At 36.8% G+C, this 59,585-nt stretch overlaps 2 protein-coding genes, 1 long non-coding RNA gene and 7 pseudogenes across 3 annotated transcripts; 7 read left to right on the top strand and 3 right to left on the bottom strand.

Annotated features, from left to right (window-relative positions):
- Window positions 1–15,476: 15,476 nt before the first annotated feature.
- On the top strand, window positions 15,477–16,624 carry LOC125200149 (annotated as a pseudogene).
- A 4,249-nt stretch (window positions 16,625–20,873) lies between these two features.
- On the top strand, window positions 20,874–21,758 carry LOC125200154 (annotated as a pseudogene).
- Window positions 21,759–29,515: 7,757 nt separating this feature from the next.
- Window positions 29,516–32,076, top strand: LOC125200156 (annotated as a pseudogene).
- A 221-nt stretch (window positions 32,077–32,297) lies between these two features.
- Window positions 32,298–34,552, bottom strand: LOC125200148 (annotated as a pseudogene).
- Window positions 34,553–37,799: 3,247 nt separating this feature from the next.
- Window positions 37,800–38,480, bottom strand: LOC125200147. The gene is made up of 3 exons (XR_007172685.1): window positions 38,418–38,480; window positions 38,126–38,230; window positions 37,800–37,969 (listed from the first exon to the last, which is right to left on the bottom strand). It is a non-coding gene; the product is annotated as an uncharacterized LOC125200147 (long non-coding RNA).
- An 82-nt stretch (window positions 38,481–38,562) lies between these two features.
- On the bottom strand, window positions 38,563–40,034 carry LOC125200153. The gene is made up of 4 exons (XM_048097894.1): window positions 39,998–40,034; window positions 39,454–39,920; window positions 39,269–39,371; window positions 38,563–39,175 (listed from the first exon to the last, which is right to left on the bottom strand). The coding sequence occupies exons 1-4, from the start codon at window positions 40,020–40,022 to the stop codon at window positions 39,081–39,083; spliced, it is 690 nt and encodes a 229-aa protein (XP_047953851.1). The 5' UTR covers window positions 40,023–40,034; the 3' UTR covers window positions 38,563–39,080.
- Window positions 40,035–41,952: 1,918 nt separating this feature from the next.
- LOC125200150 lies at window positions 41,953–43,137 on the top strand. The gene is made up of 2 exons (XM_048097893.1): window positions 41,953–42,351; window positions 42,757–43,137. Exons 1-2 carry the CDS (start codon window positions 42,225–42,227, stop codon window positions 43,113–43,115), a joined length of 486 nt encoding a protein of 161 aa, XP_047953850.1. The 5' UTR covers window positions 41,953–42,224; the 3' UTR covers window positions 43,116–43,137.
- Window positions 43,138–43,196: 59 nt separating this feature from the next.
- On the top strand, window positions 43,197–47,261 carry LOC125200152 (annotated as a pseudogene).
- An 812-nt stretch (window positions 47,262–48,073) lies between these two features.
- LOC125200151 lies at window positions 48,074–50,404 on the top strand (annotated as a pseudogene).
- A 2,496-nt stretch (window positions 50,405–52,900) lies between these two features.
- Window positions 52,901–55,426, top strand: LOC125200146 (annotated as a pseudogene).
- The last annotated feature ends 4,159 nt before the right edge of the window (window positions 55,427–59,585 follow it).

Raw genomic sequence — 59,585 nt, 5'->3', positions numbered from 1 at the left:
CAATGCTCTCCCTAAAAACTCTCTTATTTCTCCCTAACTCCTGCCACATCAGCGCCACATCAGCACCAAAATTTATTCCCAGTTTTTAGCCAACTTTTAGCCAACTGCTCCAATGGTTTCTCCCTTATTTCTCCCTAACTCAATATTTCATTTTTACATCATTACTAATTTAATTGTTTTATTTTTGTATATAATAAAGCTAGCTAATTTATAAGACAAGACAAATAATAGTAATAAAGTTCGTTGTATTAAACACGAGTAAAAAATTACAACGACGAAAATTAAAAAAAAATAGTACAGGAACGGAAAAAAAAATTCAAAGTAAAAAAATTCAAGGGCGGTGGGCGCGGTTTCTATTTGCCCACAATTCTTCGATCATATCGTGTTGTAGTGCTCGATGGGCCTCCTTTTGGTGTATGTCCATGAACGCCTTGAACCGTTCATGTTCGTTGTACGGTATACCCCGGCGGACGGACTCGGACTCGGTTGAGACACCGTGACTCGATGATGCAACACTGGTGTCGTTGGTGACGTTGAGGACGCCTTCGTGTTCATCCTCGATGATCATGTTATGCATGATGATGCACGCATACATGATGTCGGCAATATTCCCCTGGTAGTATCCCATCCGGTGGGAGCGGGAGGTACCTCCCCTTCGGAAGAAGAATGAGATATCTCCTCGTCGGACCGAGAATGAGAAGATGATTCAGAATTCATTAAATATAGATGGAGAGAGAGAAAATAAATGAAGAGAGAAAAGGGATGAGGATGAGGAGAGAATGAAGAGAGAAAAGGGATGAGGATGGGGAGAGAATGAAGAGAAGGTGTGTATTTATAGGGGGGAAATTAAAAAAAAAAAAAAAAAAAAAATATTTTTATCGCCGGATTATCGCCCACAGTGGTCGGCGATAATCTGGCGATAATCCGGCGAATTTTCGGGATTCGGCGTTAATTCGGTAGAATTAACGTCGATTATCGCCGATTCCTCCCCATTGCCGGCGAATTTTCGGCGATAATCGGCGATAAAACGCCGGATTTAACGCCGAGTGCATTGGGAGTGCTCTAAGCCTCTACATGACAATGAACTTTTTAGTTAATAAGACATTTTTTCTACAATTAATGCATGATAGATTTGTTTCCCTTCCTTTTCTTGTCTTTGCGAATTAGAATCGGTTCGAATTACTAAGTTCCTACTTTCGAATTACTAAGTTCCTACTTTCCTATTCGTCTGACAATACATTTGTTGCATTTGTCGTCTTCGCAATTATCTCTCTTTGCTTCTCACGTTACTCAATTTGATTTTGCTTCTCCTTTTGTATTTGTGAAATTATCTCTCTCACGGCTTATTAGTGGACTACTCCATTGTTGCTTGGCGACACTATAAATTCTATCCATGTTGATGTTGCTTTTAATAACTACTGTGATATGCAGCTCTAACTTTCATCGCTCATCCTCAGATTCTCTCTCATTATAATCCATCTCTCTCACTCCATGTACTCGACCGCCAAGAGCGAAGCCGTTTTCAGCAACCTCACACCAAGAGATACCCTGCAACAGTTAAAAGTGGCGAAACTGGAATTTTTTCCTTGTGGACCCTCATCATCAAAATTATGTATCCACATAAAATCAAATATTCTAAACTCAGCTTATCATGTACGAGTGAAAAGGGCTTTTTTTTAATAAAAATTTGCAATATAAACTTTACAATCATCCATCTTATATTTACCTAAGTCGAGAATTCTCCAAGAAGAATTGGACAAAACCAGCAAACAGTGTATGCAACTGCCGACAACCTTGATAATGTGATAAGCATTTTTTGCCCCTCTCAAATATAAGTCTCTCAACCACAAACCAACCATATAATATTAATTTATTTTTGTGAATAATATCTAACTACTACTCCGTAACCCATTTAACAAAACAAGTGGGAGTAGGGATTTGGTCGGTATTTTTGTTGTCTCGTCTAATCAGTGGCAAAATTGAACTATAAATATTTTCTATATTTATTTAAAGATTATATTGATAGGAATTTTTGCATAATGATTTTATATAAAAGTTAAATAAATTTTAAAATTCTATGAAAGAATTCTTTTAAAAAATAAATGTAGGCGAAAGTTCCGTGGGCTCTTTATTTGGGTCAGCCTATGAATATTTCTTGTTCGACATGAGATTAATCTTATGACTAATTCATTTCTCGTTCTTTACTAAAATAAGACTTTTGGAGATACGTTAATTTTTTATAAATTGAGTTTGAGTTTTGTTTATTTTTTTTTAAATTCTCTGTTGAGAAAATTGTAAAATATTTTCTTGAAGCCTCTGACGTCATATGTCTGATTATGTCATTAAGTATTATTGTAATTCGTACTGGTGAAAATGATGTAGGGTTCAATGTTGGCAACTTGCTCATCCACCACTGAGACAACATGTTTAAGACAACCTTATGCTAATCAAAATTTGATGGACCCCTTATCTTAATTTTAAGATCTCACAATCTTACTTTTTGGTAGGACAAAATACCCCATGCATCATAGTACTTGCCATAGACTAGTTGTTGGATCATAATGCAAAGTAAGAATCTTTAATTTTGAATCAACACATTCTTCTTGAAACCTTCCCAAGTCACATCTACAACAAAATTTAATCACCGAATTGATCGACAAATGTTTCGTCGAAATCTAGTAAAGAATAGTCGAAACAACTTTATACAACGTGACAGATTCAAAGACAACACACAACACACAACCGACACGACAGGCAGGCAGACAACATTAATGGATAGAAAAGGAAAGGAAACTACTGCATTATTGAGAAGTGAGTTCTAAGCCACTCATAGGCATGTCTATAATTAATAGTAGGATTTGAATGATTATTCTTAATTAATTAAAGTAGGAAATGGTTATTCTTAATTAATCAAAGTAGGAAATAATGAGGTATAACTAAACCTTGGTAAAGAAACCATCAACTGTAAATCACATATATAAATCTAGCATTATTGACGATCCGATCTTTCAAGTTTCCTCTTGGTAGACTTAGGCACAAAACACACCCCACACATTTTAAATAACATTGCTTGTAAGATTCCTAGAACTATGTCAAGTTGTTTGATACCTAATTAACGAGTGTGAGGTGCTTTTATACGTTAGGAGTAAGTCATTTTGTCTTCGATGAGAATACATCAATCCGAGAGCACTAGTTGTAGCGTGATCTATCTTGCTCGATTGGCTTAAAATTGATTTGTTTTATTATGTTCTTTGTAATTTCCATTTCGTTCTGACTTGTTCATTTTCTTCAGTTGTAATAGTCAGAGTACCATATGTATACATTATACAGTTTGAGTTTCTTTTCTATATTTCCAACATATATTTATATGTCACTGTTAGAAATACAAGGACAAAATCTTGAGTCGTATACATGTGACTAGCTATTTAAATCGAAGCAAAGAAACAAAATACAGTACTAGCCAGAAAAAAAAAATCACAACTCATAAAAAACAAACTAATTGTTGAGTCGAGGAAAACCTTTTTCTCAAAAACTATATACGCTCCGAATAAGTTTATTAGTTAACATACTACTGTCCAAAAGATAAAATGACTCATTCTAGCACGCAGAAGCATCTCAAACTTACCCAGCATAGACGAAGTAGAACGTAATTCCAATAATTGAGCAAACAAACTTCTAAAAAATGAAAAAAGATAGCTTCCTTTGTGATAATATTGTTATAGTCATCGACTCTTCCAACACTCATATAACATTGAATTAGAAATTGAACTACATGCATGTGACATGGTTTCCATTCAGTTGTGACAGTTGCATGCAAGAGAACAAATATTATCTGTGTCTCTATAAGCATGACGTGATGTCCATTAATAAAAGAGATCACAAGAAAGAGGTGTTAGTTGTTTTCAGCTTTCGCATTGGAAAGTGTTTCATCACTTTGCATCACCAAAACTATGAAACTTCAGATTCTAAGCTCTTTAACTAACATTGCTTGCCAATTGGAGTTCAATTTCAAAACAAAGTCACGAGGGCATCCGTAGTATAGTAAGTAATTCATTTTCAGCCACAATTAATTCACTAATTTTATCATTTTTAGTTTTATTTTATTTTAAAAAAAATTCAGCCACGAGGGAATTTCAAAAAATGGAAACACGTCGATGGGTCCGCGATTTGTACCTGTGTTGTGAATGGCCTGACCACATCAACCTTTTATATGGAGAAAAGAGTACACCACAACTTCGCAAAAGAGCAATAGAAGACAAAGACCATCTAATATAAAAAAACACACAATAATAGCATGTCCGTCTATCTTCTTTAGCAAAAGTATTGATCTGCAGTATATTCAAAAAAAAAAAACAAAGGAAAAAAAAGAATATTAAGATGACACATAATAAACCAAAACTTTAAACTACGCCAAGTTTCGAGCATTTAAATAAATGGTCAATACTTGCCAACTTTCAAGTAATTTTTTTTGCACGTGATTAAGTAAACTAGAGGGTGTTTGAAAAATTAAGATAAAAGGTGTTATATTTTACTTGAAAACCAAATACATTAACAAAATATATAATTAGCCAAAACCATGAATTTTAACATGACTAGAATTATGGCCCAAAGTTTTAAAACCCGAATGGACTATTGATTGAACATATAGATTCGAGAAAAATGATGGCCCAAGATTTATTATGCTACTGTATTTCTGAATAAAGTTTTTGTGATTTTTTGTTGATTTGATTTCGATATCTTTAGCTTGATTAGATAGAGTTATTTATGATAAATCATAGTATATGGAGTAGTAAAGAGTGATTTATAAAACTATCAATTAATTAGAAAGTAATAAAAAATAAATTATATTATTACCTACTCAAATAAAGACTAATTTACGAATAGATTGCGTGACAGACTTGGTTTCAGATTTTAATATTTAAGTGAAATTATTACATAAATAGTCATAATCCTATTTAGTATCTTTTGAATATTTACAATAATTTCGGTACAATAAGGGCTGGGTTAGGTATGGATTGGGGCATTTAATCTATTCTAAACCTATGTTTTGTACTATGGATAATTTTTGGGAAAGCCCGACGGGCCTATCGAATTTTATCTAGGCCCGGCGTAAACAGTGCCAAATTCCACTGTTACTCTTGGGAAAAAAGTCCACCAAAAATTATTGGATTATTCACTGTTTTAATAGGTTTCCTCTTTACCTTTCAATTTTTTCCCCTCCAATCTCTCTCTCTGCCATCAGCGCCTTCAATTTCTTCCACTCCACTCTCTCTCTGCCATCAACAAACCATATTTGTTCTGTCTCTTGAGCACTCCTCTCCGTCAACATCTATTCCATGAACCTTGGACCTCTATTCCATGGCCGCCGTCGTTCGCCACCTAGCGATAGTGGCGGCGCCCGACGTCGTTTGGTTTCGGACTCTACGCCCTCTGTATTATGCTGGAAAACATTGCAGGGGAGGGATTGGTGGAGTACTTGCTGTAAATCTAGATCCAAATTCATAATAATTTCTGCAATTTAGTCTTCTTGTAGTGGATTTCTGTATGTTTGGGGCATATTTGTTCTTCCGATTTTTGTATTTTGGTTTTTTTTTGTTTTATCAAATTATGGATGAATTTCTAGGTTTGGTGTCGATGTGGTATCGATTTCTATTTATTCAGATCATGAAACTCTCAATTTTGGAATTAGATTCTTGATTTTGGACTCAAACTCATCTTCAATACATAGATTTTCGATTCTGGAAGTATTCGTCGATTTTTGAATTGTTGATGACATTCAAAATAATCAATATTTCTGGAAAATTATCCATGCTACAAAACAATACTAACATAAAAATCTAATCCAAGTTCTATCCTGCTTTAGGCCCGAAATTTTATCCCAGGTTCACTATCATGGTATATTCCAGTCCATGCTACAAAACGAGCCCTAACTATTTTGCATATTAAAATATTTTAAACTATAAATAAAACTAAATTTGTCATGTATCATCAACATGCATCAACTAACACTATGTGAATTTTTAAAATAAATTAAAAAATAGACACCTTAACGGTTACCAACTTAGTCAAACTTGAAGAGTTGACCTGTCTTTTCTTGACTTGAAACTCTGAAAGCATATCGATCGATAACACAATTGGCTGCTGGAGTTTCTAACTAAAATATCAAGGTACGAATCTCATACTATATATAGTTTAATCATAATATCAAGTTAAATTATAAACAATGTTATTATATTTTTCGATAATGTGAATCAAATATGTGTATATATTGAAAAAGTTGAATTAATTATAAATACGAGATACTGTGAGAAATATAGTTTAAGTGAGATTAAAATTGTAGATATGGGTCTAATAAAACTCTAATTTCTCCTTTTTAAAAGATTACCTATAGTTAATTCATCCATCTCTCATTAATTGTACACCATTTGATTCGACTCAGGTTTTAAGAAATATAGTAGTAGTAGAAAGTAAGTGAAAAAAAGGTAAAATGTGAGTCCTACTTTTATACTCCATATGTTCCATGGTAGTTAAGTCGTATTTGTTTTTAGTTTGTCTTAAGATAGTTGAGTCATTTTCTCTTTTGGTAAAAACTTTATTCCCTATCATACTTTACTCTTTCTTCACCTTTTTTACTTTATTTTCTTTATTTTAATATTTAATAAATTAATTTCTTAAATTTCGTGCACAAATTATAAGAACTGCTTCCGTAACTTTAGTACGGAGGAAATATATTAATTTTATAATAAAATATATATATTATGAGTTCTAATTTTCATTTCCAAAAGTATAAAGATGAACTAAAACTAAAACTATCATTTTCATAATCGACCGTAATATTTCACCTCTGTGTATAGATCGATACACAAAAATTTATTTAAAGCATATATTTTGTGATCGAGAAATCAGAATTCAGAAGTAATTGTTCGATTTTGAATAATTGACCATAATTAATATATTTTCTTTAACAATCTCAGAATATATTTTATTAGAAGTCTACTTGGAATCTAGCTTAACCACAAATTTCTTGAGATTGATCTGATAACGATATAAACAATTATATACGTGTACGGAGAAAAGTCTAAATATAAACTTAAGACTTCCAAAATTTTATTTAATGCAACAAAAACCAATTAAGTTGGATCATTTGTGTCATTCCTCTTAGGTTCATTAATATTTTATTTAAGCCTACTAGTATTATTTTGAGTTACAACTTACTACAATCTAATGCTAGTAGTATTAATTAATTTAGTTCAAAATTCTAGTTAGAATATTACTATGTCATACAGAAAACATTTTGTAGTATCAACCTTCAAACGGTTTGCAAAAAATCATCAAGAAATTTAAAATTTTGTTGTAACATTATTTCTATATACACATAACTATTGATCCCTACCAACCGATTTCATTTTTCGTTTTCTGAAAATTTTTTATGTTAATTAGAGTCAGAAACTCAATGATTGATGTCTATCTATAGCGATTGCCAGCTAATTATCAACTTAATTTTCCTTTTCGAACAAAAAGAATCAAATTGTGGTCCATAATTAATTAATATTATACTAACTCGGTGACAAAATGATTGAAATATTTTAGCTAAACGTAGATATAAAAAAAAAGAAAAAAAAAGAAGAGAGATAAAAGGTATACAAAAATGGGAAAAGTGGTGAATCATAGTACTAAAGATGCAAAAGTAGCTCATTTTTATTGACTAGCAAAATTAATTAATTAATAATACAATTAATTATGGACGAAAGTATATTTGCTTAGATGCAATTGACCTATACAACATCAAAACTGTCTAAAGATTATTAATTGAGTGGCTCTCTCTAACCAAGTATTGTACTACAAATTAGTGAGTGACAAACACAAAAGTTATTAAGCTCATTAAAACTCATCACTCGAATTAATTCCATCACTCTAACGTCTTTTGATTTGTATAATCCATTCTCGCATATATAATTCATACTCTCCAATTAATTCCTTCACTCTAACATCTTTTGATTTATATAATCCATTCTTACATAAATAATTCATACTCTCGAATTAATTCCATCACTCTAACATCTTTTGATTTGTATAATCCATTCTCACATATATCATTCATACTCTCAAATTAATTCCATCACTCTAACATCTTTTAATTTGTATAATCCATTCTCACATATATCAATCATACACTCATAAATATGTGGTTTCGAGCAGGCTTGACCGACCCATGGTTAGTCAATAAGTCATCATGATATATGATCAGAACGGAAAAATGTAATATCATGATGAAATATCTACCAAATAGTAAAACTAAAAGCTTCCTTAGCACAAACAACGACACGCGATGAAAATAAGCGGCGACGACCTTCTTCAACCGTCGAATTTCAACCTCTTCCCCTTTCCCGATATTTACATTCATCAACATTCTACTTTCCTATCTAACTTTAGTAAAGTATTTCGATCAAATGATCAATAAAATACGAGACTGAAACGCAAAAACAAAGCCCCAAATTCCTATCTACGAACTTCTTCACCGCAATCAAGCGAGATTCAAGCCGGCGATGCTCTCAGCCAGCAGCAGCTCATCGATCGTGATCCTCTCCCCAAATTTGTACGAAAATCTCAGCATCCCCTGCGAATTGACGCAGCCTTTCTGCACCGGAAAACAGACGACGGCGCTGCCGCCGCTGCTCCGGGCGAAGTCGAAGAGCTCCTTGACCGGCGTGTGGATCTCGCCGACGTAGCGGTCGCCGAGCTTCCGCTTGCAGTAGAGCTTGACGACGAGCATGGTGTTGCAGTTCTCCAACATCGACTCGCTGATTGCGAAGCGCATCGTGTAATTCCACGCCGGATTCGTCTCGCCGTGCTTGTCCGTCGAGCGAGCGCTTCTCGAGGGTCACGTTGGAGACGGCGCCGCCGCCGCTGAGGGAGACGCGCGCGTGGACCTTCATCTTGCCGAGCACGCGCACGTTTTCGAGATCGGTGGCGGAAATTAGGGTGATTACGAATTTTCTGCAGTCCATATTTGGGGGAAATTGAGATCAGTGTGTGTGGGTGTGTGTTTTATAGTGTTTGTTTATTTGAAGGTGGAAGGAAATAGGAGTATAATAAGTAGGAGACTTGTGGAGGTTGGATAGGACTCAGTATGCATGGTACAATGAAGCAACCAAGAAGAAGAGGGAGTGATTAATATATACATATATTTTGAAAATGAAATATTATATTATTAGCTTCTTTTTTTTTTAATTGTTATTATCTGTGTAAAAAACGACGACTTTGGTTGATTCTAAAAAATGTCTCATATCCGTTTATTAATTAATTTTATAATGAAATGTGAGTGTAATGAACTGGTGGAAAGTGAGGTCCATTTATCAAAAATGAAAAACTGGAAAACATTTCATGGACGGAGGGAGTATTGTTTTGGACATCGCAAAAAGACGTTGTTATGTAGACAATCGCAAGACATAAAAAGCTGAAACCGAAATCTCAAAGAAGATCGCTCAATGAAATAACATTGTTTTAGATACCCTTAAATTAAATGATCAATTTTAGCAGATATAGTCTATGGAAATTTTTTTAGGTCCAAAAATGAAATAGCAATAATGTCTAAAATGCTGTAAAATGACATCTAATATGATTATCATTTAGAAATTATTTATGATATTTAAATTCACCGGGAATAAGAAATGTTAAACTTCAATTATCAAGGAATTATGTTTCGCTCTAAAAATAGAGGGTTGAACAAAATGATATTGAGATGGTTATGTGCATAGTCGTACTATCAAAAATCTCTTGCTGGCTACGAAAAATGGATTTAGATCAAACTATAAATCTCTGATTAGAGATTTTGAATCTTGATGCCTCATTTTTTTTGACTTTATAAACATGTAATTCATACTTTATAGCCAATAAATTCTCTGACACTCATTGACATATCACACAATAAAATGCAGGAAAAAGTCATGGTTTTCTCTATTTTTTTATTGTAAATATTTTAGAACAAAAGTCAATATGAAGTTAATATCTACAAGAAGTAGAATGACATGTGTATATTTCGATCTTTGTCTTCTACTTTCATTTGTATTTAAATATTTCATTCCAAGTACTAGGATATATTAATGGTGCATCTTCATCTTAATTATTTTCAAACATTGCCCTATTATTAAATATGCAAACAATATTATATGAGTTTCGTCAAAGTTTAATTTCTAAAACCAAAATGCTGCACATTTAATTGTTGGATTATTTTCTTAATTTGTTAGTGAGTATATTCTTATCTTCTGTTGATAACCAAATTGCTAGAGGCTTCAAAGATTAACCAGTAGTGAAATTGCATAAATAAATAGTAAATAATAAAGAAATTTGTCTGCAAAAAATGAGTTTGAGAAGAAATATAATCATATGGAGTAGTATATACTAGTACTATACTAATATAAGCGGAAAAAATAGGTTTAATAAGAGTAATACTTATAATTTTTTCTGCATCCACTACATTAATAATGACATCATAATTCATGACGAAGCATGATATAATTACTATCATAGGAGTAATTAAAAGTAAATTAAAATCTCGACAACAAGATTTGTCTATTGCAATTAACTAAAGCAAAGAATTGTCAACTTGGAATAAAATAACAAAATTAATTAATTACATATCGAGACGAAGACCTTGAACAGTCTTGTCTTAGCATCAAAGTACATTCGCAGTAATTTACTCATAAGGAGGTTAATTTGTTAGATAACACAAAAATAAATCATTTCTTGTTAATTTTTTAAAGTTTTTGATTGTTGCAATTATCGTTGGAATTTATGATTAAAAGCCAAACTTGCGTGGATTAATTAATTAATGTCACTTTCTTGATTGAGTTGATAAAGTCATAACTTATATATGACAAACCAAAAACTCTTAACATGTTCAACACGCTTTCAATACAATATCAACATACAGAAATTTCAAGATTTTAATGTCAACACAAGATCAACACAATATCAATACTAATATCAATACAACATCAATCATCGACTATCATAAATTCCGTTGATTTTCCTGCTGACGCTTTTTGTGATTTATTGACATTTTTCAATGGTCCAAATCATAGTTGAATTTGTAAAATATTTAGAGTTTCTTGATTACATTCCTCCTTGAATATATACGTGTCACTGAATAAGTTGCTGCCAGAAAAATTGCGAAATTTTCCATTATTCAAATTACCTGAAAATCAGCGTATTTCTGTTGAAAATTTAAACAATAAGCATTTGAATAGTAGTATAAGTTTTCCAGTTGTCAACTTGTCTATAGTAGAAAAGACAGAACAATAAATGCTGTCCCCGTTGGAAAGGAGATTCATTCAACAAGTAAACCCCAAATTTCAAAGTTTAAAAAAAAAACTGCAAGAAATATAGGATATGATGTGGAAATTAAGACAACCAGTTTAATTGGGCGGAAACCCCCTTTTTCCGGGGCCGAAAATTTAATATTTTTTGGGTTATCGATTAAACGTTTTGGGGTGGACCCCAAATACCATACACCAACGACAACTTAATTTATTTCATACAACAAACCAAGCTTTGGGATGGATGCAATTGCACGAAAAGATTTTGGGTAAAATATATGTTTTTTTTCTAAAGTCACGTTTAAAACGAAAAGGTCATCATCACCCATCAAAAATCAATTTTTAAAAATTTTAAAAGACAAAACCTTCACCAACAAACATTTTTGCGTTACAAAAAAACACTTCAAAAGAAGATAGAATTAAATTTATAAGTGAATATTGAATTACCAGATCACTAGTAGTGTTTGGGGAAAAAAAGCCCTTTAAAAACTTCCAAATTATCGATGGATTATAATACCTACTTATGCTTATCTTTGCAAAAGTAGCATAGGGAATATAAAAAGTCATGTTATCTTTATCCATTCCATATAATATTTTTGGCCTGTTGGGAGGTATAAAATATATTTAAACGTGGGTTTTTTCTTTTAAGGGGGAATCTGAATCTTCATGTATGATGAACTAGTATAGTCAATTAATTGGCTTCTTGTCTTAATCTTAATGCATGATGAATAAATTTTCAAACAAATTGGGTTTTCTCTCATACTACTATTCAAACCACATGGTTCTCCTATCTGGATCAATTAGGAATTGCGCCACACAACAAAACATATTCCCCCATAAATATATAGATACGTTAAAATTTAATTAATTTTAAATTCACACTACATGATAATAACCCAACACATGATTCCCCATATAACAAATGCGTCACAAACTGATAATAATATACTCCCAAATTTTAAATTCACACTAAAGATAATAATAAAAAAACAAGTAAAAGTCTTTTCCAAGAATTATACAAAAGAATACTACTAAAATAAACTATAATCAAAAATAAAAATTAAATAAATCCAACAATCATAGTATAACATAAATCATAACCCCCAAAAAAATTTAAATAAATTAATTAATAAAAATACTCCAAATTAATGATACACATGTTAAGCAACATAACCTGAATTTTCATCTTAAAGATTCGAAAATCCATGAACCGAACCGACCCATTTTCTAGAATCTTTTAACCGGGTCGGGTCCAGACCCGCCCGTGAGTATATAAGAAAATGAAAAAGATTAGCCCTATGCTGAAGCTCCCGTTTCGGGTTAACCAACTTCTTTTTACAAGCTTTGGTTTTCCAATTTTTCACCCTTTTGACGCGGTATATCCACTCAAAAAGGTGAATAAAAACAAACTTTCATTTCCAACTCCTAATTTATCAGAGCTGGGAAATTTCCCCCCTTGAATTCTTCATATTTTTTGAGATATAACTAATTTTGTTAGGTTGTAAACAGTGAGTTGGGTTCCCTTACTGTTTTTCTAAATGATTTTGAATGTTTAATCGGGGTTGGAAAATGGCCGCTAAGGTCTGGGTCTCAAAAAGATTCTATGAGGGATGTGATGTTTGTTTTTCATTTAAAGGTTTTATCTTTTTCTGCTTTTGGAATTAGGGATGGGTGAGAATGGGAAAGAAAATGATAGAGTGATAAAGTTTAATTTTTTTTGCTTAATTGAGGTTTTCGTTGTTGTTTGGTCCAAATGAGGGGGCATTGGATGGCTGGCATTACTTGGGGAAGTATGCGGGTTGTGATGGGGGGAGTTCACCCTCAGCTCGATTGGGATCCTCTGCTGTAGTTGGGGAGCATCGTTGTCGACCATTGGTAGGTTGTTTAAGTTAATTTTGGAAAATTTAGGTTTAATGTATTTAGTGCCATTTTTTAAAGTTCGTTGAGTAACTGCAGTTCGTGGTGTTTAAAGGGTTTTTTACGATGTTTGAGCTTCAAGCTTTTTTTGGTTATTGATGCTTTTTAGAGGCATCTTTTATCGGTTAAATATTGCAGTTGGTTATGCTAGTATTTTATGATCCTGGCATAAGAATTTGGTTATTGATGCTTTTTTGTTTGTGCTGGGAAAAATTTGGTGCTCATTAATGGTTTCCCCCTTTCTTTTTGTCCTAAAGTTGGGGATTTGTTTAAGTGCCCCTTTCTTTTTTTATTCTCTTTTTCAAGAAATGTTGAGGTTTAGGATAAGACTAATTAATGGGAAATTGAGACGTAAAACCCCTTCAGATCCCCATTTCCCCCAAATGGATGATTAGTAATAGGTCAAAAAGTTATACTCCCTTTTTTGCAATAAATATTGTTTTTTTTTACTAATCCCTTTTCCGTGCATTTTTCCCTTTTTCTTTCCCTACCCCGCCTGTCATTTATTACACATGATTTTTTTTGTCTGAGCTCATTTTTGAAATGCCGTTTTTTATTATTTTCCCTTTTTCTTTGGGCCCTTTGGGGGGAAAAATGTGCACTTCCCCCACGTCCAACACCATGAGCATCAAAGTTTTGTCTCTTTCTTTTTTCTCTTTCTTTTCATTTAGTTTAGTAAACATCACAAGGATACGGGAACATTCCCCGATCTCTTTTTGTGCTGATTATATTTTTTTGGGGCTTTTGTGGAGTTCTTTCTATCATTGCCTGTACATTCATAAATTAGTATTTTGGGGCCCGATTTTTCCTTTTTTCATTCCCTAAAATTACCAAAAAGGACATGATATCCTTTTCCCAAAAGAATCTCTGGGTTCACCTTGTTCTCTATTGTGTGCAGTTTGCCCAAAAAGGGCCCCATCGCTAAGTTAAAACAATTTTCCCCAGAAACCCCGGGTAACTTTTGGGTTCAATAAACATAAAAACCACGCCGAGTAGAGGCGCGCGCCTTTTGTTGAGCTGAAAGGATTTTTAAATTGTATCTGGTTTATGTATCCCCAAAATATACCCACGAGTGATTTTTTTTCCCGGGAAATTTCCCTTATTTGTCCTTGGTGTCTCTAAACAAACAAGTCTGAGATAAAAAGTTTAGTGTTAGGGGACTTTTTTGCTTACCCCGAAAATCTGTTGCCCGAGACTGAGAAGAATATTTTGGGATTCAATATTGAATATGGTTCAATAATGTTCTGCTTTTAATTTCCCATTTTTTTCTTTTTTTTTACCCCACCATTTGCGTAAGGCATTGATTAATCTTACCTAAATCAGTTGATCGAAACCTAATTTAGTCTAGTTGTGCTAATGGGGTTTTTGCCCAAATGACTTAATCGACGAATTAATTTCAGTCAATTTACCTTTTTACATCAGATTTCTAATTCCTGCCATGTATCACTTCTCTGTTAATTTTCCCTAAATTAACGTGATTTTTCCCTTTAAACATTGTGACTTCACTGTATTATCCTCTCAATTTAGTAGAAAAGGGTTTTTTATAACACTTTCCCTTCTTTTTTGCAATCCTCCACTTTTAGAAATCTTCGTTTTGAGTTTTTTTGAAAATCTGAATGATAAATGTGCATCCTCCTAATACCTGTTTTAATTAGTCAAATCTGCATCCAGTAATGCCATCGAATTAGCCCATATTTTTTTTTAAACCACCCCACTGTTTCTTCTTTTGGAGATTTTCTTAAGATAGGTTTTTTGATCTATATCTCATTTTTTTCCCACTTTTTTTTTCAGCATATCAAAAAGTTTGCTGGGAACTATCCCCCTTGATGTAACAAGTTTTTCCATGATGAAACCCTTTTTGGTTTTTTTTTTTCGGCCTTCCTTTTTTTTCCCTTCCTTCTCTTTGTATTTTTTTATTACCGTATTTATAAGTTTCTTTGGTGTTCATGTTCAAATTAGCATTTCTTTTACTTGTTCTTTTTTCGGGGCCCTTTTTCAGGAATGAGCTATGAAACTGATATGTAAAAAAAATACTAAAATTGCTGGCATTAAATATTTTAAGCTGATATTAAGAACCATTAACATGGCAATTTTGTTGCTGAAGGATGTTTGTTTTGTGGTTGTTATGTTTGAGGTTTTCTTTAATGATAAAAAAACTTAAAAAATTTTAAAACATTATTTTTAAGATAAATCTGAACTACAGAGAACCGAGGGGAAGACAAGTTTAAGGAGATCAGAAAAATGTTACGAGGTAGGAATCCAAATCCTTAAAAAAATAAAACTATGCATTTCACATTTTTTTTTTTGAGCATTTGATGGAAAATTTTTTAAATCATGATTTCGGGACGGGTTTTTAAACAGATGATGAGAAACTTTCCCATATATGACAAGTAGGGGAGGCTGGGCTTAAAGGTGCCGCATGGGAATGGGGGGGAAGTCGAGGGAAAGGAAAAAAAAGATAGGGGGAAATGTCTCAATGTTTTTTTTTTGTCAATTTTATGGTTTGTTATGTTACAATTATTCTAACATTTGTCTACTTTCAATGGTTGGGTTTCAACAACCCATTTGATATATTCGGGGTCGTTATTCAAGGCATGGGTGGTATGGGTGGTATGGGAGGAAGGGGATCCGCAGCCGAGCCACTGAAGGCGAAGATCAGGTCTACAATTTGATCCTCCCCTTCAAAAATCAGTGTTTGGCATTGAGAAAGGGGATTGAAAAATTTCCGGCCCCGGGGAGCTGCAGCACCTGTAATGGTTCGGGGGGGAAAAACCCGGGGAAAAACTCCAACCAAAGCACTTGCGGAGGCCAAGGGCAAGTTGTAGATCCACGAGGACGCCACTAGGTGTCTTCCAACAGGTCATGACTTGTTCGGGCTTGGGGGCGGAGAGGGGAAAGGGCAACCCCCGGGAACACATGTGGGGGCAAGGCCGGGTAAGAAAGTCAAGCGCATCAGCTTGAAAGTTCCGGGGCCGGGGGGGATTCTGGAAGCCGTTTTAGGGTGCGTAACGAGGGGAAAAGCCGGACGTAGTAACCCCCCGGGGGATCTTCTTTTTCACCATTGATGTCCTCCCCACCCCGCTTGAGAAGGGACCACACCAACATTCTCATACGTGCAAGGTTTTTTATATAGATGCCATCTTTGGGGAAAACACCCAGGTGCCAACCGCCCATGGAATGGTGGACCTCAAAATTGGCCCGGGGACGCAACCGGGGACGACCTTGGTCATGGCAAAGAAAGGGGTTTCCCCTTTTAAAAAGAGGAACATGAGGGGGGACCAGCCGGGGGAAAATGCAAGTCGGGGATCCCGAAGCGACTGAGTGGCGACGAGAGGAAGCTCCAGCAACCCCCTGGCCTGAAGAAGGAGAAGGCTCCCAGTGTGAGGTAACTATATTTTTCAATATTTATCAAACTTTATGATAGATGTTGTATTTGTAGAATTATAGCCATTTATAAGGCACATTGCTACCTCAGTGAATCTACATGAGAAAAAAGAATTCTTTAAATTTTGGGGATTAGTTTTGGGGTTTTTCCATTGGAATAAGGTATTCTACTGAATCTCTCCCTTTTTCTTTTACATCAATTGTATTGTGATGGAATTGGGGGTTGGGCCCGTTGTATGGTGGGGCCCGGGCCCCCGCTTGCTGAGCCATTTGAACAAAGCCATTGGGGGCCAAAAAAGTTTGGTGTGCTAATTTCTTTTTGGTTTAAAGGTAGCCTGTTTCACTTTTTATTATAAAAAGAGCTTTACTATATATATAATCGGGAAAAAATTTTTAGTTATTTGGAGGAGCGAAGGGGACAACGACTGTGGCCAAAGCACGCCAAAAAAACCTAGGGTCGCCCTAGGGGGAGCCGTACGCAATCGGGCAGGCTTAAGATCGTCGAATACGAATGTCGGTCGGCAGGTCACCGGATTCGCATACGCCCCCTTTTCAGCAATACTTGTCCTTTTTTAAAAAGTCGGGCGCGCTCCGCATCCCACCCACGCCCCCCCCCCCTTCGGGGGAGCCCCGGCCTGACGTTTCCGCCGTTGCAGCCCGCGGCGCTGCAATTGCCTTGGCTGCCGCATCGGCATCACCGTCACCGGCAAATTGAAGCCTTCGGAGGGTGACGTCGTAGAAGTCCCAGCCAAAAGGGGGGAACTCGCTAGCACGCCCCGGAGGCCGGGGGCATCGCCGCACTTGAGGCTGGAGCCGCAGCTGCCGGGCTCACACCAGCCGTTTCCGCGGGGTTTAACCCTTTGGGCGGGGCCAGTTCACGGGGGCGGTGAAGGTGTGGCTTTTGGGCCCGGTTAGGGGGGTTCCCCAAATTTTTTGCCTTTGGGTATACCGCCGGCCATATCGTTTCCCGGGGGTAGTTGACGATGGGAAAAATCTTTTACCATCGGAAGGTTTTGGCCCTGCAAAAAATCATTCGAATTAATTAGAAAAAACTTCGAGAAAAAGAAAATATTAAATCAAAAAATGTAGCTGTACATATACATAAATATTAACCGATGTGGAAAAAAAAATTGAAAAAAAAAAATAATGGAAAAAAAAAGAATTTTGAAGAGTTCCCCCCAAATTTTTTTTACAGTTAGGGTGTGTGAAGATTAATGTGGCGAAAACATAATTCATTTATGAACTGAATTTATAGGTGAAAAAATTTTAGTACATGTACTAAAGAATGAGAAGCACTAGAAGTTGTGAAAATATTTATTAAAATAGAATAATTTTTTTACTAATAGTGGTGCATCGAAGTTTAGCATATATTCAAAGGATATAAATTTTCTATTCTTTCGACATTCTTTGGGGTTTTAATGAGCATTATTGAACTTAGTCCGCCTAAAAAAATGAAGGGCAAAACAATTTTTTAAAAATTTACAATTCGTGTAAATTAATTTTATGTTAATCGATGAATACAATTAAAAGTCCATATCTGATTGGGTAGACAAAAACATAACCTAAAAAAATATTTAAACCCCATTAAGAAAATTTTTTCATCACGCTTTTTGATTGGACAATTAATCAAGTACGCATGCCCCAACTATTTACACCTACCAAACCATTTTGAAAATACGTCACAATTTAAGGAATTTTATTCCAATCATTTACACCAAATTAAAATTTACACCATTTTGGTTAGTTTACAAAAATTTTTGGAAATAATTTCCATTTTATTGCTTTACAAAAAAAATAAAAAATAGGAAAATTTGGGCCATTTTAAACCCAAAAAAATTTATTTAAAGTAAAAGGTTGGGGACGGTCTCATGTTAAGAAAATTTTCTCAAACTCAATACAAATCCGACATTATACATTCAAACCTCAACACAACATGCATAAGACATGGTGAATTCTCTTTAGTGGCGTTTTTTATACATGAGAACAATGACACTAAAGTCTAGACAACGAAACTCTCGTTTGTGACGTCTTGAAGATTGCACGAAATAATCTTTTGATTGCTTAAGATTACTTGTCCGAACTTGAATTATTCTTAGACAATCATACAACTTTTTAAACAAACACCACAAGAAAGGGGTGTTAGGCCATCCGCCACGCTGTCTCTTATCCGTCTCTTAACCGTCTCATCTCTTCACTATTCATGGGTCCCACTGTACTTTTCAGCTCATCTCTTAACTAAGAGCAAGACCTGATCCCTCCATCTCTTAACCATCTCTTAACTATTCATTCAATTTCATTTTTTATTTTTAATTCCAACAAATTCAATTAATAAAAACACACTTCATTAAAATAAAATAAATATTACAATTTAAAAGCCTAAAAAATAAAAAATACATAATTTAAAATCCTAAAAAATAAAAAAAATGGCGTGCCCTCACGTGAGGTGTTGCCTTCACCGCCATCACTAGACGAGTAGTGCCACGCGCCGTGCGCTCGTGCGTTCAAGCCCGACTCGACACCGCACCCACCTTCAAGGTGGTGGACTTGCGACCAAACATCGACAAGCTTGAAATCTTTGCGACGTCGTCCTTTGAAGACCCGCAACGCCGCTCTCGTAATGTCGACTCCACCGGCTCCTCTCTGATATTCGCCTTTCTCCCGTATATCGCGCAAAAATTTTTGACATCTCTGCCGCATCGGTCCCAATGATCGCGGAGCATCTTCACGTATGGGAACGGTATTCTTCGGCCTTCGTGCGTTGTAAACTTCAGTGACTTTTAGCCAAAAACACTTGTGGGTTTGTTGATTCCCGACGACAGATCGTACGAGACGCCGATCCAAGCGCCGACAGAGCCAACGTCTCGGCTTGGTCATGATGGATGACGGCTGCCTCCCAGCCTTCCTCCACTTCCTCCTCTTCCTCCTCTTACTTCTCGCATTGACGCGAGCCGAGGCTCGATCTTGCCGGAGCCGAGCCTCCACCAATTGGCTCGCGGCAACCGCGTTCAGCGCAGAAATTCTCCGGAATTTGGGATAATCCGGCGATTGCCCGACTCGGGGGGGGGACGATAGTGCATCCACATCAAAATGTGGTGTTTGGTACGCGCGGTGGTCGAGCCTGGGTGCCCGGCGACGAACCGGAGTACCCAAACAGTGTACATGCTCGCCCAATCGTCGAACGAGTTCAAGTCGAACCACGGAGCGCCGCCTACTGGAGCCGGCCATTGGAGTTTCCATCGCGACATTTTTTCAAACAATTTGAGAGTAGTGTTTGTGTGTAAAATGGTGAATGGAGTATATTTATAGAAGAATAAAAGAAAAAAATTTAAAAATTCGACGTTTTGTTCCCAACGGTCATTTGACGTTTGAATTTTTTTTTTTTTATTAAATTCAATTTTTCGAATTTATAAAAAAAATTATTAGGTCATAATTACGACGCCACTCGCGGCCGGCGAGTGGGCGTCACGTATCCCAAGCGCAGCCACGTGTCGCGCGACGAGATGTCTCGTCTCGTCCGAGACGAGACGAGCCTCGACCTGCTCGATCCTGCTCTGCCTCGCGAGACGAGACCGAACCTCATCGAGTCAGCGATGATGCTCTTAGGCAAACCGACCCCAACATGTTCATAACACAGCATAAAACTATATTTTGTCTAAAAGTGATACATCCTCAACATAAAAAACATTAACAAGAGGATGAATTCGCCAATTAGAACAAGTCACCGCCTACTATACACTTTTAGATAGCAAAACAGAAAACGTACATATAGACGATCCAAAAGTGCCAATCTCGACCAAAAACATTCATAGAGACAATCCAAAGAGGCTAGTCTCTGCCGAAAACATACATGGAGTCACGGAGATAAGACTCTAAAGTGACCAATCCCCCCACATGAAACATATACAAGGCCGACCCAAATTCAAAATGGTCAATCAGCACAAAAAACATACAAAAACAATCCAAAATGTTCTATTCCTACCGAAAACATAGATAGAAACGACTCTAAAGTGATCAAATCTCCACATATAAACAATATGTATGTGTATAACAAATTAATTTGAAAAAAAAAGCAAAAGCAAAAAAGAGAAAAATCAAAAAAAAAAAAAGAGAGAGAATGCTTGATGTTAACGCAGTGTGTCGATCATGTAGGTCCATAATTAAAGCTTGAAGATGGATCATCTTCACAGATTAACACGTCAATTTTCCACAGCCAATCGAAAATCCTAATTATTTCATTTCACTTCAAAATGGATAAATCTCTCCCAATCATCTTCATCCATAAAATGATTAAAATCTCATCTCTCCGCAGCTCACCTCAGCCATCGCTTAATTGATTCAATTCCTTTCTCATTTTCATGAATTGATTCTCCGATTAATGGCGGACGCGGCGAGATCGGCGGGGACCGTGAAGTGGTTCAGCGGCCAGAAAGGCTTCGGATTCCCGCCGGACGCCGGCGGCGACGATCTCTTCGTGCACCAGACCGAGATCCGATCCGAGGGTTTCGCACGCTGCGCGAGGGCCAGCGGGTGGAATTCGCCGTCGATTGCCGCGACGACGGCCGGAGAAAAGCCGTCGACGTCGCGATCGTCGCTAGGGATCTGAAATCCGGGGGCCGCGGACGCGGCAGAGGGAGAGGTAGGTTCGGTGATGGAGGGGGTGCTATAACTGCGGGAGGATCGGCCACTTGGCTAGGGATTGCTATGGCGACGGCGGCGGTGGAGGTGGAGAATCTGGAGATGGTGGTTACCGTGGCTATGGACGCGGCGGCGACGATGGGGGAGGAGATAGTGGTTATCGTGGCTATGGACGCCGGGGGGAGGCAGAGGTGGCGATGGGGGAGATGGTGGTTACCGTGGCTACGGACGCGGCGGTAGCGGAAGAGGTCGCGGCGGCGGTGGTGGAAGAGAGTGTTACAATTGTGGCGAAGAAGGGCACTTTGCGAGGGATTGCCAAAGTTGATTTTGTTGCAATTTTACTTTGAATTTGGGTGGAAACTTACATAAATCTTTCATTTGATTTCGATTTTAATAATTTCTTGTTGTACGGTTATACCAATGTATTTTTTTATCTCCAATTTCTGATTATGTATTCAACTTGTATCAAATTATTGATTTAATACAATTTTACAACCAATCAAATTCCTGAGTCTCTGACATAGTTAACATCTTACTTACATCACACTATCAAATTATTGATTACATTGGTAAACATCTTACTAACATGACACGATGAACAACCGATGAATATTGACGTCTTACTTAAGTAACACCATGAAACTACTAATTTGGTACTATGATTTTATAACCATCAAAATTCTAGAGTCTCGATTATTGACAATTTACTTATGTGACATTAACGTCAATGAAAATGAAGTAATATTGGAACATAGAAACCGACTTACTAAATGATTTCATTTGCTAGGTAGCTTGAGAATTAATCTAGCAAAATCACACAAAAATAATACACTCTCTCTTATACATGTATATGCAACAAGAAACAAATTTACATCTTAGAAATGTGAATAACAAATATATAAATATGTAAGCTATATTCTTTATCTTGACCAGAGATATTCTGGGATGAGATGAAAGAAAAAGCTGCAGTAGACATAGATACATTGCTACCATGTGAAACATTTGCATCTGGAAACACCATAACGTCACTAAGCGCCCGGATTCCGGTGCAACAGATGACTCGACGAACCTTCGGCCGTAGAATCGCAAAAAGTTGAGCGCTTCGATCTCGACGGCGCCCAACGGTGTTTTTCCTCGAGCATACCAACCACGCTCTCATGGACGGCCCGAGCCCCGGCTCCTCCCGAACACAACACAACGCCACACGCACCAATTTCTCCACGTCCCTGGCTCGTCACTCTACCAACTAATCTCGGTCGACTAGCTCCGAATACCTCCCTTGCTCGTGCATCTCTAATGCGTAGAGTGGGAAGTAAACGAACTCGCATGGTGCGGTTCCTTGGGAGGAGTTGTCCTCGCGAGGCATGGCTCTCGCCCTCGCATACAATTTTTCCTCCCGCTAACAATTTCTAGTAGCACCATTCCGTAACTATACACATCGCCTTGTCTCGAGACTGTGGAGCTCGTAAGCCACTCCGGCGCCAGTAGCCCCGAGTGCCTCTATGGTCGTGAAGAGACCGGAGTCTTCACGACCGAGACTTAGCAAGGCCAAAATCGATAGCTCGCTCGATTTTGGTCGTGCAGAGCATGTTCTCCGGCTTCACGTCGCAATGAATGATCTTGTGCTCACACCACGGCAAGTAGGCGAGCCCCGCGCGGCCCCGAGCGCGATCTCAACCCGCTCTCCCACTCGAGAGGCGGGCCATTCCCTGATCAGGTCTTATCGAGCGAGCCGCGGTTCATATACTTCGTACACCAAGAGCCATTGCCTCCTTTGAGTGCAATAGCCTCTCAATTTCACCAAATTGAGATGATGAATGCTTCCAATCACACCAATCTCAGTGCAAAAGTCACTCTTACCTCTCACTCCCAAATTAGTAATCTCTTCACAGCAACAAGTGATTTGTCTTTAAGCATGCCTTTGTATACCGTTCCAAACCCACCGGTTCCACCTTCGTCTTGAAATTCTCCGTTGCTCGTTCAATCTCCTCGTAGTCGAACCTCGGGTAGATCAGGATTGAGAATTCGAGATCATCGAACGACATGGACTTCGAATAGGTCTTCGAATTGTTCACGAAGTCGACCTCGATTCGGCTATACTTTCTACACGTAAGAATGCCAATAACAAACAAAACAAAGAGTCCACTAGAGGAGTAGCACCACCGCAACTAAAGGTAGCCCTCTTCATGGTCCGAACCACCAAAACCTGGGTGCGGATCGCACAACAACCTTGACGCACCCCACGCGGCTGCTCGTGGCCCTCATCATCATTGATCCGACCGCACCTTCAAGCCCGTAACACGAACCGGACGAATTTTCAAAGAAGAATCCCAAGCAAGAACAATCTTCCGAACAGAGGTTTTTACAATGACACATCCACCCCATAATTTCGAGGCGACGAACTCGTTCGCAAAGTAGTCTACACCGTGGCCGAGCTGCAAGTAGTTTGAATTCGAAGAATTTGAACCTCCGCAGACTGCCCGGGCCCTTGTGAAACATGTAACGAGTAAGCACCGTCGATGGAACGCAAAAGGTCGAATTATTTGGAGTTGCTCGAGTGCAGGGCATGTGCAAGATCGTCCGTGCATGCCCCATGCTACACAATCCGCTCGTCCCACGACTACCGGACACGACACTTTTCAATGCATGACGAAATCCTTCTTCCGAGTTGCTCCTGAGTAGCCAAGATGGAGAACCGGCCGATCGGGTCAATCCTCGGCTAGTCTCGGCCGTTGTCCGTGAGATCTAGCCGACCACAACGGAAGATCCGTCGTGGTCGATGCAGCTCCCGACTGGTTCATCTCCATGAACCCGACCATCGCAAAGGAGTTCACATACACCGACACGTCCATCGACATCTTCCAATACGTCGATTCCTCCACCTGCAAGACGGCGTCGAATCCGCTCAGACAGTTTGTATCCGCCGTCGATAGATCGTCGCCGATATAGAACTCGAGAGAGTTGTCCCTATATGCAACCTCTGTCCCATCACAACCGTGTCTCCGGGAGAATCTGAAGCTCTCCCACGAGACGCGTTGAATTGGTCAAGGACCATGAGGTTTCCGGCCGTCAACCGTGGCAAAGATCGGGGATTTGAAGGCCGGAGTGGACCACTTGACGCTCCCATGTTCGCCGGCCACGCAAGGCCGCCTCGTAAGATCATGCTCCCGACTGACACGGCGCGTCGTGGTTGGCGGACCAGGTGACAACGTTGGACGCGGCGGGATGACGAGAGAGAACCGGAGCTGCTGAGCCCCGGGCTGAACATGGCGGCCTTGAACGTTCCATTCCGGGAGACGAGGAACGCACGGAGGAGTCGATGAATTTGAGATGTGTGGCTGTGAAATTTGGATATATGAACTCCGGGAAGAGAGGCGGATGCAAGAGAGAGATGGAGAGAGAGAAGAAGGAAGATGAGAGAGATCCATCATAATGAATGAACACAAGAATCAAAATCAAGAAGATCATAACTCAACTCATCTGTCTCCATCACAGAGTTGACTTATGGATTAGTTTTTCATTCTGTATCTTATAAAATCGGTTTTAGTATTAATTTCAAGAAATGTGAAAGAGAAAGATGAAGTGAATAGAAGCATAAAATAGAGGGATTTCGGGAGGAGTGACGCAAACGTGGTGTAAATTAATCAAGAAAAGCTGCAACATGTCAACGGTAAGAGGGATGGGGAGTGTTAATTAGTTTAGTATTTATTGCAGCCGCCTGTCCAATAATGGGATGGTGACTTTGAACTGTATGTACTTCTCTTGTGTGAGAGACAGAGAGACAGAGAGAGAAGCATAAAAAGATGAGATTTTTGGTCTAAACTAACAGAGAGTGCAAGATTAAAAAATCCCGGATCGTTCAGACAAAGCATCAAACAGCTTAGAGGGCGTGATACCTGTCTTGTTGTTGTGTGACTGTTTACCAAACTGAATAATGGAATGAGAAATTTATTTGAATATTGGAGTATATACCATGAATAGAACAAAGATGCTCTGCATTGCATCATACTACTGGGATTAGTGAGATACTGAGATTAATGAAACAATGCAAAAGTCTGAGATAGAAGATCTTGTGTGGTGGACTGGTGGGAGCTATTGTACGGAAAATGGGGAAAAAATGTACTGCATCAATGTGCAATTTCTTTACTAATTTACATATAATTCACATATGTTAATAGGTTTAGATTTTCAACAAACTCTTTTCAACATTTTAAACTAAGGAATTTGAAAAAATTACAAGACAATAACTTGACATTTTATATAATTTATTACTCTCAATAGCTTATAATGTTATAAATTATAATATAGTACTCCCTCCGTGTCGCCAAAAAGTAGTTAATATGGTAACAGTTGTCGTGTCAAACCACAAGTATCATAAAAATGGGATTACCGGGGTGTGGTGTATCACTGAATAGAGGCTAGAGCTAATGTTTAGAGCATCCGCAATGGTGCTTAGTACAAAGAATAGCCGCGAATAAAGCCAAACCATTCTCTCCCCGGCGACGTCGCAACACTAAAAATCTACTCGCCACATCGCATTTAAAGCCAGCCATATAGGCTAGCCGCAATAAAAATAATTCAAAATATACTACATTGACTAATTAAAATTACGATTAAAATACTCTTAATTAAATTTACTTAGACATATATTGAAAGTTCATTAATTTTATTTAAATAATCAAAAAAAGTACATTAACTAAAAATCATAAAAATAACATAATAAAAAAATCGAGCTTCCACACACGAGCCACCTTGAATCATATAAATAATACAAATTAACCGTGAAATTCTGTAGATAGCTAAAATCGTTTATATAGTTTTTCAAAAATTAAAAAAAGAATTAAATTTTTTTTAAAAAAAAGAATTAAAAAAATTAAAAAAAGAATTAAAAAAAACAAAATTCGCGCGATCGATCGCCGATCGGGCTTCTACATGATAAGCCGATCGGCCGGCCGAGCGTAGCGGCAAATCAGCCTCGATCGGCTCGCCGATTTCATCGCTCGACTCAATGGTTCGCTACGTGGCCGCCAATAGACGACGGCTAGCCGGTCATAGCCGTCCATTGCGGATGCTATTAATGGGAAGTTGAGAATATTCTTCTTCACTACATTGGAGCCACCATAAAGGACTTCAAAGAATAGATCAAAGGGCAACTTGGTCATAAAGACGGTCATCAAGAAATGGTAAGAGATTCGTCAAGGAAATAATGTCGTCATAGTGGTTTTATTGCATTAAAAATTATACTCCCTCCAGTCTAAGATATGCTTGTATTCCTTTTGGTGTCCTACTATAAGTGACCTATTTCCATTTTTAGCAAAAGTCAACTCTCTTACTTTATTCTCCACCTACTTTATTCTCTCTTCTCTCCTCTACTTCTCCCTCTCTCATACTTTACTCTCTCCACTTTAACTTATTTAAATACCATCCTTAAACCCTGCTCAAAAGAAGTAGGTCATTTTATCTTGGGATGGAGGAAGTAAAAAAAGGCATATTCGAATGAAATAGTAATTCCACAAAACCTACAAGTTGAAGAGAAATGGTAAAGTGCTTAAAGAATCTAAAACTACCTAACAATGATGGTTGAAATTTATAACATTTCCTTTCAAGTACATGTTTTCATTACTAATTTACTATGAATTAGATTATGAATGTTTATAGTATAGGGAACAAGGTAATGTGCATTTAAACACAAGAATAGCCTTTGGGAAGGTGGGTTTTAGATTTTTTTTAAAAAATAATTAATAATGGTTTTAACCCAAAGATGACTTGAACACTTGGTGTTCGATCCGATGGATGCAGGAGAAGCATCTTATTAACGAACGTGGTTCATTGTCTTTGGATAGTTAGGGGTATGACATTTATAGTAAATAAGTATGTTAATATGTCTTAAATCGTATTGTTTGCCGCTAGCCAAACAGGGTCCCGACGCTATGCTATGTTTCGTTTTGGGTCCTAATTGTTATATTGGCCTAGCCCGTCTCGCGTGCCTATTTATATAGAAGCGTAACACATGAATCGAATCCGAAAACAATCAATACAATTTGTTCTAATTTTCTGCCGTGGACGTAGTCAATACAACGTTGGTGAATCACGTGTCTCTTTACGTTTCTATTTGTCTCGATTACACAATTACTCTATTATGTCACAATAAAGTACTACTCCTCTCGTTCCACTTTAGGAGTCCCTGTGAGTTCGCACGGGTTTTAAGAAATACAAAGTAAAGTTGGTGAAAAAAATAGTGGAATGTGAGTCCTACTTTTATATATTAGTTTTATAATAAAATGAGTGAAAAGGGTTAGTGGAATGTGGACCTATTACCAATTATGGAATATTTCAACCGAATTCTAAAGTGGACACCCAAAATTAGTAAAACCTATTCTAAAGTGTGGATATGAGTAGTACGCAATCAAGTTGGAATGATCCAAAATGATAAAAAAAAGCTTATCAAAGTTAGGACAAAGGGAGTATTCAAAAGGAGAGACATGGTTTGGGAAGGTAACCATCTAGAGACAACATTTTCTAGAGGAATGTCGAAACGGTTTGAGATTACGTGAGCTTAAAGAAGACAGATGTCCAAAGCCAAGACAAAACAGTTAGTTATTACGTTTCAATGTCTTCAAATTTCATCAAGATTGCTCTCTATAAATAACCAACAATATCACTATGAAATTTCATATCTTCATAGCATATTTTCTCTGCGTTTATTTAGCTCTTCTCCTCTCGTTGTTATAATTAATTAAATCAGGTGCATGCCTACAAATATATATTCATGTTAATTATTTTTCTTATTTGCCTTTTATCTCTTTCCTTCATGAAATCGGGTGCATGCCTACATATTAGTACGTTTCAATGTCTCCAAATTTGATCAAGATTGCTCTCTATAAATACCAACAATATCACTATTGAATTTCATCTCTTCATTGTATATATAAATAAGGTGCATGCCTACTATATTCATGACTTTTTTCTTATTTTCTTTTCCACTCTTTCCTTATTTTTGTGCTAGCTTGATTTCGTCTTGGTAAAGAGGGATAGACGTAGAATATTGTTTGAATGATCGAATTTGAAATTTTGAGATAATAATTTTCTTTTCTTTTTTGTGATGATAGGAGTTTTTGCATAACGATTCACATAAAATACTCGATGATTCGACTATGCTATATGAATAACAAGTAATTTTTTAGCTTAGTAGGAGCATTAGCTCTTTGTTAGATCAATGTGTGTCTGCTAATGCTCATAAATTATTTAAGCACATACAAATGGAAATGGAAAAGGGAAAGAAAAAAAAATGTGTTTTATAGTATTCGTGAAATGCTAACCAAGTGACTTGTTTCTAGGCAATCGAAGCAAATTTAGGGCAAACATGAAACCTACAATTATTGCATTGGCCACCATTTTCCTCGTCCTAACCACCGCATTTGGGACAAGGACGTCCATGGGTCGGGCTTTTGCGACTCCAAGTGCGCTGTTCGATGCTCAAAGGCTGGGCGACAAGACCGTTGCCTCAAGTATTGTGGGATATGTTGCAGAAGTGTAATTGGACCTTCGGGAACTTATGGAAACAAAGACGAGTGCCCTTGTTATAGGGACATAAAGAACTCTAAGGGCAATCCTAAGTGCCCTTAACTTATTAATATATGGAGTATTAGAAAATTTCAATATAAATGTTGAATGGTGGTAATTATAGGCCTATTAGTGCCTAAATTATGCATAAGAATAAGTTTTTGCATTTCAAGACATTTAAATAAAATTCTCTATAAGTAATTGGTATTTATTTATTAGAGCATTTTCAGAAATGGGATGTATGAGTTACTTTGAATTCATACGATATTTGAGATTTGAACTTTCACCATATGCGGGTGTTACTCATACCAACAATATGCTATCTTTTTCTATATTATCTATCTTATAAAAACTTCACAATTAAGTTATATCAGTACAATAACAACAACTTAAGAATCTTTGTTGAGAAAAATGGATAAAAGCAGTGATATAAAATTTATAAAATTAGTAATATCAATGATAAAGATTTTAAAAATAAACTAAATTAATAAAAGAAAAAAAATATTAATAATACTAATTCAAATTAAATTAGAACACGAGTGCATGTTTGATAAAGTAGATAAACTGTTTGATAAAGTAGATAACGCCACCTATAAATGAAATTATATAAATAAAAATACCATCCCTGGATCAATTTAATCAATCTCTTTATACATAACCAAAAGCAAAAATATTAATGAGTCATCCGGCCCGTATCCGGTGGGGTCAAATAGCTAACGGGTCGGATCTAAATCCATTTTCACAGCTTCAGCTGCTGAAGAACCAATCTCTAATTCTCACTCTCCCAATCCTTAAACCCTAATAATCCCCACTCTTCTTCGTTCATCAATTTCAGGTACTAATTGAAATGCAATTCTTTCACAAAATTGTTCAATTGATTCCATTTTTGATTTGTTGGACTTAAAAAATTTGTCCATGTGCAGGGAAAATGAGACTCCTTCGAAGCGCCCTGCGGTCTGCCAACGCCGCCTTGTCTCATCAATCCCAGACCCCTCGTGTTGTTCGAGCGTTTTCTGCTAACGCGTCTCCTCGTAAACATTTCTCAGCTTAAATGTGCTTTTGTCGATTTGATTTCTTGCTAGCGTTGTTAATTGTTGGTTGTGGAAATTGTGCTGTATTTGATGATTTCATTGGAAAATTAGAGCAGCTTGAAACTCAGTAGGATAATAGAATAAGAAGATCAAAATAAATTAAGAAAGGAACATGATTTCTGCTTTTAGTATTGTATAGAATGTCTGACACTGTGCCTCTTCTATGATTTGTTTTCATTATTCCAATATAGGTGTTGAATTGATTGGTTTTTGTGAATCTGTTGATTATTGTTTTTGTAAGTTTGATTTGTAATGCTTTAACAGTTAATGATGATTGGAGTGGATCAAACTGGTTTGGTTCATTTGGGGATTCTCAGCAAGACAATTCGGGTGATGGGAATGCGTCTAGTATGGCCGCCTTTACAAGAAGCTTGAGAATGCTGAGAGGAAACATGATAGATTTGGGTTGCAAGGAGGTTTTGGTGACAGTATGAATTCATTGGCTGACGGGATGGAATATAAATTAAAGCAAGCGGCTTCCTACTTTGAGTTTGATCCACTCGAGTGACTAGAGATGATTATACTTTCAGGCCTGATGTTAATTTCCAGAGTGGGATGTCTTATGATACCAAGGTATAAACTGTAAAGTGTGACCTGGTTGGTGCTATAGTTTGTATTTTGTAGTTCATACTTGTGTTTGATTGTCTGAACTACTATATACTTTTATGACAACTAGTATTTGTGACATCGCCCTCTAGTAATCCTGTCAGAGTTAAATCCTATTTCTGAAGACTGCATATTGTAAACAAGGTTAATGCAGCAATGCCTTTTTATTCTCCGGATCTACTTTTTAGTTCAATTGCATTATTGTTTCCATGGGTATATATAGATTTGTATACTTTTTGTAATTATAGGATTGTATACTATATCTTTTGTTATTGAAGTTAGTTCCAGCAATCATCTGCCTCGTTTGAAACAGTCTGACCTGCATATCTTGAGTTACTGATTCTTCCTCAGTTTATGACGCAGTTTTGCTTTAATAGCTTGCCTTTGTAATCTACAGGATCTTGATTTGAGAAAGCCTGGAGTCGCAAGCCTACCAAAAGGATGGAGTTTGAAACAACGACTGAGGAAGTATTGCGAGAAGCTGATTTCAGGGTAAGTATATGTGCATCTGTCTAACAGTACCTTTATTTAAAGGCATAGTTCTCTGTTCAATTTATGTTGCATTATGGCATTTAGGAGATTCATTCTTCTAAAACTTTAAATACAAGTATAAACATTTTCAATAAAAGTATCTTGGCATATAAGAGTTGATATTGATTTAACTTTGATTATCTTCTGCAAATCCAATTGGCTCCACTTCTCAAAGTATGCATATGGATCACCCTTTTCATCTTTTCAAAAAATATTCGCCTTTTGCTGTTAATAACCCGAAGCATTTTCCTGAGCATTATGCTCTAAACATTCTTTGGTACCGTCTTAATGTATTTGTAAAAAGCCTTGAAGAGCTGATTCTGTACATAAAAAACAGTTCTGTTAATTTAGATTATACCATCCAAATTTTTTAACCAAATGAGATTATTGCAATTGGCCATTCCTCAACTTTGAATATTGCTTAATTATGAGTTGTGCGACTGTGCAAACAGAAATTGCTGATACTCTTGTTACATTTTGTGTGAAAAAGTCGCTTGAACTTTCTTACTCACTGCTTGCTTGATTTCTCGGCAGAACGTGAAATTCCTTGCAAAGTTCATCACCGAAGCTGGTATTATCAACAAGAGGAGCAAGGTAAGAAACTGTAACACCACTCAACGATCCTGTGCTGTTAAATGACACGTGCTAGTTCTTAGTTGATGATTGTGTGTTGAGCAGACTGGAATCAGTGCTAAGGCTCAGAGGAAAGTTGCTCGTGAGATCAAGACGCTCGCGCATTTGGATTGATGCCTTTCACCACAATGGGAACAAAACAGTTCAGGTCGGGGATACAATGGAAGACATGGACCGTGATTTCGAAGTCGAGTCCACGTACGATCATAATTTTGTCGAGGAGGGGGCAGATGCCTGAAGCCTTCCCTGCTGCTATCACTGGTCCTTTTTTTGGGAGAACAGCGACTTTCTCAACAGCCCTTGCTTTTGGCAGAGATGATCAGTTGCTTGAGATTACAATGTTGTTCCTTTTGTATGAAACTCTCTTACAAAAATTTCAAGCATTAGTTGTTACAGCAGACTAGCTTTTGTAAGCATTTACCAGCAACAAACCTAGTTGATGAACTACTTTGTCTAGTTTCTGTGCTGTAATTCTTGAAATTCTTTTGGGAAATAATTTGTGAGATTGAAATATTCATTTCTAATTTTTTATATTTTTGAATAACTAGCAGACCTAAGGAAAGGATAAGAGTGGTTTTCATAACTATACTTTTACCAAACAAAATTTCCAATTTGAAACTAAAGAATGAAACATCTGATTTTGATTTAACCAAAAGACCCCAATCAGTGTCCATGGTAATATCTCCAATACAACGAAGTAATGAAGTACTCTTATGTTTGACATATTGAAGATACAAATGGGATTAGATCAGTAAATACAGACATTAAGATAAATAGATCAGATGTTCAGAATTATACAAATCCCTCCATTTTCACCAATCAGTTCCCAATCCTCTCGAGATGAAGAGCTGGTCAATGTACTTAACGACTAGAGCTGCCGAGGCTACGAAGTTCTGCATCTGTATTCTTGCTGAAGTTTCTGAAAGAAGAAAAATACTTTAGGACATTTTGAAAAGATAAAAGTCATGCAATTGGGAATTATATCGAAATAATTGGTTCTTTCATGTTCATGATTGTTAGCCGAATGGCTTATGTCGGCTGATCAGTCAACTTAGGATTCTTGCGTGTGCTCTGGATGCGTGAGAAGACAAATGTATGTTCTTTGCTAACATATGAATTAATGAAATAAGAGATCTGTAGAAACGTAAAACTCACCATCTTCGTTCAGTTTGTTTAACAGCTGTGCCTTTGTCGGAAGGGCGTACATTCCTGCAGCTACAGCTTTTCTAATGGCCCATCCATGATATGGAGCAAAGACTTGTGAGTAAGCTTTTGAAGCTGGATCCTTTAGGGAATTTCCCTATAGACATCAAGGTTTGAAGCATTACAAGATGAGTCATTGCACTACGCAGAGATCAATGAGAAACCAACAGTATCGTTAAACTAAAGGATTGCTTTCTAAAATAACAAGCTGTGAGGTTCTGATCATTGTTAAAACACTTGAAATTCACAATATGTACGGATAGACACTGAGATACAAGGGATCATTGGGATCACAAATCCATAACCCAAGAGTCCAAGACACATACATGCTACATCACAATTTTTATGCTTGATGCAAAAATATTGCATTTTATGGTTCACGTTCAGATGCAGTTCATTCATGCAGAATTGTGATTCCGGTGTTTCAGTGTGATTCTAATGCAATGTAGCTCGTTTACTAAATCTCTTATAGAGTGTGAATATTTGAGCAGCTGATTATAGTAGGCTTCTATCTAAGACTGCTAGATACATGATCCAAAAATGATCCACAAATATGAGAATGATCACATAGAAAACACAGCACAAACACCATGAACCAACTACTGACAGGAAGAGGACATACTGTATAGAAATGATGTGCTCAAACAAAACCTTGACCATGTCAATTCCACGCTTCACTTCAAAAGATTCCTCGTGTGGCTCCCTGGCTTCCCCACACAATCGGATTTAACATCATCATCCATCATCAGCGGCAGCACAGAAATTGATTTTGATGCCCCCGCAAGATCATTCACCTTAAACGAATTGTACAAGGAAATATCAGGCAACCACATTGAACAATGGCAATCAAACCATATCAATCACATGTCACCTCTCATATATCACAAAGCTTCAAGGAGTTGTACAAGAAAATACATACTTAGGATGCAAGATAGATCAAACCATGCATTTGTAACGAACTAGAACTACACATGATTATCGTGCACACGGAGCTATATCCTGCACTATGACATGACCATAATTGCAAAACACACCAACACATATACTGTTACAGATAATGGCACAAATCAAACAGCTAACAAAAAATATTCAGACTCACTAAACAGAGAAAAATTAGGCATTCAACATTAACAATTCACTTGAAATTCCAGTAAAATCACATTAATGTGTTGATCGAAATTCATCAATCAATCACAATCAATTCACCAATCAAATTATGAACACAATAACACTAACAATCAGGCAAATACGACTAGTCAGATTTCCACAAACAAAATCACAATTATAAAAAACAAAACAGATCGTTCGATTTTCAATCTCACCCCAACAAACTGAAGCATAAAACAACAGCTAAATTAAATAAAATTTGAATTACTTTGGCGACATAATCGAGCTCGGCGAACTTGAAAGCGATGCCGAGACAACGGAAGAGAGGAGAGACGAGAGAGCAGGCGTTGGAGAAGGGGAGAGTTCGAGGCGGGCTTCTTCTCCTTCGGGGGAAATTGATCTAATCTGATGCTCAATTCCTTGAAGGCCTCCGCCATCTTCTTCAGAGGTTTATCTTCGTCCATTGTTTGATCGGCGGAAGGTGGAAGAGAGGGCGGCGGAGGTGGACGGTACGGCGTCGGTTTGATGCACTTCTGATTTCTAGAGATTTCTCATAACTATTTATTTATTTTTTAGAAAATTGAAAGCATTAACTAAAATATTAAATTAACCAATTATAATTGACAATTTTTTTCTTCATTAAACCTTCCATAAAATTAAATATTACTCCATATCCCTTCCTTAACATGGTGAGAGAAGCAAGGAATAAAGTTGATAGAATTGAAAGTGGAAAAGTAAACAATTATTTTACTACTTTACTGTATTTGATACTACATGATTAAATGGAGTATTTGATTTTGTTATAAGACGGGGAGAGTAGAATCGAATAAAGTTGAAAGAATTGAAAGTGGAATAGTAAACAATTACTACTGCTATTTTATTTTTACTGCTGCTACAGGATAAATGGATTATTTGATTTTGTTTACATTTTCAGTGTTTTAACGAAAACTAGTATCACCCACGTAATCAGCGATCCATTTTCTTTGATTTTAACTTATTTTATATGTAAAATAATTTTATAAATTTACACGATCCATTTTCTTTTATTTAAACTTATTTTATAATGTAAAATAATTTTATAAATTCATAAAAATATTATTGTATGAAATCTGAAATCATAAATATATAAAATAAAAAATAATTATTAAAAAATATAAAATCAAACAAAAAAGAAAAAAAAATAACACACAAATATATTGATTGGTGATATTGGCAAAAATATACATACATATTATTATTAACATTATGATAGTTTAATAAATTATTTATATCTATTTTATGATTAGTCAACAATATCAATAACTTAATAAAATGTAAATTTAAATGAAAGATATTTGAAGTGTATTGGCGTGGTCCATTGTGAATTATTTTCTTTTATATAATAATTATAGGTATAATTTTATAATTCAATCACTATTCACTATTAATATAACGATAATTCACGATTATGACTAAAAAATTGAAATAATTTTTTTTGCATTCAATTTGACCTTCCATTCGATTTGACTTCCAAATTGGCCGTTTGAGCATTGGGAGATATCCCTCCATAACTATAGAGTATAGACTCATTCCCATAAATCTCTCCATTTTCTGTAATTGTCATGTCTAGACCTGTATTTCCAAGAGAATTCATTATTCCCCTTCCCCACGATATACTACAATTATTTGTGTCATGAATTTCGCTCCCTCCAAGCCAATGAAATCAATCCCACCCATCTACATAATGATTTAAATTGGTACTCGGATGGTAAATGCCGTTATATTTTTGGCAAGACTTCAACTTCAATGCGTAAAATAACATATTTTCTAGATATTTATGTGAAATAATTAAAATATTAAATATATAATTGATTCAATACGTACAACTTTTGTAATTAAAATAAATTTAACATACCATTTGGCCTGTAACTTTTATTTTTAGGATTTATGTACACTATGCTCCATGCTGCCGCACAAATGAAAATTCATCTTTCCGATTTGCATCACCTCTTCTTCCAATAGATATAGCGATCGACCATTTCTCATCGGAGAAAGAGAACCATCGCCTTCGTTCGACGACCGCCACAAAGATTACACCTCTTTTCCGACGCCGAGTTCGTATCCCCATTTTTCTTATCCTCCTCGCTGACACGCTCGCCACCGCGTTAATGATTTGCAAGTGATCACGTCGTTTCCAATTATCTCATCGAGATCATCATCTCCAGCATGTTTTAGCAAACCGGCTTTTCCTCCCATTAAAACGGCACCCACATGCGTCATAGGGGAAGATTGATACAAGAATTGTTTTGGGAAGAGTATTTATAGGGAGTTTGCATGCATTGTTTCATGCTAAGAGTGTCTTTAATTCAAATGACTCCTCACTTTTCATATTCCTATATAAATTTCTCATTTCTATATTAATCCCTATGTTAATGAGTATTGATTGAAAACAAAAAATTACTGATTATAACACTAAGCAATGGATAGTTAATGTCATTTCAATCAATAAACAACCAATAGCCAACAATGCCTACTTAGCCACTCTTCAATCTCGAATGTTAACTCACAAACTCCTAGCAAGTTTGGAACAACAACAAATTATCATGACAAAAGCAATCAATTAGAAACATATAGTCACAAACTCGTAAATCAACAAAAATTCAGAACATACTTTACTCAATGGTGGCATTGACAAAGCGCACCGTCACCAACCCCATCCTTCTTATCAACCTTCCACTTCTTAACTCCATGTCGATGATCCTCCTCCACGGTATCACGCATCTTCCTCTTCTTTTACCCTCTACATTCTCAAACTTCCATGACTCGTTAATTATACTTCCATGAAACCTCCCACTCATTATAATACCTTCCACTCACTTTCCTTTAATTTACACTCATTATAAAACCTCCCACCCACTTTCCTTTTAATTTTAAATTTTAAACTAAATGGGCATTCTTTTCACATATATAACCACGCCTATTAAGTTGAATAAATATATTCAAACAAAGTTTTAATTAAAATATAGTACTAATATTTAATATAAAATGATAGTTTTGTAAATATCCCAAAAAACTCCCTTTTATATATTATATAGATATCACTACCGAATGAATCTCAAAGGTGATAAATGTTTCAAATTATACTTAAAAATGATATGTAAAATATTTTCAAAAGAAATTCTTTGATTTTTGAAAGAAAATTTTAAAGGAAGAAAATCAGATTGTGTAGAAATTGCAATGTGTTTCTCATGTAATCCAATAAATTACTCTATTAGTAATTCCGAAGCAGTTGTCATATTTGAAGGATGACACTAAATTTTAAGAAATAACGGTCTTAAATGAAGAGATAAAAACTATTGAAGCAATGATAAAAATAGAGAAATGGTGTTTGAATTGTTGATGTGCAATTTCAGTAATGCCACAACAAAATAGAAGGGGAAAAAAAAACTATGGAATGCTGATTATTGAGCAACGAGGGGCGGGGTGGTGACGACAGACTGGTCGAGGCGCCATTCACAGCCTACTATCGTAACTTCAATGCACAAACCTCCAGCTCCAACGGAGGCTACAGAGTTTATTACTGTGTATTCGTGTTCATACGCTTCTTACCTTCCTAAGCAGAACCAAAGCTAGTCCTAAATCCATATAGAAATCGAGCTTCCCAGAAATATCCCACTTCATTATCACACAAAAATAAGCAGCAACGAGAATGCAGGACGATTAAGAAAGTAAATGTTCTATATACAGCAAGAAAAGGCTTCTGTCAATGGACTGTAGTATGAGATCTCTTTCATTATATAAAACACACAACATATGTATGTAACGCTCCGGAATCCCATGGCTATCACATAATATCACACCAATGCCTCAATTGGATAAAGAAATCAAAGGCAAACAATGCATACATTGTCTCAGCAAACGCGCATTAATTCTTGTAGCTTCTCTGCTGCTATCCCTTTATTGATTGTTAGGAGCAAAAGTTACCTTGGGCTGCAGCAAGACCTGAATTTGATGAATACCAATTAGAAACTTGTTTGTGTGCAGCTATTCGTGATATACGCAGAATTTTGCTTGGATGAAAATAAAGTTAAACAATTGCCATTTATAGTTACTGATAACATATGAAATATTAGATCTATCTTGGAAGGATATACATACTGGGATTCTGCAATGGACACTAAGTTTGTTGTTCAATTCACCAAGACGCTCCTTTGCCAGGGTTTCTGCTTCGATCGTCCTATCACATGCTTCTTTAATAATAGCCTTCATAAAAACAAAGGAAGGTACACTTCAATTTTCAATAATGGAGAAAGAGAAGGTTGTGTTAAGCTACTTATATACCAATCACAGAGTAAAATAGTTATATAGTAAAATAAACTCATTTTAACTGTTGAATGTATAATAATAGCCTTCACCAAGATATATGTACAAAACTAAAAGAATAACTTACTGTATTGGGTCGAATGCTAGCAGAATCATCTTTTCCAGCGATGGATTTCTCCAATAAAAGACGACATTTGCTAGTTCTTTCATTAACTGTGATGCAACTTCTTCCGCATCATGCAACTGGTTCCTTGAAAACTCAAATGCCTTTCAGCATGAAGACGAAAAGAAGCACAGTTCAAGCAATCACATAGCCCTCTGCACCCTTGGCGATTTCTCTTGAGTATTCCCTTGAAAGGCTTGTTGTTAGGAGAAACCAAGGCACCCAAATGATCCAACGTGTTGACCGGGGACGAGGGTTGCTTCAAGTTAACTATTTCACTTGTATCAGTATTGCCACTATGAAGTTCTAATTCTACACTCAAGCACGTGTCGTGTTTCTCAGCTGACCTAGGCTCTTCAGGAGTATGTTGCTTGGTCTGAATGCAATTGACAACCGACGATGGTTCCGAGACTAACATACTCTCTTTTGACCCAAGATCTAGTGGTAACTTTGCCAGACCACTTTGACTTTGCCCAGTTTCTTCATTCACCGTGCCTATATCAGGAAGAGTTGCAGAATTAACCGACCTCAGATTACTATTACTATCAGGAGACGAACCATCTGCAGCAGTTTGAATTCTAGCTTCATCGTGTATTCTTTCGCATGTTTTTTCTTTCAGATTATTGTTCACAAAACAGCGTTCAGCAGTGGCGGAAGGAGCTGGCTGTCTATCTTCTTCCAAAACAAACCGATGCAATTTTTTGGCGGCTTTGCTGCAGTACCTATACAAGAGCGATTAATACATGATGAAAAACCTAGAGACATGAGTATATCTTCTCGGGTCAAGTGATATTTCTTGCATATTTTTTACTTACAGGAATCAGCTTTCGATATGTCCATCAGAAACGGAAGCAATCTCCTGTAACTGACTGACCTAGAATTCCTGAAGAACCTTAGTCGGGAACACGGATTCAAAGCCTGGATGAAAGCAAACTGACATTAAGGAAGCTCATTGGAAATGAAGGAGATAATTATTGTCCTTTCACCAAAGAAAACATACCGCTTTGTCCATCAAACTATCGCCACCTTTGGTATTTGGACACCTTTTCAAGGAGCCATTGATGCTCTTCTCACTGCCAACAATGAAAGTTTGGTCCTTCTTAGCATCCGATGATTCCCTGCCACAACCAACCTCTGTTTTAGCGAGGATACAAGGGTGGTCGGGAGGGGTCGTCTGAATCCTTTCCTCCACTGATGCATCGACTCCATTCACATCACTATGACGACCTTCTTCCTCCACTTCCAGCAGCCTAATAGCTTCTGCAGTCCGATTGAGTTCATTATCCACGCCACTCAAATCCCACTTAACGGTGGAGACTTTTCTTGAATCATTAAACCGAGGAGCAACACACTCAGTTTTGACTGCACAACTATCATCAGCAATAGACCTCGGTTCAAAACCGACACCATCCAACTTCGGAGACCTAGATTTACTTCCAGCATCTACTAATTCAAATTTGGACACACCTACATCATAAAAGGTAATTAAATCTAGCATTCTAGACAATGAATTTTAGTAAAACTAGAGCAGAGCAAGTGCTTACTAGATGAATCATTGACAATATCCATCAAATGCGGAAGCAATATTTTATAGCTGAATGAATTGGGATTCTTGAAAACCTTCCTCGTCTGACAACCATTAATACCCTAGAAATCAAACCAAGAATTTCCATTACCACTTTTTATCCAATACAAAAACGGCAAGAAATCAGAATAAAAGGCGTGTAATCTGATGAAGAGCAATTTGTACCTTTTTCAATTTAGGAGGAGACGCATTTCCAGGAATCGCCCGATCTTTCAATTTCAGATCACTTACCCCATCAATTTCAGATTTCTCAAGCTCAAAATCCTTCGCATCGTCGACATCCGGGACCGTGCTCGGAGCGAAGCCCTTCAACAGATTGCTCTGCTCTTCGTTTTTGTCCTCGATTGAGTCGACGGCTGGACTGAAAACCCTCTTATGCCGGAGATCTTTGGTGAGCAGAGCGCGCGGGGCACTGAGGCAGTTCGCGTCCAGAAACGATTCCATCGCGGGGACGGGTTTTCTGGTGAGCGGGTCGGGTCTGGAGAATCCGGAGCGGTGCTGGTGGGAGAATATGCGGACCTGCTGCGCGTGAAGACGGTGGCGAGTGGATTGGGATTGGGATTGGGATTGGGGGATGGTCGGGTGCTCTTCTGTCTCTTGTGAGAGTGGATCTTGGCGGGTGTTATTCTCCAAGACTCATCTAATGATGTCATTCTCCTCTTGATTCTTTGATTTTTCATGCGGTTTTTACGCTCAGCTCTACGAAGCTGGGATTAGGGTTTCAGAGAAGAGGAGAGAAGTGATTTTTGGAGGGAATATTGGCGGGAAAATTGATTGGAGTGTCTTCTATCATTTTTGCCTCGTATACTTCGCGCTCCTATGGAACACCGCAATTAATGATGTTAACTGTTTTTATTGTAAGATGAAATCATCCATTTATTCTAAAAATTATCAATTCACTTGGAAGTAGGGTATATAAGTTTATTTCTTTGAACATCTCATTTTGGAATAAGATTTCTTAGGCAAAAAATGTTTTAAAAGTGTGGTATGAGCTTTCCCTATGATTACAGGGTTGTGGGTAAAACTTATCCTCCCTTCCTTTAAATAGAATATGCATTATTGTCTTTTTTAAAAAATATACACTTTTAATTTTGAAAATCTTTTCATAATGATGTGACTCATTCTCCACTAACAAGATTAACGACTTCTGCTCGTAAGGGCAGCAAGATTAGGTTCGAGGGCAGTTTGCAAGAATGCTTCAATGACTTTTTCTTTATATCTCACTTACTCATACTTTACTAATTATTTATTAAAACTCATGTCAACCTACGTAGTATTATATGGCTTGTCTCCTAGTTGCGTATTAGAAGGCTAATAGTAACACTGTCATGTGCCTAATTTTAACAATTTTTTGGTGTCTTCATGCTCAAGAAGCATCGTGAGCATATGTAATTTATGAGACGACATATGACTTTGTGTTAAGTTGTTCACTCTTGGTCATTCGCTTCCAAATTCTAACTCAATGGAGAAGATTGATCTCATGTACCTTATTTGAGGTAAAAAGTTGTTAGACATCTTTACTACGTCGTTAAGCTATCGATAGAAAAATTGAACAAAGTAGTGTTAAATTTTCAAATTTTGATAATCTCAAAAGTTGATATTAGATTATCAAATTTTGAATTTATTTTATGCCATTTTAGTTTGGATTTTCAATTAATTCAAATCGGATCAAATTATAAAATTTTAGAATTTTGGATATATGATCGGATGATGCAAAAATTCAATTTGAAATCAATTCTCATGCCTTGTATCCCCGCATCTCCACCGCACGTCCGCTCCACCCCAAAAAAAAAATTTGTAAAAATGAAAAATAAAAGTAAAAAAAGTAGAGCAAAAGCGAAAAGCCAAAACCCAAGAAGAAGAAAAGTCGGCGTCTTGCTTCACCGACCAATCATCACTTCTCTCTCTCTCACCTCACCCACCTTTCCCCTCTCTCTCTCTCTCTAAAATTTATATACCTATCCCCTCTACCTTCGCTTCTCAATTCAATATCAGTGAGTATATACGTTACTGATACCTAACCCTCATTAATTTCCTTTAACCCTTTTCAATTCATCTCTTCCTTTCGCTTTAGGGTTCTTCCGCGAATTTTTTGTTTAAAGCGGAAAATCCATCTCCCTAGTTTTGTTTTCCCAGATTTGGTCTAGTTTTAGTTTTTAATTTATTAATTTGTGCCGTCGGTGATTATGGGGAGTTTAATTGCGGAATCAAGTGCTGTTTCTTCCCACACGGATGATTTTTTAGTGGATAGTGATATGAAAGATAGCAGGAAGAAGAAGCGCCGAGCTAGGAAATCTAAGCAATCGCCGTCAGGTAATCGGGTTTTTGAATCTCTTCTTATTGTGTCGTCTATGGAGATGTTCTTCACTGTATAGTACTTCTATTAAAGATTTCATTTTTATGAGATTAACTAGAAAATTGGCTGAATTTGGAATCTTGTCGTAATGCTGCCGTCAAAGATGTTTATAGCTATCGAATTCCGCTTCTTTTATTTTCTGTTTTAGACCAATTAGGTTGTAAATTTTATTATATTAGGTTATGAAAGCATACGAAATAGTAGTACTATTATATAAGAAACCACTGTGTGTTAGTATTACTTATCACTGCCAAGAAATCCCAGCATGTTTTCATATTCTTTGTGTTTATGTTTTCGTAGATTTGAGAAAATTAGTCTGTCTGCTGTTTTGATGCTTATGATACTTGTGGTTTTTTATGCAGTGGGTGAGGCCGATCTGGATGCATCTAGCTCACAGAATGCTAACGCTTCATCGCATAATATGGTGTCAGATGGGCATCATCAACCGCCTCAAGAAAGTAATGTAGGCACTGGATTGATTGCCTCAAAACATGTAGATGAACTAGCTACGGATGGAAATCTTATGAATCAGCGATCAGTTCCTCCTACAGGCGAGGAACCGTTATCTCTCAGTCCAGTGCCTGAGCCTGCTTCTAGTGAAGAGCCTGTTGGACCTGTGTTGATTGCACGGCCGATTGATTCCCTGGCGCGTCGGACATATTTTCCTCCTCATTGGTCCACGGATGCTACGGATAAAGCACTAAAGGTTGGTTGTGTTTAATGCATGTAAGGTTTTTTCAGGACAGCCGTGTTATCCCCTCCTGTCATAATGGTACTACTTTTCTTTGTGCAGAAAGGGAGTTGTTGAAGGCTGAGTTTCGTGTCAATGCTCATAATAGGCTTGAGGTTTGTTCTACAACTTGCTTTGGTTCTGTTCACTGTGATTGTATGCAGTTGATCATGACATGTGAGGTGTTGAGCTTTTATTTATTTTTTAATGTTAGGCCTATTGCAAGATCGATGGCGTCCAAACAGATATTCTCATTGGCAACGTGGTGGCTCAAAATAGAGCTGTAAGTGTTCCTTAATTTGATTTGCGCCTATCTGAAAACTCCTGCTAGAATGAATATATATTCTCTTCTTTACCCTTTTCTCCATATATGTCATGAAATTGTCTCTGCAGAAATTTAATACTAGATGTCACTTTCTATGTGAATTCTTCTTCATGATTTACATGTTAATTCGCCTTCTGATCCATTTTTTCTTTCTACATTGAGTAAACTATTTTAATTGTATGAAGGAGCTGTTTGTCTACCCTGTGATACTGAAACTTGTATCTGTAAAATTTGAACTTACCTAATAAATAACTTTAGTGATTGCTATTCTCTGCAAAGAGGAGGCTTGTAGTTTCTGCTAAAATCGTACTGGGCTATTGGTTGGCTTTGTGACTAAGATTCTGTTTTGCTCTAAAATCAAATTGAAGTTGCCTAGGACTCTAGGAAAAAAGTTTTCTGCCTTATTTTGTGATCATTATACAGCAATTATGATGTGCATTTGTTATATCTCATCAGTATTATTATTGCATGTGCTTTTTTGCATTCAAAGTGCTACTAGTTGTATGTGCTTTTTTGTAGTCAAAGTGCTACTAGTTGCCACGTGTTTCCAAAATTTCCTTAACCTGTAATAATCATTCCAATTTCTTGACTTCAACTTGTTGTAGATTGATGGAGATACTGTTGCTATTGCCATTGATTCACCATCATTGTGGCCGAGAATGAAGGGGTCAGTTGAAACTACGAATAATGCTGAACCAGACAACAATTTACATGATGGTCGTAGGCATACCCAAGATCGTTCTAGCGGAAAATGTAATTTAGATGTGGAGCCCCAGAATGGCTTTTCCAGTAACAATGGATTTGTTGCTAAAGGCGGTGCCTCTCAGGACGATGAGTCTTGTCCTGGGGAAACCTCGCATAACTATAGCAATAAAAATGAAGTGTTGAGCGAAGGCTATGTCGGTGGCTCTCAAGTATCTACATCTGATTCTTCCATGCAGTCTTGTCTTGGTGATGCCCATGATTCAAGGATTTCATTGGTGAAGTTGTGTGCCTTAACAGGTTTGTATCCGTCAAAAGACCAACTGGTTCAGTTGTTGCTATCATTGAAAGGTCTATTCGAAGGGACTATATCGTTGGTTTCTTGAGGTGAAGCAGTGGCTTTACAGTAGAGCGTGTAAAAAAAGAACTCCAGGAAGAACAAATATCAACCGGAACTCAGTCAAGGGTATGTTTTATTGACGCCAACTGATCCAAAACTCACCAAAATGACGGTCTCCATCATAAACCTGCCAGCAAGCATCAGGAAACGTTTGGAAGCTGGTGATTTGACAATCGAGTCCGATCTAGTTGCTGCCAAAGTGGTTAGTTGGGCTGAAGAAAGTTATATCCCAGATGCTTGTGTTGTTCAAGTTTTTGGAAGAGGTAGTGATGCTGAAGCTCAGATTGCTGCAATTTTATTTGAAAATGCAATTGATGCTTCTGAATTTTCTTCTGAAGTAATCTCGTGTCTTCCACACATCCCTTGGGAAATACCAGAGGCAGAATTGCAAAGCCGAAGAGACTTAAGAAATTTGTGTATTTTCACTATAGATCCTTCAACCGCTACTGATCTCGATGATGCATTGTCAGTAGAAATATTGCAAGATGGTAATTTCAGGGTGGGGGTTCATATAGCTGATGTTTCCTATTTTGTTCTACCCGATACAGCTCTAGACACTGATGCCCTGATTCGATCCACCAGTGTTTACTTATTGCTGCGTAAATTGCCAATGCTGCCCCTATGCTTTCAGATGATGTAGCATCCCTCAACCCTGGAGTGGATAGGCTTGCATTCTCTATTATTTGGGACATGAATTCTAGTGGTGAAATTCTAGAGCATTGGATTGGCCGCACCATCATACGGTCTTGTTGCAAGCTCTCGTATGAGCATGCTCAAGAAATTATCGATGGTGTGTTTGATGTCGTAATTGTAGTCAAACAGTGAAGCCTTGGCCTAATTTATATGGTCAATTTGAATGGTCTGACATAATTGAATCTGTGAAAAGGCTTCACTGAGATCTCAAGACTATTAAGGAGGAATAGGTTTGATGATGGGGCTTTGTCTCTTGAAAGCCCAAAAGTTGTTTATTTGTTTGATGAAGAAGGCGACCATATGATACTGTGTTTTCTGAGCGCAAGGACTCAAACAGTCTTGTCGAAGAGTTTATGCTCTTGGCCAATAGAACAGCTGCGGAAGTGATTACAAGAGCATATCCATCTTCTGCTCTACTGAGAAGGCACCCCAAACCTAATCCTCGTAAACTTAGAGACTTCCAGGCCTTTTGTAACAAACATGGTCTAAAACTGGATGTTTCTTCATCTGCCCAACTCCATCGTTCATTGGAGCATATCAGGGGAAGTTGGGGATGACTCGGTTTTGTGTGATATCCTATGTCTTATGCTGCAAGGCCAATGCAACTAGCCTCGTACTTTTGCAGCGGAGAACTCGAGGACAGTAATGATCATGGTCACTACGCGCCGCAGTTCCTTTATACACGCACTTCACTTCTCCTCTGCGTCGTTACCCTGACATTGTGGTACACCGCACGTTGGCTGCAGCTCTAGAAGCTGAAGAGGTTTACTTGAATAGGATAAAAGTGCTGAGAAACATAGCCAAAGAGGAAAAACTGGGGAGATGCTTCACTGGCGTACACTTCGACAAAGATGAAATAGAAACAGCTGAAGCTCGAGATGCTTTGTTTGCTGAAGCAGCAAGATATGGGATTCCACAAAGTCTTTCTGATGTGGCTGCTCATTGTAATGAGCGAAAGCGAGCTGCCAGACATGTCAAGGATGCTACTGACAAGCTCTACATGTGGCTTTTGCTTAGAAAGAAGCAGGTATAATTTTCTCTCACATGTCATCCATTTTTAAGTTAGCTACATTTCACCTTTCTTTCCTCGTAATCTTTTGTTGCATTCCTGATCGTTTTTGTGCACTGACTGCTTGATCTATTCCATCTATTGCTTCTTGGCAGATACTTATTTCTGAAGCCAGAGTTTTAGGTCTTGGACCGAGATTTATGTCTATATACATTACCAAGCTGGCTGTAAGTTCTTCTTGGCATTTCGCTCGTCTTACTCTCGTGTTTATATAATAGACATCTACTTGAGAAGTTTGTCTATCTGGGTTGCTAATCTTCACCTGCTACTTTCTGGCAGATTGAACGCGTATATACTATGATGAAGTTGACGGGATAACAGCAGAGTGGCTGGACGCCACATCAACCCTGGTGCTCAGCCAATCGCACAAGCGTTCAAACAAGAAAAGCAGTCCAGGAAGGAGCAGCAAGACATTTGACGAGGTTGCTCTGCTGGTGAACCCTGTCGAGGGGGAGTCACAGACATACGGAGATGCTACAGATTGTGAGCCTGTTTTCTTCCCCTCACTCTGCATCTCCTATCAACGATTCCTGTTGCATTGCACGCTGTTGGCGGGGACGATGGCCCCATTGACATCGAGGCAAGGATGTACGTTAGTTCGTATTTTCACTAACAGCATCGTCGTCGTCCTCCTGGAAATAAGGCGTTGTCATGGAGCTGTAGGCTAGGGTCGGCGGTGAAGGTGAAAGTCGAACGACGGAGAGGTGTATATAAGGTAAAGGGGAGTGTGGTTGTTCATCAAGTGGCTATGTTTTAGTTATATGCCATTTGGTGTGTTGCCGGAGTTTGTTTTGAGTCTACCTGAGTTAATATGGAGCCATGGATGTTTTATTATATTTCTGTTTTATTATATAAATAATAGTAAATCTACTGCGTACACTATATTTGTGATTGTAACTTTCTGATTATTTTTGATAAATTCCATAATTTTCTGTAAGTTAATCATAACTATTTGTGTTTTGGGATTTATGAACCTCAATCTGGCTTCAGATAGCGTTTAATGTTGATTAATAGTACTGACATTAAAGTCTACTCAGAGTATTAGATGATAATTGTTTTTAGTATTGATGTTTTGTCAATGTAGAAAAATCTGTCTGCAATGCTACCACCAATTTCACCAAAAATAGCAATTATTACTTCCGTCTTTGAAAATTTGTCCCATTTTTCATTTCCGTCATCCCTAAAATTTGTTCCATTTCACTTTTACCATTTTTGGTTTGACCTCATATTCCACTAATTCATTCATACTCATATTTTATTATAAAATTAATATATATAAGTAGGATCTACATTCTACTAACTTTTTCAACTCACTTTTCATTACATTTCTTAAAACTCACGCTTGATTAAAGGACAAATTTTGAGAAGGCAAGTAGTAAAAATTATAAAGTTTTTAGTTATTACAAATTTACAATAGTGAATAGGATTTGAAATTTGTACAATTCACTACAAAATCTAATTGAAATGATATTTTCGTATTCAAAAAAGTTGCTGTTATTATAAAATAAAAGTACTCCTCAATTCCATTCTAAATGAAGCATTTCTTATATAGCATAGAATTTTATGTAATTCTATTTTATGAGCTAAATAGAAAAAAAATGAAGTAAGAGAAAATGATATAGAGATGCTAATATTTTATTTTTAGAAAATGTGTTAATTAGATAAATACATCCAAAAAAAGAAAATGTATCTTTGTTTTGATTGGATAAAATACAACTTAATTTGTAAAATGTTTTTTTTTTTTTCAATTCAAATCCGAATGATGACTGAAGCATCAGTAATTAACATGAAGATTCCCCAAATGAGAGAAAATATGAAGAGAGAAAGGTAAGCCCCAAATTTATAGGTCAAATTCATAGATTGATGCTGATGCTCCACTCCAGTTCATCTTCTTCCCACAAAATGCTGAGACCGCAATTGCTCAAACCCTCACTTTTAACCAAATACTGTCCAATAACAAAGCCGTAAAGTTGGGAATCTCTGCAGCTAAGAGGAGGATTCCCCAAATCATGGCCTCCTCGATTTCCACTACTCAGCAGCAGCAGCAGCCCGTTTCAGCTCAAGTCGATTCGTCTCAGAACTCACCCACACGCCCTCTGCAGGTCTCTCCCTTCCCTTTTTCGTTCTAATTGCGTGTCCGAATTGACATTTTGAGCTTTGGAAAATCCAGGAAAATGTGCGAATTTATGGCTGCTTTACGAATTCACTAATTTGCTAGATTTGTTCTGAGATATCGACCAGTTTGTATTGTTTTTTTGTTTTAATTTTGTTGATTGAAAGAAAAAGGTTCACTTTTTTGAGGCATGATTCTCAATATCCAGCTTATAATGTGGTTTTTAGAACTTAGGAGAGATGTTAGATTCAGATTTATGAGTGGAGATTCCTATATGACCAAGAAAGCATCAGTGGAGATTCATATATTCGCGATTATATGTCCTACTTTTTGACTGCTCGGGTTTCAAGAAACGTAGTTGAAGAAGTTATGAAGTGAGACTCATTTGGACTTAGCTACTTACTATATGTAGTAAAAGTGAAACAGGACCGAGTTATGCTGGATGGACCAAAATGGCCAAATCGGATGTGTAATCGGAAACACGCTTTAGATGGATAGTGATGATTTACTTTTGCTTGGAGTCTTAAGTGTCTTTGACTACGAATTTGGGGATTCCATATAACATAATCCCTCCGTCCCGTTAAGATGTCTGTTGGGTGGCACGTGATTTTATGAGCAATTGTTAGGACAGATGGGAAAAGAAAGGAGATAGATGGAGTTTTGATGTTATGAATTGTAAAAGCTCACTTGTGTTTGAGTTGGTTTATTATGGTTGAAGGCTTTTTATTGTTTGCATCTTTCAATACCTTTGGATTATCTAGTGTTGTTGATCTTGAGTATCCTTATCGCGTATTGATTTCCCTTTTCCGGCTCATTTTTTCAGATTGCAAAGCTGTTGGAGAAGTTCAAAACGACAATTTTCACGCAAATGAGCAGCCTTGCGATCAAGCACGGTGCTATCAATCTCGGACAGGGCTTCCCAATTTCGATGGTCCGGAATTTGTGAAAGAAGCTGCTATCGAGGCCATTCGAGCTGGTAAAAATCAGTATGCTCGTGGATATGGGGTTCCCGACTTGAACTCGGCTGTGGCTGATCGTTTCAAGCTGGACACTGGTCTCGTGGTTGATCCGGAGAAGGAAGTTACTGTCACCTCAGGATGCACGGAAGCAATTGCTGCAACGATTCTAGGGCTCATAAACCCCGGGATGAGGTTGTGGTATTTGCCCCATTCTACGACTCCTATGAAGCTACCCTGTCGATGGCTGGCGCGAAAATTAAGTCCATCACCCTAAAGCCCCGAACTTCTCGATCCCGATTGACGAACTGAAGTCTGCTGTCACGAAGGACACTCGCGCCATCCTGATGAACACTCCACACAACCCGACAGGGAAAATGTTTACGAGGGAGGAGCTCAAGCCATTTCCTCGTTATGTGCAGAGCATGACGTGCTCGTGTTCTCCGACGAAGGTACGACAAGCTGGCCTTCGAGATGGACCATATCTCCATCGCCTCGCTCCCGGAATGTATGAGCGGACCGTGACTCTGAATTCGCTCGGAAAGACATTCTCGCTGACCGGGTGGAAGATCGGGTGGGCGATAGCTCCCCGCACCTCACATGGGGGTGCGGCAGGCGCACGCATTCCTCACGCTCGCGACGTCCACGCCGATGCAGCACGCGGCGGCCGCGCCCTCCGGGCGCCCGAGTCGCACTACGAGGAGCTGAGGCGCGACTACGCCACGAAGAAGAAGATCCTGGTGGACGGCCTCGAGTCCGTGGGCTTCACGGTCTTCCCGTCGAGCGGACCTACTTCGTGGTGGTGGACCACACGCCGTTCGGGATGGAAAACGACGTTGCCTTCTGCGAGCATCTGATCAAGGAAGTCGGCGCGTTGCCATCCCGACGAGCGTGTTCTACCTTGATCCCGAGGAGGGGAAGAATCTGGTGAGGTTTACCTTCTGCAAAGATGAAGAGACTCTTCGAAGCGCGGTGGTGAGGATGAAGGAGAAGCTGTTGCTGAAGAAATGATAAATAATGGCATTAATTTTTTATAAGTATTAATCTTGTTACCATTGAATTCTTTATTGAATCAAATTTTATTTTTAAACAAGAAACCCTTTTTTTTTTCCCCAAAACCATTCATAATTCGTGAAATACGTATGTAAGCTGAAAAAAATAAATTCATCTCCCTTATTTTCCCACATTTAAATTTAAATTTTTTAAAATAAATTTTCGTCCCAAATGAATTAACTATAATTGGTAAACACTTTATTACCAAATTTACTACAACAAGAAAACGTATAGCAATTTCTTATACTACTAAAAAAATATAATAATTACTCTCTCCTTTTTTTAAAAAAAAAACTATTTTTTTTTATGTTTTAAAAAAAAAAAATTTTAAATTTTTTTCCAAATTTAGAACGTTTTGTTTTATGATAATAGTATTTTACATTATATGCTATTAATAATTATATAATTTATATATTTTTTAAATAGTTGATTGTTGTATTATATATACTACATAGTTTTGCAATTTGTCTTTTTTTCTAAATATTATACACATGAAATATGAAAAAAACTTTATATAATAAGAAAACTAAAATTTAATTTTGGGCATATAGATGACTTTATATAATAAGGCAAGTACTCAAATTAAATTATGTATATAGCATGTTAATTTTTAAAATAAGTTAAGACACTCAGTTAGATTTTTCAAAATTTTCAATCAATGTGCAATGAACTAAATTGATTTTAGGAACTTTCTTTTTAAACCAAGAGTACATAGGGTTTAAAAAGAGGAAAAAAAGTGCATTATTTGTTAGATTCAAATTTAAAATTGTGATCTATTGTCAATTTATCATTGCCTAGATTCATAATTCACTACCCAGTCCACTTTTAAAGGGTATGAAGAGTAATATACATGAAAAAAAAATTGATGGACCGTGGATCTCAATTTTAGATGAATATGAATAAAATAAATTAATAAAGTGAAAATACTAAATGAGACAATTAAAATTGACATGCTAAAAAGCCAAAGGGACAAAATGTCTTTTTTAAATCACAAAAAATTGTTCAAATTCTAATTTTTTTAATAATATTTTAAAACAAAATATTAAAATTCGTTCCAATATTTTCAACTATCTCATTTGTAACAAAACTAGGTTTTTTGGTGAGGGTTTTTATTTGGAAATTTCATTAAAATAAATATTTTTCATTTCCTTTATTTTCTTATTCTAATTTAATATTGTTTTGAGATCCAAAGGGTCGTTTTTTAAAAAAAGAAACAACGGAGAAAAATTGAAACTTAGTGGTTTAATTAATTTATCATCAATCATTACGAAACTAGCCAAAATTTGACCATGATTCAATATATAAATGAATTTTTCTCACTTGCAAAAAGAAACATATATTCCAAATGGCGGAAAATCATATTAAATATTATTTTCTTATATATAAAAATATTTTTTTTAATATAATGAGTTCCTGGACTTTTTTTTTGGTTTTCCAAGATATTTCCCGATCGACAATTAAAGGACTAATCATCATCCAAATCTATAATGCGATAGTAAACTGACCAAATGGGATATAACTGCCAAATAGTTTCTCCTTCCATTGACACTATTAAAAATTTTTTATGGGTTACAAATTTTACTGTATTTTATAAGTTGGAAAAGGAAAAAAAGTTAATACTGGATATTATAAGACTATATTTCATTTGTCTTATTTATAAAATTTTATCAAATCACATGAAATTTATAAAAATTGAATTTTATAAATAAAAATCATGTATATTCTACTGGTAATTTGACTACTCTAAAAATTATACTAGTACTTGTAAATTGGTTCAAATGTAATAAGTCATCAAATCTACATTGAACTCAATTGATTTTCAGAATTCAAATTTTAAATTTCCTTTTGTTTTCCCCCACTAATAAAAATTTTTCTTTGTTATTTAAAATTTACAATAAAAATTTTATTTAAATGTTATTATATGGGGAATAAATATATTACTTACTATATTAGTTCATTTCATTCATATTCCATTATAAAAGTAAATATATAAAACAAGTACAAAGTAAGATTCTTCTTATCAAAATAAAGAGATTACTATTTTCCTATATACTTTTGAGGCAAATTGAAGCATCCAATCCGTAATAAAACTACAAAAATCAGGAAAAAAAGCTAGGAGTATAAAATTTTTGGATTTATTCTTAATTTTCCCACAACAAAAAAATATAGGTGGCTTAAGAGTAAATTTTTAATATATTGTTGATATTTTTCAAAATTGAAAATAAGCCAAAATTTACATAATTTCATGATTTTTCCTTAGCACTATAATTTATCTTAAATTAATCGTCACAATAAAACTACGCCGCCAAGAAAAAATGAAAAGCAAAATAAAAAATACGCAAAGTAAATAAATAATAATATTCGGTAAAAATATCTGGTTCTCATTTCTCATCGTCTTCTTCATCCCCCCATCCGACGGCGGAGAATCTCGAACCAATCTGAACCGTAGATCTTCAATCAACGGTCACAATCAAACGCAGATGGCCCCACCATATTCCTCCTCTTCAAAAAACCCGGACCAGTCTGATCATTTCCGCAGCTTCAAACTCTTTCTTCTCTCCGGCGCCGAATCCCATCCAACGGCGGAGCTCGGCCTAAAAATGGACGGTCAGAAAAGCCAGCTGAAGCTCACTAGAACCAACTCCTCCCTTCTCCGCTCCTCCCCCACCGTCCGTTCATCGATTCAGAGCCTTTCGTCAGTGAGCGAGATTGATTCCGATCAAGAAATAGCAGACCTCGAGGAGCAGAAGCCTCACCGAAATCCACGCCCACCACCTGTTCGACCTAATCCCCTCCCGTTTCTCGCCTTTCTCCTCCTTCTTCTCTACGCTTTTCTCAACTGGGACGGCGCCTCCACCTCGGAGAGTCTCCTCCTTGCCTTAATCCTCGTCGCGGCGTTGCTCTTCCTCGTTTCGAGAAACAGGGTTTTGATTGGGAGAAGCTTCGTTTTGTGTAAGGGGCTCTGTGATGGGAGATTGGGGCTTTCGTGTTGCTGTTTTACCTCGAAGAGTCAAGCCAAGCCGGTGCAGTGGTTCATCGGTGAGCCGAATTCGGAGGAATTGGAGGAGAATGAAGAGGTTGTTGTGGTGAGGGAAGGTGTGGAGTGTTACACCAATGGCGATTTCTACGAGGGTGAGTTTCACAATGGGAAGTGCAATGGGAGTGGGGTTTATAGCTTCGTTGTGAACGGGAAATACGAAGGGGATTGGGTTGATGGGAGGTATGATGGGTATGGGATTGAGAGCTGGGCGAAGGGGAGTAAGTATAGAGGGCAGTATAAGCAAGGGCTGCGCCATGGATACGGGGTGTACAAGTTTTATACGGGGGATTCGTATGCCGGAGAGTGGTGTAATGGGCAGAGCCATGGCGTTGGAGTGCAGACTTGCGCGGATGGGAGCTGTTACGTTGGGGAGTTCAAGTATGGTGTTAAGCATGGCCTTGGATGCTACCATTTCAGGTTAAAGATTCGATTTTTATTGTGTCCTTTTTCCATATTTGAAGTTCTTGAGTATGTTTGGAGGATTTTGTGTGTGCAATTTGATGGGTTTGTGATGATTGAATGAGATGGGATTAAATGAGATAATAATCTGTTGTTTCCCAAAATAGAAAAAAATCTTTCAGGTTAAAGATGTGATTTTGTTATATATCCTTTTTTCATATTCTCAATTCTTGAAATTTGTTTGTAGGCTTTATTGTGTGCAATTTGATGGCTTTGTGTTGATTGAATGAGATGTGATTGAATGAGATAATGATCTGTTTTTCCCAAAATGGAAAATTATTTCTGGCTAAAGATTTGATTTTTGTGATATCCCTTTTCCCTATTCTTAGTTCATGAATTTGTTTGCAGGCTTTTATGTGTGGAATTTGATGGTTTTGTGTTGCTTGAATGAGACATGATTAAATGAGATAATGTCCCAAAATGGAAAAATCTGTGCTTGATGTGTGTGTTTAATGTTTACCTTATAGATTCATTTGGTCTCATGAGTCAATTGTATAGAATTAGTTGGATTTGATGCTCAATTGGGAATTAGATGTCTAAATTTTGTATATTACTCCAAAAATTTGTTTTGCAACTTGTGATTAATGATGTTGAATAGTGCACAAGTTGTTATACAGCTTTGATGTCTCTGTCTTCACCAGTCTTCACCAGTCAATCAGTTGAGGAAATTTCACCAGAAATCAACCACCACTTTTCTTGAACATCTGTTTCTGTTTCACCTCTTGCTTGATTGATCTTAAGTCTAAATCAAGCTCTTGCTTCTGTAGGAATGGAGATAGATATGGTGGGGAGTATTTCGGAGACAAAATCCACGGCTTCGGAGCTTACCACTTCGCCAGCGGCCACTGCTACGAGGGGTCGTGGCACGGGGCGCAAGCAGGGCTGCGAACGTACACGTTCAGAAACGGAATGAACAGGTCCGGCGAGTGGGACTGTGGCAGCCTCACAACGCCCCTCCCCCTATATCAGACGCAGTTCTTCGCGCCGTCCAGGTATATATTGAGAATTTGGACGAGGGTTACATTTACACACACACTCTCTACTTAACTTACATAAAATCTCGTGCTGGATTGGAAATGTGTCAATTACTGTGAGACGAGAGGGAGTATTCTGCACAATGTTGATGTTTTACCTCTTCTTGTGCGATGGCAGGCTGCAAGAAAGACGGCAGAAAGTGCGATCCACCTGCGGCGCGGTGGACGAGAAGGTGGAGACGGCCGTGGCTGCTGCGAACAAGGCGGCCACGGCTGCAAGAGTTGCTGCTGTGAAGGCAGTTCAGAATAGGACCAATCGAAAGTTTTGCGACACTAACTGTTAAATACCTGGCCCGCGACCGGGCTCCTATTAAAGGGGCAATGAAAGAAATCGCCACCCCGATAAGCCGGAGGGAGGCGTGCTCCGAGTAGGTCGACCATACATCAATCTGTACATAGGATCCATGTATACATCATCCTTCCATGGAGAAAAAATGAATCATTTTTCATGGAAGATCAAATCTTTTTGGCTCCCTTTTTCTCTACTTTTGAGTGGGTCAAACTGAATGGATGAGGCCCATGATTTTGTTGTGTTTGAGTCCAAAATTCATGATCCCAGCCTGTTGTCTGTTTGTTATTGGATGAATATCTTATCTATAATGTCAGTTCTTGTTTGCTGGTTTTCTTGTTCATGCTTGGAAAACCAGTAAAGGTTTAAATCAAATCTATTTGTCAGAATCTTGCATAGACCATGTTATATCCATTTCTTGCCAGAACGAGTTCTTTATTGGATAAGGCAAAGATATAGGAGTAGTTTCTTTCTTGTAGTCATATATATGAACATGGATTGTTTAGGTATTTTATATTTAAACATATTTATGAATGAATATTAACTAATTCAAAATGAATTACTCAGTATACCTCATGTTTCTTCTTATCGTATATTCTATTCGTCTCAGAATAATAAGAGTTTCCAATTGACTAACTACGAGTATTAAGACTATGTAAAAGAAAATTAGTGAAAATTTAGTGGAACACGCATCTCACTTTTATAGCACTATTAGTTTTATAGGGAAATATGAGATATATATATATATATATATATATAGGGATGTACTAAGATGACAACCCTCTTTATTGTAACACCATACCACTATTTTAGGCCGTTGGATCGAAAATCGGTGTTTGTCATTTTCCGTGTAAAAACACGGAGGGTAAAATAGGAAATTTATAATTTTACGTTACATTATTGGTCTTGTTCATTGAATATTGCAGTCTTACCACAACAATATTGACGTTTTACCACATTTGCAATATCTAATATAAGTAGATGCAATATCTAATCGATAGAATGCAAACCGTGTTTTTCACGAAACTTAACCCTAGCGTCCATTGATGAGATTTAACGGACTATATTGGTGGTATGATGTTATTTTAACTATGGTGGCACCTAGTGCACTTTATATATATATAACACGGGTTTGAGTCCTACTGTATTAGATATTCGCTCTATCGTATTAGATATTGCATCGTGGTAAGCGAATATTGTTGTGGTAAGCTGCAATATTCAATGAACAACATCGCAATCGTAACGTAAAATTATAAATTTCCTATTTTACCCCTCCGTGTTTTTACACGTGGTAGCATGACAAACACACGATTTTCAGATCCAATGGCCTAAAATAGTGATATGGTGTTACAATAAAGAGGGTTGTCATCTTAGTACATCCCTATAGAGTTGTGATCAATGTCTGAACCAATTTTAAAGACCGAACTAGAGACCAAATGCAGGCCATTAGATCTAGTTTTTTGATGAGATGTCTTCTTTGTGAAAATTTTTTCGCTTCATTACTAGCCCATTTTACTTCATTGTATAGGTTTATTACTTCATTATGTCGTAATACTTGAAACTACAACATGTTTTTACTTGCTTCCAAGTAGGTTTGAAATGATTCAACATATGCTTCATTCAAATTCATTGGCGTGAGTTTTTGCTTGATTAACATTTAAATATGCAATTTATTCAAGTAAGTTTATTACTTCATTCGAAACGTTATTACTTCATTGGATAAGATGTTTACTTCATTCAATAGGACTTCAAATGCTTGTACACATACTTCATTCCAATAATTTATTATATTATTCCATGTGTTTATTAAACCATATTAGCGCCAGGCGGTGGTGATAGATATTGTAGAGAGAAAAGAACTGCACGCGCGAGATTTACGATCGAAATGAAGTAAAAACCTCTTTGGAATGAAGTAAAACCTATTAGAATGAAATAAAAACCTACTAGAATGAAGTAATATATTACAGACAGTTAAATCTTCGTAACATATTAGTATGACTTATTTACCTTCGGATGAATTAAAATAGGCTCGTGATGAAGCGAAAATAATTTATAAATTTCAGTATCTTATCCATAAAAAACTAGATCTAAAAGCCCTAATTGATAGGGTTCGGTGGTTCGAGTCTTTAAGAGTGGATTTGTGGATAATGGGACTCTCCCTATATATATATATATATATATAGAGAGAGAGAGAGAGGAGATTGTGATCAATGTCAACCCAATTTTAAAGACCAACTAGAGACCAAATCGGGCCATTAGATCTAGTTTTTTATGAGATGTCCTGTGAAAATTTTTCGGCTTCATTACAAGCCCATTTACTTCATTATATAGGTCTATTACTTCATTCGTACGTAATACCGAAACTACAACATGTTTTTATTTGCTTCCAATGGGTTTTTGAAATGATTCAACATATGCTTCATTCAAATTCATTGACGTGAGTTTTGCTTGATTAACATTTAAAAATGCAATTTATTCAAGTGAGTTTATTACTTCATTCATAAACGTTATTACTTCATTGGATAAGATTTTTACTTCATTCGTAGGACTTCAAATGCTTCACACATACTTCATTCCAATAATTTATTACATTATTCCATGTGTTTATTAAACCATATTAGCGCCAGGCGTTGGTGATAGATATTGTAGAGAGAAACGACACGCGACAATGAAAACCACATTTACGTCTTGGAATGAAGAAAAAACCTACTGGAATGAAGTAAAAACCTATTAGAATGAAGTAAAAACCTACTAGAATGAAGTGATATATTCGGAACGAAGTTAAATCTTCGTAACTGTTAGTATGACTTATTTGCCCTGGAATGAATTAAAATAGGCTTGTGATGAAGATGAAAATAATTTATAAATTTGCGCATCTCATCCATAAAAAATAGATCTAAAAGCCCTAATTTTGTAGGGTTCGGTGGTTCGGTCTTTAAGAGTGAATTTGTGGATAATGAGATCTATATATATATATAAAGTTGTGATCAATGTCGAACCAATTTTAGAGACCGAACTAGAGACCAAATCGGGCCATTAGATCTAGTGTTTTTGATGAGATGTCTCTTGTGTAAATTTTTTCGCTTCATTACAAGCCCATTTTACTTCATTGTATAGGTATATTACTTCATTCAGTCGTAATACCTTGAAACTACAACATGTTTTTACTTGCTTCCAGTAGGTTTTGAAATGATTCACCATATGCTTCATTCAAATTCATTGACTTGAGTTTTTACTTGATTAACATTTTAAAATGCAATTTATTCAAGTGGGTTTATTACTTCATTCGAAACATTATTACTTCATTGGATAAGATTTTTACTTCATTCAGTGGGATTTCAAATGCTCATACATACTTCATTCCAATAATTTATTACATTATTCCATGTGTTTATTAAATCATATCAAGCCGTGGAGGTGGTGATAGATATTGTAGAGAAAAGAATGACACGACAATGAAACCGCATTTACGATCGGAATGAAGTAAATCCTGTGGAATGAAGTAAAACTCTGAATGAAGTATATATTCTGAATGAAGTTAAATCTTCGTAACATGTTAGTATGCCTTATTTACCTTCGGATGAATTAAAATAGGCTCGTGATGAAGGCAAAATAATTTATAAATTTGTGTATCTCATCCATAAAAAATTAGATCTAAAAACCCTAATTTGGTATGGTTCGGTGGTTCGGTCTTTAAGAGTGGATTTGTGGATAATGCAACTCTATGTGTGTGTATATATATATATATATATATATATATATATATATATAGAGAGATGATCAAAATAAGTATGTGTTTAAATAAAAAAATGCAGCACAAATCTTGTCCCTAGGATTAGATGATCTAATGGTCAATAATTAATCAAAATACGGTAGGTCATAATTAAGCGATTTTAGGTCATATTATAAGATTTGGGTTTATGTCATGTTAAGATCATTTTAGGTCATGCTTTGTTAGCATGACCTAAAATAAACTAACTATGACCTAAAAATCCCCTACGTATGACCGCGTTCTGCGTTTCTGTATTTAAATCTGGTCTTCATAGATCAAATATATATATATATATATATATATATATATATATATATTATATATATAGGGTCTTGTTAGGTTGAGATTATTTAGCTTAATTGAGAAATGAGATCAATATGGGCCACTAATCCACAAACTAAACAAAATGTCAACAAATACAACATTATATCAACAAGGGGTAAAATCGTAATTTCATTAATAAAAAAATCGTAAAACTCAAAACTGATTTCAAATCGGTTTCAAAAAGTTTCTCAAAAATCTCTCTTCAAAAATCTCAAATCTTCTCATCTTCAAA

The sequence above is a fragment of the Salvia hispanica genome, unplaced genomic scaffold (genome assembly GCF_023119035.1).
Source record: "Salvia hispanica cultivar TCC Black 2014 unplaced genomic scaffold, UniMelb_Shisp_WGS_1.0 HiC_scaffold_827, whole genome shotgun sequence".
Classification (NCBI taxonomy): domain Eukaryota; kingdom Viridiplantae; phylum Streptophyta; class Magnoliopsida; order Lamiales; family Lamiaceae; genus Salvia; species Salvia hispanica.
The sequence above is the reverse complement of the archived record's forward strand: the minus strand, read 5'-3'. Positions and strand labels throughout refer to the sequence as shown.

Excerpts from the sequence above, each read along its gene's own strand:
- LOC125200150 (XM_048097893.1), top strand. The coding sequence starts at position 42,225 with ATGGGGAGTTTAATTGCGGAATCAAGTGCTGTTTCTTCCCACACGGAT. Across the intron at positions 42,352-42,756 it reads ATCTAAGCAATCGCCGTCAG|TGGGTGAGGCCGATCTGGAT; the intron begins GTAATCGGGTTT and ends TTTTTTATGCAG.
- LOC125200153 (XM_048097894.1), bottom strand. The coding sequence starts at position 40,022 with ATGGATATTGTCAATGATTCATCTA. Across the intron at positions 39,921-39,997 it reads TATTGTCAATGATTCATCTA|GTGTGTCCAAATTTGAATTA; the intron begins GTAAGCACTTGC and ends TTTATGATGTAG. Across the intron at positions 39,372-39,453 it reads ATAGTTTGATGGACAAAGCG|GCTTTGAATCCGTGTTCCCG; the intron begins GTATGTTTTCTT and ends GCTTTCATCCAG.